Raw genomic sequence first — 71,700 nt, forward strand, 5'->3', positions numbered from 1 at the left:
GTTTGTCATTCCCAAGCTCCTCCAGCCTCCGATAAAAAACACAAACATGAGGAAACAGCGGGCTTCAAGAACGAATCCGCTGTGCAGGTGCATCGGAAAGACGAGTCCGAGAAGCCGGTTTTGTGTATTTACTCAGCTTGCAGGGGTCTTGATGTAACCAGGGGTTGCATCGATCCCAACTTTTACAAGCCTCTATGGATCTTTGAAAACAAATATAACATCACACTGTAAGGCAAAATGAATGAATGAATATATACTTTATTAATCCCCAAGGTGAAATTTTTTTGTCGTCATCAGTAGCGCCTTACCACTTGAAATACAAACACACAAGATAAAAGATCAAATATATAAAGAAGCAACAGGGATGAGAAATATATACAAATTAAAATAAAGTAATGTATATATATATTTATATATATTTAAATATACACAATAAAATAGAATAGAATACCAACTAACTGGAATGAAATATATTTATATTTACAGCTGAAGAGTGTATTCATTAATTAAGTAAATAAGTAAATTACATAAACAGATTGTGCAAAGTGCAAAGTGCAAAATGCAAAATATATATGGTACAGTGATGAACTAATCCACGGAGGAACTAGCAAGCGGTGACTTGTTGTAAAGCCGTATAGCTGTCGTCAGGAATGTTCGAGTGACATAATAGTTCAGATCCAAGACATGAGCAGACTTGGACTCCTCTCATGGACAAAGCTTTTGTTGACGCACTACTAACAAGCCGTGACCGTAAAGGTATTCTACATGTACTTTAGAGATCGTAATGTCTCAACCTTGGTTCGAGAAAAGAATAATAATTTAGTTTGTACATTTGTGTTTGTTGCAGGATCCAGATGAGCATTTTCTTTTGAGGCTCCCTCATTTAAAACCCGGCTATAATGCACCGCCATTTTGCAGGCTGCCAAGTCGCAGCCAGCATTGCTTCCCAAAGTTGAGGGTCCCGACAAAGGAACAAGGAACCTGTATCTCAGACTCCCACTTGCTGACGGCTTCATACAAAAACGCAGAAGTTAGTGAGTTCAGTGCAGTTGAAGAGCGACAGAAGTGCTCGAACATGGCTGCCGCCGCCACCATGGAAGTGGCGGACATCATCGTCGTAGTGATCTACTTCCTCCTGGTGCTGGCGATCGGTTTCTTTGCCATGCGGAAAGCCAATCAGGGCACGGTGAGCGGCTACTTCCTCGCTGGCCGCTCCATGAATTGGGCGGTGGTGGGAGCGTCTCTGTTCGTCAGCAACATAGGAAGCCAGCATTTCATTGGACTAGCTGGGTCAGGTGCTGCTAGCGGGCTAAGCGTGGCTGCATGGGAGTTAAATGCTCTATTGCTGCTCCAGCTGTTGGGCTGGGTTTTCATCCCCGTGTATATTCAGTGTGGAGTCTACACCATGCCGGAGTACCTGTCCAAGCGGTTCGGCGGGAACCGGCTAAAAGTGTATTTGGCGGCGTTGTCTCTCATCCTGTACATCTTCACCAAGTTGTCTGTAGACCTCTACGCCGGGGCCTTGTTCATTCAGGAATCCTTAGGGTGGAACCTCTATCTCTCCATCATCTTCCTCATCATCATGACGGCTGTGCTGACCGTCACTGGCGGCCTGGTCGCTGTCATCTACACGGACACGGTCCAGGCTTTCCTCATGATCGCCGGAGCACTCTGCCTCACAGGCCTCAGCCTCTACAAAGTGGGAGGACTTGAAGGTATGTATTGATCTCCTTTCATGCAATGACGTTAAACCCATGGTGCATCAATTAAACTGCAATTCAAACCGCATGCTATGCTTTTTGCTAAACTGTGTTATTTTAAGGGGTGAAGACCAAGTACATGCAGGCTTCGCCAAACATCACCGCCATCTTTCTATCTTCACCCAACCTGACGTATTCTGAATCCTGCCACCTCCACCTCCTCCCAAAGCCGAATGCTCTGAAGATGCTTCGAGGCCCGACGGATCCAGACCTGCCTTGGCCCGGTTTCCTGCTTGGCCAGACGCCATCCTCCATTTGGTACTCGCCAAATCTTTCCACATAGACTGTCTTCCTCACTGCTTTAGTTCCTTGTAGTCAAGCTTGTACAAAACAGTGAAAACATATTGAGATTGCCATGACGTTTTCTGAGAACATCCATGCTTCCCAGACAAGTTCATGGCAATCTGTCCAATGGTTGTTGAGATATTTTGGGCCATCGAGCCACATGTTTAAAGGTGCCCTGAGCCTATAGTATGCCTAATCCCTGCACACACAGTCAGAACAAACAGGACAGGTAATAAGGAGTGAGGACTATGTGTTAATGTCCCTTTGTGTTGCAGGTACTGGTGCACAGATCAAGTGATTGTTCAGCGGGTTTTGGCAGCGAAGAACATTGCCCATGCCAAAGGATCTACTATCATGGCTGGCTTTCTGAAAATCCTCCCCATGTTCATCATCGTCATCCCAGGTACAGCCATTCATTGCTTTTGATAGCTCACCTTTTTAGGATTGCTGCTGATTAAATAACTGATCCATGCATCGTGATGATTCCAGGCATGATTTCCAGGATCCTGTTTGCTGATGAGTTGGCGTGCATCAGCCCAGAGCACTGCCTGGAGGTGTGCGGCTCCGCGAGCGGCTGCAGCAACGTGGCTTACCCGCGGCTCGTCATGTCGGTGATGCCCGTCGGCCTCCGCGGCCTGATGATGGCCGTGATCATCGCAGCTCTGATGAGCGACCTGGACTCCATCTTCAACTCCGCGAGCACCATATTCACGTTGGACATTTACAAGATGCTGCGGAAGCAGGTGTCCTCCAGGGAGCTGGTGATGGTCGGCAGGTTGTTTGTGGTTTTCATGGTGATCGCCAGCATCGCCTGGGTGCCCGTCGTCATCGAGATGCAGGGAGGCCAGATGTTCTACTACATCATGGAAGTAACAGACTACCTGACTCCACCCATCGCTGCCACCTTCTTGCTTGGCATGCTGTGGCATCGCTGCAATGAGAAGGGGGCCTTTTGGGGCGGGGTGGTGGGGTTTGTCCTCGGAGCGGTGCGTCTGATTTTGGCAATGGTTTACCGCGAGCCTCACTGCGACCAGCCTGATGAGCGGCCATCGTTCATCAAAGATGTTCACTTCATGTATGTGGCAGCCATCTTGTTTTGGGTTTCGGCTCTGGTGACCGTAGTAGTGAGTCTCTGCACCCCTCCGCCCAGAAAAGAACAAATCATAAACACCACACTGTGGGGGTTAAACCAGAGGAAGAGATTAAAACATGACAATCAGAAAAATGTCCAACTAAGCAATAATCATGTCATCGAAGCCAATGACATAGAAACACATCTTACGAATTCTGACCTTAAAAAGGTAGACGAGGGAGAAGGGAGAGGAGTGAGGGTTAGGGAGGAGGAGGAAGAGGAAGGCTGCCTTGGAGGAGGGAGGGTTGGGGAGGAGGAAGAGGAAGGCTGCCTTGGAGGAGGAGGGCGAGGAGGAGTGGAGGGTGGGAGGTGTATGAAGGCTTTGGTGTGGCTCTGTGGCTTCCAGGAGAAGCCGTCCGAAGCTCAGGTCCTCACAGTCCAGGAACAGGAGAAGATTGTGGACGAGCTTCTCCATGAACCTCCTCGAACCAGAATCCTCCTGAACACGGCTCTGGTGGTGATCTGCTCTGTCGGCATCTTTCTCTTTATCTATTTCTCATTATGAGCTCCTTTCAATTCCAAGCAGTGGGACACGTTTGTCCATAAACTACAAGCAGGAATGGTTTGCAGGTAAGCTATCGTTCAGTTTTCTCCTAACGTTGGATGAAAAAAGAGCATCGTGAGAACATTTTGAAAGGCCTCCTGTACAAACAGCTTTTTCCTAACAATTGCACTTCAAAATAGATTTGAATTATTCTTAGGATTGGGCTGATGACCCAACTTTTTTAATACAACGAATTAGTACTTTATTGTATATTATGAAATGTATTTTCGAAATCGATGCGGCCGCCCAAATTCAGACGCAGAAAAAAATGCTTTCTTCGCGTATTAACGCCTTTTAGGAGACACTAGCTGTTAAGATAGTCTTTAATAACATTGCATTTTAAGTTCCACTGAATTTAATAAAGTATTCCTCTTTTTACAGGGGACTATCAGAAGCCAACTCAACGGTACAGAGGTCCACAAACCTCTGCCTTTAGGAGTTGAGTGTAAATGCTTGGTGGCAGCTATGGTGGTGGTAGTTATTAACGTTCATCCACAAATTGGGAAAACACCCAGGAAAATTGGCTGCAGTTAAACTTCATCAACAGTAGGAATCACCTCATCTGTGAGACTTCCCACCCATGGCCGTAAAGACATTGAAGCAATACGTGTACTCCACATGGTTTCAATTAGTGTGAACTATTCATTTTGTACGACACAGCGTCATCTGCTGTATCACAGCTTTACATCAAAACTGCCCCAAACCCCTCTGCAGCCATGCCATGTGTCACCGCCTGTCTTGGGGAGATGAAGGCGTATATGAGCAACAACTTTCTCCAGTTAAAAGCAAAACTGAAGCCCTCCTTGTTGGCACTCCACACCAGGTTCAGACATCATCCATAACTCATCTCACCTTTGACAGTCAGGTCATACCCCTCTCCTCCACAGTCACCAATCTGGGAGTTCGGTTTGACCCTCACCTGACCTTTACTGACCATATCAAATTCCTGTGCAAAACCTCCTTTTATCATCTAAAAAACATCTCCAAACTCCGCCCCACTTTAACCCTGTCAGACACAGAGAAGCTCGTCCACGCCTGTATCTCCTCAAGACTGGACTACTGCAACTCACTCTGCACTGGGATCACTGACAAGAACATCCAAAAACTACAGTATATCGGCGGCGCCACGCTTGTGGAACGGTCTCCCTGACCACCTGAGGGCAACTCAGACACTGAACTCTTTTAAGACTGGCCTAAAAACCTCTTTATTCAGGAAGGCATTTTTTGAGTTAATGTATTGTCAGCTATTACATTCTTATTTTTATTTTTTATGGGTTGCTTTAACTATCTTAACTTACTTTTGAAGGAAGAGTGCAATAAAAATGAAATGCATTATTATTATTATTGTTATTATTATCTCTTTTTGCTGCGTGGGGCCTGAACATAGATGATCTACACCATTGTCCAAAACACAAAGGTGCATGTGCATATTGACTCTTGAGTCACATAACAACAGTCGAATGGATTGCCAAGATTCTCCACGGTATGAATTTCATACCTCATCTCGCTATTGACAATTTCCGTTTGCCCAATACTTTGGTTTGTGACTGATGACATTTCCATCAGCCTCAGCTGTACTTTGAGTTGAGTGCTAATTAACAAATGTTACACGCTTAAACAGAGAAAACGGCTACTTTTATACCTGATGAGATAAACATTATCATTGTGACCATTATGCCCCCAGGTTGTTATGCCGGTATTCTTGTATTAAACGTTGACAAAATGCAAATGTTGGCTTTATTGATGCCGTCTGATTGTCTTTCTCAGAGAAGCATGCATATAAGGAACAAGTCAGCAAGAAGCTTTAATAGAAAATAACTGAATGTGAAAGGCAATTAAATATCAGGACACATTAGTCATGGTATGTCAAGCCGACTTCACATCCTCTCGTAAAAGATACAGAGATAGTCAAAAATGCCACCACTCAACTCTTGTCAGTTAGGGTAATAAAAACAACCGCCTCTGCCACAGCGGAAAGTTACAGACCTTGAAGTGGAAAGTTACTGCGGGTAGACACATACCACACTTTTTTTTCTTCTCTTTGGCGTCTTCAAGTTCATAATCATACAATTTAAGTTGCTGCAAGAGTTGAGCTGCGTTCAGGAAATGTCCCTCTCTTTCTCGGTCCGTTTTGCCATGAAAGACATTTCTGGTGGGACCAATTTGATTATACAACGATCAATATGTCGCAGCTATTCTCTAAAAGCTTTACAGAATGTAGGAAACAATGGTTTATTGAAGTTTGTGTTGGTTTTTGCAACAAGACTGCTCACGTTTCCAAATACCAGTGGTCAATATTTGAACAAGTCACTGTATACACACCAAAAAAAAGTTATACATTTAACAGGAACTGACTATAAACCACAGAAAACATGTATCTGTGGTTGTGGGTTCTAGTTTAATACCAACAATGCGCTCATAATAAATAGCGTGTTTAATTTTGGTACACCACGGCCCCTAACCACTAAGCCAGTTGGTGACATAAAAAACATTTAAGAAAGCTTTGCAAGTCAGAGTATGAGCTGTGTGATCGTAAGAAGAACTGGTGTCACACACTTCTTTGAACTGGTTCTGAGAATGTGTTCATTAAATGTATTAAAATATCAAACACAAAACTGAGGGCAAACTGTTATTATTAGTTTACACCACAAGTGGGAAGCCTTTCTCCAAACTCACCCACAACCACCCGGACGTGAACAGGGAGTTTCCATTCATAAATACCGCACACATTCAGTGGATACATCTGTTATAAATACTATGAAAAGAGAGTTATTGAGCAAGTAAAAACATGTAAAACCTCAAGTGGACGTGGGCCAAAGAATGGAGGACCAGGGCAGCAACACCTGTGTGCCCCAACAACAAAACCATAACAGGGCAAGCAAAAAGAAAGATGGTGCACTGAAATACCACCACCATGAGTTGGTGAGGGGGAGGCACATCCAACCAGACGGCAACTGCAGTAATTACAATGAGCGAGGCAGCCAGCATGCACATCAACACAAACCAACACAAGTCACGCATTTTGCACACATGCCACCTTTTTAACCATTACTTGAATACCTGCAGAGTTCCAGAATACAAACAAGTTTTGCAGCCAGGAGTGAAATATGACGTCGTTCCAACTTTGAAAACACACTGTGCTGCATGGAGAGAATTTTAATAAAATGGCCACCGTGCATCCAGTAGTTATGTATTTGTTCACCGTGTCAAAGCAGATGCAAATGTCTTCACTAAATCGCCTATTTACCTTACTTCACCTTTCCCATTAACTGTGTTACTGCTGTTTCAATTCTTAGTGGTCAGCAATGGAGGGTGAGAGATCACATTACACTCACATTATAAATAAACAATGTATAAATATCTTAAGTATTTTAATGGGGCATATAATAAAAAGTACAGGATATGAATTCCTATATGAATGATTTGTTATGCATCATTAATATATTAAAAATAAGTAATTAAAACAAATTTAGAGGCAAATGGAAATAGAAAGAAGGCAACTGACAATATACACGTTACTATAATGGCGATATCGCGACAAACTGGGATTAAAGTCTCGCGGTATCTGGATTAATAACATGTCCGATGCGTCAGTCAAGCTAGGGAGTGTTAGCACGCGGCGGTCCGGAAGTAAGAAAGTAAAATATTTATTTTTATTTTTAAGGACGTGTTACGTTGTAAAAGCAAACCTTAACCCCATGTAAAAATGTCCAACATATGATTCAGACTAGATGCACTGATGTTTATAGAGTTTTGAACGCATACAAATAACAAAACAAACAACGTGGTTGTCACATTTGATTGCATTTCCATGATTTAGCACATACAGTAAACATAACATAACACAACAAAATATAATTATTTTTAATTTGGCAAATACAAATTGTATTATACAGATAAAGCCATATCTGACACATATATAACACATTTTTACATTGACCTGTGTTTGTAGACTTTTATTCTGGCGCGACCGGATATAGTTTACGTTATATTCGGGTCAGCGTGACTCGTGCACGACGGCTTCAGCTCAGCTTCAGCTAAAGAGCAAACCGACATCAGCTGAGTTTGCATTAAGTACCATCCTTGTAGCTAAAATACAGGAATTTATCATAACGTAAAATTCAAGATTAGCAATTTACAAAGTTACTTCTCGCTGTTGAACCAATGAAATAGCTGTCAGCTGCCGTGACCACAGAAACAAGACAGAAGGAGACATAACACATCAAACCCGGCTAACAAAGAGGTCCTCTTTTCAACGACAACATTTTTCCTCCATATTCTATAGTTATGAGTCATGTGGCCGTCGAAAATGTCCACGGTCTAGAGCAGCAGGTAAGCCTCGTCCGTTTAATGTCTCTTGCAGAGTCAGCTGATGAAATGTGTTATAACTCCCGGGGATAAACGTTACCGGCTAGCTTAAAAAGCGCCGCTAACGCGCTGCTACCGTGCTAGCTGGCGTTGGGTGCGCTTCATTTGCTCGCCTTTGCGTCCACTAGCGGCTGCGGAGCGGGGACCCAACCATTCGGTGTGGAAAACAAACGGGTTCTTCCTTTTTTTAAATCTGTTGGATTGTAGCTGCGTTCGCGACGTTATGAGTTGTCAAAAAGTTACGTATGAACAGCTGCAACGTGAGACGGGATAGCGATGACCCCGCCCGGGTGGCGCCGCCGGCTTCCCCACGTGGTCATATGAAACGCACCCGTCGACTGTTATCTTCGCTGCGTTTTGTCTTGCAGCTTGATTCAATAATAAAATGGAGGTGCAGAGATGGAGCTAGCGGGTCGGACACGCGCACACAATGCGGCGTGTGGCCATTCGACCCGCTGTGTTTCTTAGTTTGTCTTGACTGCGTCCCGCTTAAAAAATATCTTTTCGTCTGCGTCACTAGGAGCGTAGTCCCACGTTAGTTGTGTCTGCCTGGTCAGACAGTTGGATGGCAACAGAAAGGTACTGTGTGTTCTCAATGGACATGTTGGGAAGGTGTGCGTATCAAAATGTCTACGAGAGCGCCGAATGCACAACATTTAAACACACACATGTAGTTTTCAGCTAGGATGCAAAAACAAGCTGCAATGGGATTTTATGGAGAAATCAATCCATCGTATTAGCTGAGTTCATTCCTGCAGAAGAGCATCCTAAACCCCCAAGACTGAAATGCAGTTTCTGGCAATAAAAGCATAAATTCAAAGTTGTTGGTCGAGTTGTTTCTCTGCTCAGAGAAACAACAGCACAGCGTTTTCCTCATCACGTTGCTATCCTTATGTTGTGAAGTGTCGCGGACCAGCTGTTTGCTGACGTCACCATAATAGCATTTCTGCAGGACACGGTTCAAATAATTTTCAACCTAGTGTGCAGAGTTGTCTGCTGCTGTAAATAAAACATGTCTGTGTCCTCTAGTGGGTTATCAAAGAACAATCCATTGTGTGTTTTCATTTTAAAGTAGGAAGCCGGTTTTAATCGCACCTGCCGCAAGAAGAATAATTCTCTTGACTCCAACATGTTTAACAAAGCTGGATCATTTGTTCTGCTGAACATGAGTGTGTTTGTTGTTTGTGTGACTCTTTGTGTCCGTTTCTCCAGCTCGCTGTCCTAGACTTGAGTGCGGCAGACGGACAAGGTGGAAACCCGAACCGTAAGCAGCCGACAGAACTTCACATTGTTTTTCTAAACACTCACACACCTGAACTTTTGACCTCCACTCGTAATAAACTCTGGTTAACAAGGCCGCAGACAGGGAAGTACAACACATAAAATAAATAGGGGAAGGACAGGAAAGCCACCATGGAAATATTTTCTTTTTCCTTTACGACAATGTACATCACTTTTTTAAAATGTAAACTAACCTGATCACTGATAATAGCAATTTAGTACAGTTTAAATGTCATTGACACAGTTTCCATGATTCCTACCTTCAGATGTGCACCACAGATCAATGGATGTTGAAGGTGCTTCAAACGCTATTAATTTAAAATCCTTAAAGTCTAATAATTAAATGATGTTGGACACTGTCGCTCTCTGTCTGCCGGGCGATGTATTCCTCCACATTTACAGAACAAAGACTTCCAAAAATGGTGTGTAGCATCAAGTGTAGTCTGTCCTGTGGAGTTGTCTAGTAAACAAACTAAAACCAAGTTGTGTTTACAGTTAGTTGTGATCACCAAAATACATTGTGTGAGTCTTTGAGTCCATGTCCTTCCTCCTAAAACAATTGCAAACAGATTTACTCTGGATATTTTGCATTGTTTACATCCTTGTTGACTAGCTAGCAGTCACCTTCCTACATGCCTTTGCTGGTGCGTCGCTAAGTTTCTTTGCACAACTTCATTACTGCCATCAACATTTGATCAGCGTGAAACCGAAAGCAGAATGTGAATCGTGTCTCCCGCACGCCGGCGAAATGCTACCAGGGTCAAAAACTCCACAGGGTACCTTTTTTATTCACTGCATTTGTTTCCAGATGAAACTGAAACACTGCTTCTGTCCCGCAGGAAATGCCTTTGCTGCCGGTCGACAGGGCGGCTACACCATAGCGCCACCAGCCAACTGTAAGTTCCCCTCTGAACTTCAACTAATCACACATTTGCATTTTGCTGCCTGTTTATTTAGTTCTCATTACCGTACATGTTACTCCATCACATTTATTACTCATCGGTATTATTAAGTAATCTGCATTCACAGCAGTGATGAGTAATAACCGTTCTATATTCTAACATTAATTTATTTTTCATTGTTTAGTTAATCACTGGCTCTTTCTCCCTCTGCAGATGGTTGGGATGGGGGGCGCAACAATTTTGTCAATGGCTACCATGACAACCGCATGGCTGGCGGCAACACGTTTAACCGCGGCCCGCCTCGCATGGAGCGGGGCAGAGGTGGTGTCGGAGGGGGTTACCGCGGCAACAGGGGCGGTGCCTTCAACCCCATCAACCCGCCACAGCCAATGGCGTTTGGTGGCTACGAAAATAAAGGTGTGGTTTTGATTTTCCTGCATGAATCCGTTATCCTCTATGGTGGGAGATATCTGCTCTGCACATAACACAAAAATACAATATTTGTTGCACACTCAGCATGCAGTTCATCTCTGCAGACATTGTGCATGTATATATTTATATAAAATCCTATATTTCAGCCCAAAGACCAGCTGTAGTTGTCCCCACACCCTGTTCAATACTGTTGTAATAATAAGATATGTATGAAAGTGTCTTTTTATAGTTTCATGTTCATTGCCAGATGCCGGCGGCTGGAACACTGCCAAAGACGCCTATGGCAGTTTTGGGAACAACCGTGGGAAGTCTGCGTTCTTCAATGACAGAGGCAATGCTAACAGAGGAAGGTACGAGATGAGACACTGCAGGCTGAGTAACTTCTGTCCCTGAAACAACTTCAGGTTGAGGCGCCATGTTCAACATGAAAGCAAAACGTTAACCTCTAGTGATCCTGTGTGTGTGTGTGTGTGTGTGTGTGTGTGTGTGTGTGTGTGTGTGTGTGTGTGTGTGTGTTATGCTGTCCTTGGGAAAACTTTGCTTTTAGATCAAAAAGAAGCATGTAGTGTACCTTTTTTATGGATATCATAGTTGAGCTAAAAGCCCCAATTACTGCATTGTGAGGCAAAGTGACCATTCCACGAATGCTAAATACTTACAAATGAAGTTTTCTAGAGAAGTGTGATTTGTAGAATTTGCTAAACATCATAGCAGCATCACATATCTTGTCTCTGTGTTGTGCTCAGGTTTGAGCATGGTGGATTCGGAGGAGGAGGAGGCGGTGGAGGTGGTGGTGGAGGTGGAGGTGGCGGCGGCGGTGGAAACAGCCGCTGGGTGGAGGAGTCCAGAGAGGAGGGAGACTGGGCCAAACCAACACCACGTAACGAACGCCTTGAAAAGTGAGTCTGCTTTTACAACCAGAAACATGGGAGAAACTAATTTGATATTCAATTCCTTAGTTCCAGGACCTGCTTTACTCTTGGAAGTTGTATTTTTTAATGCGTTTATAAACTGATTTTCTTCAGGGTTTTGTGCTGTTGGTCAGATGTATTACTTTTGTTTTGCTCAGTCATCTTTTTCTCCTCCGTTCTTCCTCTCTAGTGAATTGTTCGCCGCCAGTAACACTGGGATTAACTTTGAGAAATACGATGACATTCCTGTTGAGGCCACAGGACAGAACTGCCCTCACCACATCGAGAGTGTAAGCTGCTGCTGTTAACTAGGGATCCAACAATATTGCATTATATATATATATATATATATATATATATATATATATATATATATATATATATATATATATATATATATATATATATATATATATATATATAAATATATATATATATATATATATATATATAAATGTTTTATTTTGTGTTCTAGTTCACAGATGTGGACATGGGTGAGATTGTCATCGGTAACATTGCTCTGAGTCGCTACACCAGACCGACCCCTGTCCAGAAATATGCCATTCCTATTGTGAAGTCCAAGCGAGACCTCATGGCCTGCGCGCAGACAGGTAGGACAAACACACAGTACACCGTTACTCTAGAAACCAAACAAAGCGATGTATTAATCCTGGAAAATGTTTCTGCTGAATACCCAAGGATATGGATGAGGTTGGCTTTGTGTCCGTAGGTTCTGGGAAGACTGCAGCGTTTCTGCTGCCGATTCTCAGCCAGATTTACAACGATGGACCAGGAGAAGCTCTCAATGCCGCGAAAGCATCCGGACAGGTCAGAAAACAACAAACACTGGACTTTATTTCCTTACGCTTTTAAAATGAACATAAATGTATGGATAAATTGCTAGTGGAGTTTTTATTATTATCTATAATGTGTTATGAAGATACGTCTTTTAGATTAGATGCATTTAATGTGTAGTCTATTCACCAGGCAAACGGCAAAAACACTACATTTAGTTCAGATGGAGAACGATCTTAAGTAATTGGCAAATGGTAGATAATAGTACACAAGACCACAACTGCACAAGACGATGCTTAGCTTCCCTTAACCTTTAAAGAGGAGCTGTTTCCACACTCACTCACTCACTCACTCACTCACTCACTCACTGTGGGTAAGTGAACAATAGCTCTCAGCGTCAGTTAATTATATTAATTCTGAAAACGAGCAGAACCACTTAACTTCAAAGAACGATCTTTACATCTGTTTCAGAGGTTTTCTCAGTTTATTTTCCCTCACTTATTCTACTAACCCGTTAAAGAAAAGCTGTTCAGAGTATATTGTCTTCAATAAGCTGTTGAACAAATGAAATAGCCGAACAGATTTTAATGTGAGCCTAATCTGGACTAAGTGTGATCATGAAGCTGTTATGTGGGGAAAAATAAATAATGAATAGTCCACAAGTACATTTGAGTTAATCATAACCAACTGAAACTATGTTCTCCCTCTTTAGACTTTAACAACAAACAAACTTGTACATTTTCGTTATTGAAAATGTTGCGTTGTCATTACAGGATAATGGAAAGTATGGGCGTCGTAAGCACTACCCCCTCTCACTGGTTTTGGCTCCGACCAGAGAACTGGCCCTGCAGATATACGATGAAGCCAGGAAGGTAAACGATCCCATCAGCAAGAAATCTGGACGAACGTTTATCGACGTGTTTCTTCAACCTTTTCGTCTTTTGTCTGTAGTTTTCCTACCGCTCCAGAGTGCGTCCCTGTGTGGTGTATGGAGGCGCTGACATTGGCCAGCAGATAAGAGATCTGGAGAGAGGATGCCACCTGCTGGTGGCCACACCTGGGAGACTGGTGGACATGATGGAGAGGGGGAAGATTGGGCTGGACTACTGCACGTAAGATTAGGGACTCACTTAATGCTATCCCTCATCTTCTAGAATGAGACATTTTATTTGATCATGTTCAAGTTTTCGCTCCTCATCTTCCTCTCTCGTGTCCTCTTCACTCAAGCTACCTGGTCCTGGATGAGGCCGATCGTATGTTGGACATGGGATTCGAACCACAGATCAGACGCATCGTTGAACAGGACACCATGCCGCACAAAGGCATCCGACAAACCATGATGTTCAGCGCAACCTTTCCTAAAGAGATCCAGGTATGTTTGCTGTTACATCAAATTCAAAAAGTACAATTTGGCGGACATGCATTGTCGTTTCAAAAGGACAATTTCTTTATTTGCTCTTGGCAGACTGTAAGGGCGTTGATGCAATGGTAAAGCAATGCAGAGGCACCTGAAGTGCTGAAAATGTATTAATAAGCACATTTTCTGCTCTACTTCCAGATCCTAGCCAGGGATTTCCTGGACGAGTACATCTTCCTGGCGGTGGGCAGAGTGGGTTCCACCTCAGAGAACATCACTCAGAAAGTTGTGTGGGTGGAGGAGAGCGATAAGAGGTCCTTCCTGCTGGACCTGCTCAGTGCTACAGGTGAGACAGTCGCATAGCGGCGACGGCTCATTGCCTTCAGATGTCTCCTCGCACTGCAGAACTACGACACACACGACATTCCTCGGTTTAGAGCTACTGCTAACGCACACATACACACAATGCGGTTTTTATTCCCACAATCCTTTTCCCATTATCATATTGTCGTCCTCCCATCCCAGCCGATGCATTCCTCGTGTTTAGCGCAACACATTTGTGAACTGAGGCCGACTTTGGGTACATTAGAACATACAGAGTTGGTTTTCTCCTGCTGATTGAGTGCAGTTGACATGTTGGTGGTTTGGTGTGGTTTTATCCTAAGTCATCCCCAGCGAGGTACAGGACAATACTGGAGACAACATAGAGAAACCTGGTAAGCTCCTCAATGGGAAAACTTGTAATTGTCATTTCATATTTTACATAATTTTGCTTGCCCTTTGATGTTCTTCTGTGGATGGAGACTCCTTTGTTTATTCCGTTATTTTCGGTTCTGTGTATCATTTCATGGGTCCAGTTTGCTCCGCCTTCAATCAAACATGCTTGTTGTACTTTTTATTTCTCGGTTGTCGAGTTTTTCGTGGCATTTACGTGCAGTATGTTGCTGTGGTGTCTTCATGTCGGGCCCAAAGCCTCGATGGAGAGAGTCTGGTCATGTTGTAGACGAGTGGAGACAAACGCGGGCCGATGGCCGTCGCTTCATAATCAGGAAGTAATGTTCATGGAGGAAGAGCTGTGACCAAACTCTTTCCATCAGTGGCTCAACTCACAACAACACAGTGCTGCTGATACTGTTAACTATTGTTTCTTGTAATTATTGTGTTTTGTTTTTATCCACACTGCCTGTTGCACTGTTCTCTTCATAGACAAATGTGATGTGAACATTTTAAGCTAATTAGGGTGCATGTTATTAAGATGTATGTATCGCACCAGGGGCTGAAACGGCCTCACCAGTAGATGTTTGACCTGTCAGTGGGGCTGAAGGAGTAGCTGATATTAATATATTGTACCTGCAGCTCTTTTTTTTTAAATTGCAAATGAATGAATTTCCTGTTAAATGTTTGCTAGCTGCAGGAATCCAAATGTTATTTATTGTGACTTTAGTGTCAAAAACCTTTTGATACAAAGGATTTTCACATCAAATTGTATCGAAATGTCACAAAGCTGACATCAATGTTTTGTTGAGTATAAGATAGAATTGGTTGTTGATTCTGGCAAAATCTATCGGATACAAGTCAGATCCACATCATGAAGGGAGACGGGAAGTCTGAAACCTTTATGTTGCCAAGTCTTCTGATGTGTTTATATCTTGGGTTCAAAGAAAGCGTGTGACCTCCTGACTGTTCTTCTTTTCAGTATTCAAAATCTGAGGTTTTAAAACAGAAAAGCTCTGCAGCAGCCACTTAATTCTCATCGAGGTTAAATCGGCGCCAGTGTTGTAAATTCGGCGACCGTCCACTAGCGCTTAACCTCAGGTGTCTCTTCTCTCGGCTCATCATCAGGTAAGGACTCGTTGACTCTGGTATTCGTGGAGACCAAGAAAGGCGCCGACGCCTTGGAGGACTTCCTGTATCGGGAGGGCTACGCCTGCACCAGTATCCACGGCGACCGCTCCCAGAGAGACCGAGAGGAGGCCCTGAGCCAGTTCAGATCCGGAAAATGCCCCATTCTGGTGGCCACAGCGGTCAGTAACCATAACGCCCTGCGAGACACACCGGTTACATTGCTGAATGAATATTATTAAACTTGCTTTTTTCTTGTTTGTGCAATTCAGGTAGCAGCGCGCGGTCTGGACATCTCCAATGTGAAACATGTGATTAACTTCGACCTGCCCAGTGACATCGAGGAGTATGTCCACCGTATCGGACGTACGGGACGAGTCGGAAATCTGGGTAAGTCATTGAGCCACACCCTATTAGAAATTGTGCTTTTACTACTACCAGGGTTCTTACAGTCATGGAAAACCTGGAAAAGTCATGGAGTTTAAAAATGGTTATTTCCAGGCCTGGAAAAGTCCTGGAAAAAAATAAAATCCCTAAAGTTTAGTAAAAGTCATGTAAATGTGTTATATTCATGTGTTCATGACGTTCATTTACGCTGAGTTTGAAATAATGAATATGCTTTTAAAAGAGACTCAAAATATAAGCAGGCAGACATACAGGCATCTATATAAATGTTTATTCTTTTAATCAAACTATTGTCTCATTTATTTGTGTCATTTAAGGTTTACTGTATGCTTTGTATTCTCATTGTTAGTTTAAATACTACATTTACTCACTTTTTACTGTTTACACCCAGATTTCACTAAACGTTTGTCATGACATTTGGTTAAAAGTTATGAAATGCACTGGTCAGAATGTGTCTGAACCCTGCACTACCGTTACTTACTACTTTTTACCTGCAGGACTGGCCACATCGTTCTTCAACGATAAAAATGGGAACATCACTAAAGACCTGCTGGACATCCTGGTAGAGGCCAAACAGGAAGTTCCCTCATGGCTTGAGAGCCTGGCCTATGAGCACCAGCATAAGAGCACCAACAGAGGGCGCTCTAAGAGGTAGACGCACACGCCGTTTCCTCCCATTTGATTACGTTTTGGCCAAATGCAGTGACGTTCACTATGCATTTGATTTTTGCCACCAGGTTCTCTGGTGGTTTTGGAGCACGTGATTATCGTCAGACGGCCGCCGGAGGAACCGCCGGAGGGTTCGGAGGACGTGGAGGTCGCAACCAGGCAGCACATGGAGGCACCCGCGGGTTTGCAGGAGGTGAGGATCCGGGACCATTGTGACTTTTGGTTCATTGGGTTCCCTTTGCTTTGCTGACTTTGCGTTTTCTCCCGTTTCGTCCCGCCCAGGTAGCTTCGGTAACTTCTACACCAGCGACGCCTACGGAGGAAACTACTCGCAACACTCTCAAGTTGACTGGTGGGGCAACTAGGTTCCTCCTTCCTCCCTTGACTCATCCCTCTCTCTTCTCACTCATCCTCCTTCCTTTCTACTCACTGTTGTCTGCACCCCATCCACCTTCTCCCCTTCATTAACCCCGAGAACCCACGTGCATGTTATTAAACTATTTATACTCATTTATATAGCCCTCTTTCCATCCCTAAGCACTCAGATCTTTTAATTCTCTTCCTTTTCTCGTTCTCTTCATCTCCACCTTCGTCTTTATGTCCCCCATCTTTTCTTCTTTTGATTTCCTAATTTCTGGTAAATGTCACTTCTTACATTAGGCCACATTATAAAGGGATACTTCGATTTTAGTTGGTTACTTTTCAACACCAGCTAGCGTCATCCTTTACTGTCAGTGAGGACATTTTGAACAATTTTCCCTCTGTGGCAAGCGCTTGCAGAAGAATAACCAATCGACTTAAAGTTCTAGGTGTTCCTTTAACCCCCTAAGATTAGTTGGACGTTTAATATTTACAGTGAGTTAGTCTGACAAACAGCTGTAGACGAGCAGGGGGACATCTTTTTTTGTCACTTTAGATTTGAGTTTTGGCTTCATTGTGTTTTTGTCTGCATTCACCCAAAGCCAGCCAGGCGTCCTGTGTACCTTCACATGTCATCTTTGTATGTAACGCATGGCCATGTTGTAAATCGCCGGCCAAAAACTTTTCTAAAATATAGCGCAGAGATGGGCAAGATGTCAAATCTGAGCAAAATATGTCTGCATTTAAATTCCAAAACGGGAACTGGCTGAAGTCTCCTTCATTCACATGATAGATACTTAAAAGCAGCCACAGAAACGGAAAATGTTTTTTTGTTTTGTTCGTTTTTCACCTTTTTAAAGCAACAATGAAGTCTTGATTTCCTGAGATCTGAGAGAGATGTCTAACAGAGACATGGGAAGTATGGACAAGGGGCGGGACACTGAGACACCCAGCCAGTGGGACGCCAGCACACGTTGTCGCCCATTAGCAACGATGCTAGCTAACGGCATTTTCTTTGTTTGAAACAAAAACATAATGGAGGATCATTTGTTTCTGTACTGTGCCTTTAAGAATTTGAACTTTGTCTCTTATTTCCGTTGTTTTAATTGCCATAATAGGTAAGTGGCTCCAAGTATTGGCCAACTGTGACTAAAAAAAATATGTATTTAATGTCATGTATGGGTTTAAACATGTTTTTCTTTATTTATATTTGGAAGGAAACAAACTAGGCTTGAACTAAATCAAACCTTGGCAAAAAAAAACTAAACACAAACCGGGATGAGGAAACTCAAAACAATTCCTTGTCTGTTTATTGGAGTTCAAATTCGTCAGGTCTCTGATGAGCTGATTCCCAAAAGCAAATTACCACTGCGGCCATATTTATAGATTCTTTTGATAAACCCTCATCCAGAGTGACTAAAATGGGTTAAAAAAAAGAAGACATTACATTTGTGAAGGACTTCTTTGCTTTTGTTATCCAGTGAGCAGAGAAAACGACAGTGGTTTTATGCTTCTGGGAAACCGAGTCCTACTTATTGACCTATATGTCACATCTGCAGCTCTGGTTTGAGCTTGAGCTTCTCAAAGGCATCTTGTCACTAAGTGTTGGGTCACGTTAGAATTTGCCCTCGTTGTGCAGCAGCAGTCGCGTCATGTTACTCCTCTTCCCCGTCAGACATGTGGTTGTCAAATAGAGATAAAGTTCTTTACTGAGACGCCGTTGTTAGCTTTACAATAACTGTTAAAACCCTACCACTCTTTAACTTCTTACAAGAGTATTGTGACTACATCCAGAAGCGATGTGAGCAACGCTGCAATCTTTTTTGGGGTTGTTGGCGTTAAAACTGCCACGTAGCGTCTGGTGAAAACAACAGTTATTAAATGTAACCCGCGGCTGCTCGGCTGACTTGGTGCCAACATGCTTTTGGGAAACGGGCTCCGCTTCCACCACAAACATTGAAACCCTTGTTTGCCAAAAGCTTCTTTCAAGGGGATACACAACAAACAAAAAAAGGCTTAAAGAGTTCAAAAATTTCTCGCTCACTCTATCCTGGAGAGTTACATGAAGAGTCTTCTCTAAAATAAGTCATTCCAGTTTATTTGTTAGGTCCTTAAGACCTGTTGAGGTCAGGGATACAAGTAAAGGTAATCTAGCCTAACGCGCTTCACAGCAGAGGCAGCTGGGGCTTCCTGGAGGATACGAAGCCACGCCCTGAGCACGATTTAGCCACGTCCTGTCTGCCGTCTTTTCTTACTATTCCTTCAGCAGACGAGTCTGTATGACTGTGTGGTTGTTGGATGACGCCATGCAGCTAAAAAGACAGCTAGCGGGACGGCTGCGATGTGCTCGTGGAAAAGTGGCACAGCAGAACTTAAAGGCGACAACATGCAACGTGTTGTATTGACCCCCCGACCCGTGGTTAGCCCCGCCCCGCCCTGCCGTGGAGACGCGTCCATGTTCCATCCCTGATTGAACTTTTAAAAGGAACGCCACTGTTTATTTGACCGGCTCAGTGGTCGAGGTCCAAATCCCCCGCTGTGCTAACGAGCAGCAGGACGAGCCAAGAAAGAGCTCTGTTGCTACCTGGTGGAGGAAAAAATTGCTAATTTCCATCAGGGTCTTAATTTGTTTACATGAATAACTTTGAAGTGAAAATGTAGATTAAAAATGTAAATAGTTAAACTCTTCTTAAAACAAAAAGAGAAGAATCTCCAGTGAGAAAGAATGTGAATTACAAGTGAGACAACACTTGTCGTGTAGAAAATCACGTCTGATCACTCGACGTTGGACCAGGCAGCGTCTGGTCTCCTCAGCTCAGTGGGCAATTTGAACACGGTCGGCAGGATTATTATTTTTATTTTTAAGAGATATTATTTCCGGAAACGTTTACACAAATCTCAACCAATAGTGGGACTTGATTCCCTCAAATTGCCCACTGGCTTTGACAAATGACAAGGCTGGACCAAGACGATAAAACATATGCAAGTGTTGTTGTTTTTTGGTCAAGGAGTTAAAAATGCCAAGCAAATAGATACAATTCTACAGCAGGCTTTAGTTATGTTACAGCTCTGATTTTTCCCGTCATCTATGATTATTATTTTTTTTAGACTACTTCTTTATCGGAGGTGGTGGTCAGGTCAATCGAGCTCCCTCCAGTACAGCACGGGAGGGAGGCTCGAGGAAAACTAGTTGGCTTTTACATAATTATTTGAAGAGTTTCAGGCTGAGTAATGCTGGAGGACTCAGGATTCAAGCAGACAGTGCTTTACTATATCTCACTAAACCTGGGTCACCTGAAAGGGAGGGACCACTTTATCGGACAGTTGTCATAGGATGCAATGTTAGCAACGTAAATGAACTCCATTACGTTCCATCGACCGCTCCCCGAAACAAACCAAAAAACAGCCAAGTAGTAAATAAGTGTGTTATCTTTCCGCTGCGTGTGTTCAGCTGTCATGTGTCGTCGCTATTGTTCAACTTGCAGTCAAATTCAGGCTGAACTTCTATGAGCACCCGTTAAAAGCGGCGGTTGGCTTGTTGACCAGAGCTGTGTTTGAGGTGTCCCACCGCATGGTTTTAGCCAATCGGAGAACTTTTCTGTGGTCGTGATGTGAATACCACACTTGGTTAAAGGGAGCTGTTGCTGTTCAGGAAGAAGGAATACGATTGATAGGAATCAGCAACGGGACAATAAGTTGAAGATAACATTGCATATGACAATCAAATATGAAGGATTTGCTTAGTTTAAAACTCACTTAACGCATCAACACAACTCTTAAAGTTACACTTTTTTTTTAAGTCTTTAGGACACGTCTTCTTAATCCGCTGTCTTGTTGGCAGCTGTTTCTTAACTGTCCAATTTTAAACTCCTCCGTCATTGAAGAGGCAGACGGATGCCAAGCTGACGCTCACGACCTTCCAGTTGAAGATGCGCTCTGATTTTGAGTCCACCTTTAAATATCGACTGAACAGTTTTATTGCGTGACTGAATTGTCAGCTGACACTGTTGTGTGAGAGGAGATGTTGTCAGCATTTGTTACTTGAATCCATGGCTGTTGCCAAGCAGAAACTTAGTATGCAGCTAGTGCAGTCTCTTGTGTTTTAGGAATAATGCTAAGTATGCTGTTCTCGCTGCCTAAATTCAGAGGCGTACTGTTTTTTAAGAAGGCCATAGAGTGAGAATCAAAGCCGCTTGATTGAATCTGGTTCAGTTCGTAGACATTGCGGTGCCTTCTAACAGCCACTAGGGGGCAGGTAGAAAAACAGGGAATAAATGAAGGAACGACTGAGCGGTTCACATGCAGTGATGGAGATGTGAGGAATGGCAAGGTGACGCTTCAGTTTACCTCACTTTTCGTCTTCTTTCTAGAGCAATTATGTCAAGTAGTGTTGTTCAGAGTGCGCACACATATATTTATACATATATGCAATGTATTTAGGTCTTTTTCTAAGGCAGGCGGACCATATAGGTCGGCTGTGATTACCATTGAACTGTGTTTTGAGCATCACGTAACTACCACTGTGCCCCATCCCCCGTCCCACCACTTCTGCAGCGCGTGCAATAGATCAATTACTTTGCGGTCACCGAGATTCTCTGCTTGAGTTTTAGTTTGGGCCGATTAGAGCAGACACTGGCACGAGCGAAACTAGCCCCAAAGTCTGACATGTGCACGGTGCCTTGAAGTGACTGAATCACTGATCAACTAAAGACTGAAACGTGTTGGTTAGGGCTGGGTATTTTTTTTCAAGACATTAACCTTTTTCTTATGTGATGGAGGTGCAGAGACGGATGCATGTGGATGTCACCTCATAGTGTTGAGCATATGGGGGAAAACACAGAATTAAAGCATTGCTTCACACATTGTGTCCCCGTTTAGGAGCCGTTGTGCAAACCGATGGCACAAGCGGAAGTATGCATGCTGCTGTTAGCATTTAGCCGTTAGCATTTAGCTGTGCCGTGTACAGCCGTTTAGTCTCCCGCTGTTGGTCTTGTTTAAGTTGATCGTTGCCCTCTGCAGTAAATGAGCCTGACTGAACCGTTTGTTTTGCCCACCAGCTCTACCGATCAAAAGTAGAGGATGCTCGGTTTATTTACTCATTTAGAAATTCAGCACTTTCGTTTTGTTTTTTTGGCTTTTTAAAAAAAATATTTTTAAAACCTTTTTGATGCCTTAAATTCAAGGGTGATACCCAGCCCTAATGGAGAGGATGGTAGTTTGTTACACTGCATACAGCATTACCGCGGCAGCGGACACCGACGGCGTCGCCAAGGCGAAACGATTCTGCGTCACCGCGGTAACCGGCTTTCCAGCAGGAGGGCTTTGATTGTCGGTGAACAATTAATGGTGCTATGCTCCCATTGCTGCGGCCCGCAGGCCCCTCTGTCGTAGGAAACCCATCGAGTTTTACAGAAAATACTTCAGTTACTTAGTTTGATGTGCAACTAAAGTCTTCTGTAGTACTTGTACTTCAAAACCTCAGAGGTGTGAAGGAGTGAGTGTTTGAAGTGTAGCGCAGCCAGGTCAAAAAGAGAGGTTTCTCCACAGTTGGTGTGTGCGCGTGTGTGTGTGTGTGTGTGTGCGTGTGTGTGTGTGTGATGTATGGAAAGGTTCTTCCAGATATGAAACCATTTTCCTTTTTTTTTGGGACCAGGTGGAGTTGTAGTTAACAGCAACCGTAGGAATCAGCTGTTTGCACACAGAGTTCTCGAGTCTACTTTCGCTGCTAGTTTGTGTAATTTATCAAGCATTTTTGAGAAATATTTATTTTTATAAGCCTAATACAAAAGTTGATATTTTACAAAGTGACTTGACCAAAAGACAGTAAACAAAAACACTGGCACTTGAATGTTGAATGTCATTGGTATGAGTGAAAATTTCTATTTTTCTGGGGTAGTGTGAGCTTTTTAATGTTAAAGATGCAACGCGTAGGGATTTCTCCTAAAATATGTCGCCGCAGCAACCGGGGATTATGTGCGACTGCAAGAAGGGTTCAGTCAGGCAGCGGCGCCACAAACAGATTAAAATCATGCCGGTCAGAAATCCCAAAACGTCAGTTCTGTTTAAGGCCAATGCAAAGACCCCAGTATCTTTCCGTGTGTTACCAGACCCCGTTGCCACTTTACGTGTCCTGACCCACAGAAGTCCTCGTATTCCTTCCTCGTCCTTGTCAAGAGAAATATTGTTTAAAAGTAGCATGCAGCGTACTTCTGTGCCAGTGATGAGATAAGCGAGCCCTTCAGTCACGAGGCCACAGACTGAAGCCCTGGCGGTTTGTAACCGTTGATGCGTTCGACATATAAGGAGAAACGTCCTACACGAGTTACCTTTAAAGTCACATTGGACTCAGTATCAGATCCATAAACCTGTTTGTGCGACAGGTTCCATTGCCAATAATGAAAATCTACCATAAACAGCCATTTTTAATTGGCAGACAAAATTTGAGACAATACCACCATATATGCCAAGGTTTGGATTAAAAAAATAATTAACAAAACGTTATGATCAAAGACCATTTTGTAAAAAAACAAACATGCAGTACAAAAAACAAGTGTCCAGATTCTCTCCAAGTCAGATGTTTTTTTGTTTTGTTCATTTGAGTCTTTACACTTTTCCTTCCCGTTAATACCCTTGTTGTGAATGTCTGGCAAGTGGTGATCTTTAAAGTCTTCATAACACAGAATTAACTGTGGTTCTATTGCTATGTTGTTGTGATTTGCATATTTTCAGGCGTCAGTGTGTTACTTGCTCATGTGTGGGAGCTTCTGGCCAATCAGAAACGGGGAAAAGATGACCTGGCGACGCCCCTCCAGGTGTCTTTTACACAAGTTTTTATTGCCACCTGTAGCTGATCCCTAGAACATGACGTTGAGACATGCTGCAGTTATACAGGGACAAATCTAGTGTCCAAAGTAGCCTCAACGGACCAGAATGCAATGCGGCCCCAGCAAAGCGTAGTGGAATTATCACACGTCGCACCTTTCTGTAAACACGTCAAAACATTAATGCAAACTCATGGCTTGTCTCTGGGAAACAGAGTGGGGACGCCAAACAAATTTACAATACTTTGCAGCTTTATTTTACCTTTTCAATTCAATAAAGTTTAGAGGGTTGTAGTTGTATTTAGGAATGATTGCTGTTTAGTGAATTGAAACGGGATAAAGCCCAGTGTTGTCGCTGTTGCTGACTGGCCAGACCCCTCAATGTGAACGCGCAGCACCTCCAGCCTGGTAGTTAGTATTTGCTTTATGTATTAGTTTAGCAGATGTGCACGAAGAGGAGCACTGCACGAAGAAAAAAGAAAACTGTGCATCTATTCTGATTTTACCACAAATAAAGGTTTGGATTTGCAAATGTAAACGGTGTTGACTTTCTTCTTCTGTCTTTTTTTTTAAGTGTAGCATTGTACATGTTTGAGAAAAGCACCGTAAGTTATTAAATTATCAAGTTTATTCCAGTTAAATACAGAATTCTATGAAAAACATCTTCTGTAGAATGTGTATAAAACAAACGGGTCCCTTCTCATCCTTCTTACTGCATCACAGAATCAAAAGTAAAACATTCATTTGAAAGTTAAAGCTGCTGAATGTCAGCAGCAGCTGTTGTGTTTACGTGCAATTAAGCAGCCCATTTAACCTCGTCATGTAAAATGTTATACCCGCGTCCTGACTGTTTTGAGCCGACCTCCAGAATATTTGGTCAGTGTATTTAAGAGCTTCACGCTCCATTTAAATATAATAAAGTGCATCATTTCAAGGTGAAACTTTGCTTTGGTTGAAGGGAGGCTCCGCCTTCCTGCCGGTCCACCAATCGGTGAGCTACTCTCTGTCTGGCCCGGCTTCCGTATTTCTTGGTTGAGATGTGAATCGGACGTGTCGGATAAACCGACTTGTTTGCAGGAAATAACCTAGTCGTCTGTGTCTTTTTCAAGCCCGCTTCTGATTTGCTCGTGGTCCTTTCTGGCGTCCAACCAGAAGTCTGGGTTGTCTCGGTACCATTTGACTAAAAAGAAGAAGAAAAAACAGGAATTAAGTCGATTAAGAGGGAACCGTCACATAAACCTCTCTTCATCGGCTTATATCATTACTAAGCTGGACAGTTTGGGCTAAAACGTGCATCTTTAGTGTGTGTGTGTGTGTGTGTGTGTGTGTGTGTACCGGTCCATCTGATGCCTTCAGCCCACGACACCTCCGCTCTCCAGCCCAGCTGCTGCAGCTTCTCACAGCTGATTGGGTAGCGCAGGTCGACGCGCGGCCTGCAGAGGTCAAAGGTCAATTGTATCTCCGTCCTGATCTGATTCGTGAAACAAAATGTTTGACTCGTCGAACTGGTCCATCACATCGAGTAATGAGAAATATTTGCATGCTGATTTTACAATCATCGTGTTGATATTAACATGAATCAGTCACCGAAATAAGAACCTCTAAATGCATCATTCACCTTTTTGTTTACTCACCTTTCGGGCACAAACTCCAGCCAGTCGTTCACCTGGCAGTCTGGAACATTCTTGACCTAAAGGAGCAGACACTTCAGTTTTCAGGACGTTAGCTGCCTCCAGCTATGTTTGAATGAGGAGAGCAGTTCCCACCATCTTAACGAGTTCCCTGGCCAGCTGCATGATGGGAATCTCGCAGCTTGTTCCCACATTGTATATTTCTCCCACAATGCCTTTCTCCAGAACCAGCAGGAAGGCGTTGATGGCGTCATCGACGAACAGGAAATGGCGCGATTGAGGGAGCGTTCCCTGGATGGTGCTTCGGCAGATTCGAAACGAGATGAACTCGGCTTAGTTTTTCTGTCCAACAAATACAGCAGCTGGTTTCCCAGTGAAACCTTTTCAAAATAAAGTTCAAACAAACCTACCATTTCTTGTTCATTTGCAGGAGGGTGAGAAACCTCGGAATGACCTGAAAGACCAAGAGGATTGTTTGTTTTAAACGTCAGCGAGAGGCGGAGAATATCTTTACCCCTTTAATGAAGTGATGAATCAGTGCACCTTCAGTTTTGACTAAATATTTAGATTTTTTGTCTGTACTATTTAATGGTTTACTGCTGATATAAAAAAGAAGACATTATACAGATGGAGCGTCAGTGTGCTGTACCTTCTCAGTGAACTGTCTGGGCCCGAAGATGTTGTTGCTCCTGGTGATGATGATGGGAAACTGGTAATAAATTGTAAATACACACATTTTCATAATTTAGAAGCTGAAACCAGGCTAAAAATATCAAAACAAGAATCCTCAGTTTCAGATCAATAACCTGTTCAAATCATTTAGAGGATTGGTCCCTGTGTGTGTGTGTGTGTGTGTGTGTGTGTGTGTGTGTGTGTGTACCTTGTATTTGTCCCAGTAGGATCGGACCAGGTACTCTGCGGCTGCTTTTGTGGCTGAATATGGGTTGGAGGGCCTCACTGGACTGCTCTCATCAAACACCTGCAGACATCATGGATATCATATCATAATCCAACAACCACAAAGTCCACACATCCACCCAACAATCCACCAGTTGGACACTGACCCGGTCCAGCCCGGCGCCGTACACCTCGTCCGTGCTGACGTAGACGAAGCGCTGCGGCTGGTGCTGGGCCTGATGGGCGGCTCCCAGTAAGACTCTGGTCCCATCGACGTTCACGCGCTGGAAAACAGACGGAGTCTCAAACGACGACTCTGAGCGGAGGAAGCACACAGAGAGGACCGTTGCATCAGAAGCTCGTTCACATGTGAATTGTAACGTCCGGCTGCTGCTCACCGACGTGCGTTTTGGCCGCCAGGTGGAAGATCACATCGATGTTTTCTGTGTTGAAAATGTGATTCACCAGCTGTGAGTTACACACATCCCCCTGGGGAGGAAAGGAGGCCATTTAAATAGTGAAACTACTGGTTAGTGACTAAAGACGCTGGTTTGACGATGCTGATGGACGCAGCTCACCCTGATGAACGTGTAGTTGGCTCTGTCCTCAACGCTCTCCAGACTCCTGCGGCTGCAGCAGTAATCCAACTGGAAGAGAAACCAGACAAAGAGAAATGGAACGTGTGCAGCTGTGGATCCATCTTCCTGCAGGAAGACTCACGTTATCCAGGTTGATGGTTCTCCAGTCGGGGTGTCTGCTGACCAGCGAACACACGAGATGGGAGCCACTGGGTAAAGAGAGAGGGAGAGACAGTTAGAGGTACTTTTCCTGTGCTTGAGTATTTTAATTACCTCTTACTTTATACTTTTAATTGGGAAAAGTTGTACTTTTATTTGACGGCAAAAGAAGATTAAAACATGTACTTTAAAACACATTGCACGCTGCTTATCAACAACCTACCTATGATATTAGGTGATGTTGTAATATTCAATCCAATGTCTTGTTAAAGAGTAAATAAAACCACCCAGTAGTATATCAAGTAAACTGCTGCTTACATGTTGATGCACCAGTAATATGAATGCAATGGAATAAAATAATGCATTTATTCCGTATATGCAACTTGAATGCAGTGTTCAACATCAGCAAAATCATCAACAAAGCCAGAAATAATTAGAAGCACTTTAATAGTTTGGTCGTATGACGTCAGTAACTTTAATGACATAAACCCACATGAATCCAGAGCCTCCAGTCACCAGAACCGTCCTGTTGAAGTCCATCTTCTGCTATCACACAGCTGTCCATTCATATTACGGTCTCCTGCAGACATAACAACGACATGTTAATCGTTGTTATATTCCGTTATTGATCTGCTAGCTAACAGGAAGCAGAGAAATTTCACTATTCGCCTCAGTAGATACGTTGTGTGATTTGCGACAGTCACCGGTCGTTTTACGGCAGTGTTGACACGTTGAAAAAGGGGCGGGATATTTTACGCGTCTTGACTGATTTCTGCTCTCTGATTGGTTGTCCTATCTGACGACGGTGCCGACTTGGCAAGGCAACGCTGTCAAGTGGATATGCAGCGTCCGGAAAATATTTTCAAAATAAAAGTACTCGGTTAACATTTTGGTCAAAATTAATATCGGGTTTTTTTTTAAGCGTTGCATCGTTTATCTTACAAGTCACGTAAATACTCATATACTGATATACAAAGCGTAATATCAGGAAATAAACTGCTATTGTTTGGGTATATTATTACAGTCCATTTTATATTTAATTGAATCCCTAATATATATTAAATCCCCACGAGTTAGACGATATTTTTACATCCCTGCACACCATAAATCGTAATTATTAATTATTCTAATATTCCACAAAGTGAGACACATAGAGCTTTTATTTGACTGCAGAAACACCTCACTTCCGGTCTCCCTTTGAATGGCTTGACGCAGCCCGTTCACTTCTGGCTTCGTGGCTCATTGCGTTCATTAGCTCGTTTTATTTCCCCGATAACGTCAAACTGCACGAGGAGAAGCATGTCGCGCGCGTGGGTCACGCTCGTGCTCGTGGCGCTGCTCGGCTACGGGGCTTTGGGGAAAAGTGTAACGGGACTTTTCGGGAGCGACGCGGCGCGGCAGCAGCGCGGCCAGTTCATCACCAAATTCATGTACCAAGGTAACGTGGAAGTGGTGACGTAAAGGTGACAGTGACGGGGCTCGTGCACAGGATTCACGTTAAACACGGCGTCACGTGACACCGAGGTCTCTGTGTTTGTGTCCTTTTTGTTGTTGTTTCTTTTATGCATGTATTGGCCACTGGGTGTAGGGAGTGTCATCATCACTTCATCTGATTATTTCTGCACCAGTTTTTGTTGCATATTTGAATGTTGTTAATGTTCTGTGTGTGTGTGTGTGTGTGTGTGTGTGTGTGTGTGTGTGTGTGTGTGTGTGTGTGTGTTTTAAATTAATCTAAATGCCTACACGTTATAAAATCACCGCAATGGCTCCAAGTCCTGTCCGAGCCAGCGTGAGGTCAGAGGTCAGCCACAGACATTGAGCTGGCGTATTTGGCTCCTGAATTAACTGCACTGATTATGCATGAAGCGAGACTTGTGACGTAATCGGGCGAAGCCCCAGAAGTCCAGGGGGCCCTGAACGCCACATGCTCTCTTCTGCTCCTCCTGGTTTTTGATTCCCGTCCCGTCTCTCTCTGCAGGTGATAACGGCCTCTTGGTGTGCCGGCTGGAGAACTCGGCTCTGGCTACGGAGAAGGAGTCCAGGCTGCTGCTGTACCAGGACATGGACTCGGACCTGGACGGCCTCAGCTGCTGGGAGAGGCTCTCCAAAGCTCAATTCACCAGTAAGAACCAGCGCTCACCGGCACACATGTGTCTCCTCCGCACACGTTGTCACCTCACCTGGTTTGTCCTCCTGCTTCAGTTTATCTCAAGGAAGAAGAACACAACCAGTCGCTGCCCCGCCAGTCCTTCCCTACGACCTGGCAGGTCCTGTACGCGGACCGATACACCTGTCAGGTAGCATCCTCTCATCCCTCTCACCATGGACCTCAAACCTGAGACGCATCAAGAGCGCAGTGATTTCATTCTCTGTTTCCTGTCCCGTGTGTCCAGGAGAGTGCGGCGATTCCTCATCACGCCGATCTCAGTTTCACCGTCCTGCTTTTAAACGCCGACTCGGCTGGAAATCCTCGGGAGCACTTCAGCGCAGAGGAGGCAGGTCAGACATCCCGGCGTCAGATACTCGGACATTTAATTATTAATCCAAAATCTGCTTGAATTGAGAGTTCTATCTGCCTATTTTCTGGCGATATACAGTTATCCTCTGCTTTATGTGTGTGTGGTGCTGATAAAAAAGTCATAAAATATTAAAATGGTTGAAAGTGCATAATGGTTCTATGTCAAATCTTTGATACTCGGAGTGTTTGGAAGATGTAGGGATTGGTCCTGAGTGATCTGCATCATTCATGGGGGACAAAATGCTCTATTCTCTCGCTCCCAGGTCTCCACAGCTTTTACTTCCTGCTGCTGCTGGCCTACTTCATCGCCTGCTGCATCTACTTCCAGCCTCTGCTGCAGGCTCTGAGGAAGGGAGGCCCCATGCACACCGTCCTCAAAGTGCTGACCACGGCGCTGGCCTTGCAGGGCTGCGCCGCCCTCTGCAACTACATCCACTTGGCCAGGTGGAGTCAATGCCGTCTCTATTATTCAATTAAAGTACAAGCACAGCGGTTTCCATCCTTTTTTTAAACTTGTGAGCAGTTCAATTAAAGAGTTTCCTTCTCAGATTATTTTCTATTTCATAGTTTTTAGTCCCAAAGAGGGAAAACTCAACATAAACATTTGTGTGTGTGCATGATGGGGTGTTTTGATGTAATAATTAACTAGATATAGATCCAAGTGTGTGTCTTCTGTTGTGCTTTTAACAGCGTTCATACGTCATGGAAAACCTGTCATGGAGTTTTAAAATGGTTATTTCCAGGCCTGGAAAAAAATAAAATCCCCAAAGTTTAGTAAAAGTCATGTAAATGTGTTATATTCATGTGTTCACGACGTTCATTTACGCTGAGTTTGAAATAATGAATATGCTTTTAAAAGAAAGACTCAAAATATAAGCAGACATACATACAGGCATCTATATAAATGTTTATTCTTTTAATCAAACTATTGTCTCATTCATTTGTGTCATTTAAGGTTCACTGTATGCTTTGTGTTCTCATTGTTAGTTTAAATACTACATTTACTCACTTTTTACTGTTTACACCCAGATTTCACTAAATGTTTGTAATGGACATTTGGTTTAAAGTCATGAAATCCTTGGTCAGAATGTGTATGAACCCTGTTTTAACTACTGTACTCATGTGTTTCCTATTCCCACCGCTTGGTCTGCAGGTATTCCAGAGATGGGACTGGTATTCCTCTGATGGGCAGCCTGGCAGAGTGTATGTTCCTCTCTCTTAAATATGTCTTTTATGTGTATTTATACATGCTTTCGAGGCTTGAGTTTGTTAACGTTTCCACCTGTTCCCGGTGCAGTCTGGGACATGGTGTCCCAGGTGTCCATGCTCTACATGTTGCTGAGTCTGTGCGTGGGCTGGACTCTGAGCCGCGGCCGGAAGCCTCAGTCCAGACCTCTGCAGTGGGAGCAGAGTCCGACGTCGACGGCGGTCGCTGTGGGAGGAGGCGTCTTACAGGTAGACTGACGCGTTATCAAACGCACCTTTTTTAGGTTGATGGCGTTTGCTGTGAAGACTGAGAGTGAAAGTGTGATTCCTTTCAGGGAGCGTTGCTGCTGTGGGAGCAGTACTCTGAGTCAGAGAGTCAACATCACAGCTACCACGCCCAGCAGAGCCTGCCGGGCCTCCTGCTCATGGCCCTGAAGGTGGGCCTGGCCCTGCTGCTGGCCTCCGTGCTCTACCAGATCGTCTCCACCGAGAGGAGCACCCTGAAGAGAGACTTCTACCTCTGCTTCGCCAAGGTAGCATCCGCAGACGCACCTATACTGCCCGCAGGTCTTCAGGTGGTCACATGGTCTCCCTTGTGTTCTCTGCAGGGATGCTTCCTGTGGTTCCTCTGTCACCCCGTCATCTTCTTCCTGTCGGCTGTCTTCAACGAGCACCAGAGGGAGAAGGTTCGAACACCAAACAATCCACCTTTTAGTAAAGTGTCACCTTGTGTCAAACAACTGTCATGGATTTGATATCATCTTGTTATGATCTTCTAATAATTGCTCACATTTCTAGTTGAATTACATCAGTTTTGGTCCAGTTGCACCAGTTGGAGACGTTTTAGTGTCATTTAATTGTAAGTATTTCCCAACTCTCCATCTCTCTTTGCAGGTGGTGACTATCGGCGTGATCCTCTGCCAGTCCATCTCCATGGTGATCCTCTACCAGCTCTTCCTGTCCCGGTCCCTCTACTGGGAGGTCTCCTCTCTCTCCTCCGTGTCTCTGCCGCTCACCATGTCCCGGGCGAACCACAGGGGGCACTACTGAGCTCGTCCGGGGGGGACATGGATACGCCCGAGGCCGCACCTCCCGTCAGGAGGAGCTCGTCTCCTTTGCTGTGGGATTCCTGGGAGAATAGTAGTGGATGTTAGTAAGTAAGCAGGCTCCCAGGGAACAACGGCACGGGTCACAAAATGACCCGGGAGCTATATTTACTGCAACACCCTACCTCGCGTTACCGGAGCCAACATTACTGATAATGCTAATGCGGGGCCACCTGGAGGAAGAGGAGGAGGAGGAGGAGGAGGAGGGACATTTCCACGACGTCATAACAGCCGAATATCAATTTAAAAAACAGATAAACACAAAAGCATGATGAAGACGGAGCGCTGGCATCAAGATCTGAGATCTGAGATCTGCAAATGAGGAGGATATTGACTCGTGGAGAACGAGGTGTGCAGACTGATCAGACGGGTTTGTTGTGTTCAAGGAAACTCTTGGCTTTGATGATCACTATTACTATAAAGGAACAAGCACAGGAGGCGCTGCAGCGTTAGAGATGAAGTGTTACTGATCGGATCCTTTTCATTCAACTGGACCTGGATCACAACGCCAAAGAGAACGCTTGTAACATAGATTTATGTGTCACTGTCTGAAAGGTTAAGGCTAGTTTTATTCTATGTTTTTCTCATTGCCAACAGATCCCACGAAGATGTTCATTTTGCAAAACGTGTCAAAAATATTTACATCTACGTTCATAAAAAGGCTCAGTCGTTTCTTTTTTTTGTGCAAACAGCTGGAAATCTTTGGGGACTATTTTCAGATGCGGATTAATCTGGTTATTACCGGCACATGTATGTGTGATTAAGTCACAAATATGCCACAGTATATTATATGAATATAATATATATTGTATATATTTTCATGGGATTTCTTTACAGCAAGAGCAGAGATCAATATGTGAAGATGGCATCTGGATGTGGTAATATACGTTGAATATACATTACTAGAATGGACGGGTGGAAAACCGGTGGCTCCAGTATGTAGACAAGTAAAGAAATGGATTCTAAATAAAAGGATTAGCGTACTTTTAGCTTTGCACATCCAAAGTGAGCCATAAGTCATGTGCATAACAGATTAAGCTGTGCTTTAATTTATTCCCTCACTCTCGACATGTGAACCTTTACATCATATATCACTACGTAGCATGACTCATCGTTCTTGAATCTTTCCTTTTCCACTGACTCGGCTCTGGTCGGAGTCATGTGACTCGCTGTGATTGGGGCTCATTCATGAAAAGACACTTTTCATACGCTGTGAAATTAAATTCCACTCGACAAACAGACGGCTGACTGACATGAAGCGTTGACATATTCATTGTGTATTTATTCTGTTGGTGTGCATTAAAGCCCACATGGTACCAACTCTGACAACAAATGATATGACGTCTCAACATTTACTTCTTGCATTGTTCTATATGATTACGGTGTAAATTAATTTATATAAAACAAAGACAAACAAGTGTCCGGTCATTCCTTTTATTTTCAGTATTAATTGAGTTCCAATGTGTTACATGCATTTAAGTTCTGTACAAAACAACCTGTGGGCTCTGTGATCATTACAACTGTAATAAAATGAACGTTAAAGTAGCTATTCAGAAATGCTTGTGTTATGAGGGTGAACCCTAAAACTGTTTTTCCTTTGAGGAAGAGGGTGCAGTGAACATGGCACATGGAATATGATATTTTCATGCAGATTGGCGAGGTCATCCATCACTTCTGTTTCTTCCAAAATGATTGCAGTAGCTGGAGACTCCAGCAGTGAGTGAGGAGAGGACATGTTGTCTTCTGCAATCACTGAGGATCCTATTTGCCCCATGGAGGTGTGCATCGCAGTCATAACAACAATAACAGCATTAAAACTACGATCGCATGTAAAATATCAGTTTGCATTTCTATGGTGGAACACACATGGTTATATTTGTGCCTCACAGCAAAAACAAGGCTCCTCAAAATCAACCAATCGGAGCATTGAAGAGACACAGTCACTAAGATGAAGCTAGATTCTAATATTAAATAATGATTATATAATACATTTTAAAACGTGTATTACAAAACATACATTTATGCTACGTGGTCAGTCAAAGCAATACTTTCCACGGAAAGCAAAAATAAAAATACGTCACGAACAGGATTCGAACCTGTGCGGGGAAACCCCATTGGATTTCGAGTCCAACGCCTTAACCTCTCGGCCACCGTGACTACGCATGCTCAATACGAGGATATCTAGATAGTATCTATGGCATTGAATCTATGTTCAGTCACGCAGGGGCAGAACACATCCCTTTTCTTTTATACGTTTACCAGTTGTTAGCATGATGTGTTCTTCTGTTTATAAGGGACATTAAAACGTTTTCCATTCATTTGTATAAGAGCAATTTCGGGTTTAGAAAAGTAGGACTCGGGGATCGAACCTCCGATTTCGTGGTTAAAGGACTCTCCACTCAAAAGTTTTGACGTTATATCTTCACTAATACAATGCCGACTCGTCAAACTGACTATGTTAATACATTTTGTGTTATTTACGAATAGTAACATGTCCCTATTTGTCAAATGCTTCCAGCCCACTCGTGATACATCATTGAGCAATTTCAACCAATTATGTAACAGCTTGGCTCCAGGTGACCAATAGGAGCGTCTGGTTTCATAATGGGCGTGGCTAAGAAGGTTTTTTCTCAACGACTATGTTGTCTTAATAAGTGAGGGGGCGGGGCCTGCAGATGAAGGTCTGTAAAGCTCACAACACACAGCAGCGATAGTGTTTCCGTTTCATTTGCGTTCCTGTCTTCAAAATAAAAGCAGAGAAATGACCTCATGATCTTGGCACAGAGTTTAATAATTACTGTATGTTCATTTTCATAATGTATATAATTGTTTGCCCCTGCAATTATGCAATTACGATCCATGCTGTATGCGATAGAATATAATATGATAATAATTGATAATAATATGACCAATTTATGATTACAGTCTCATTTGGATTACAAACCATGTTTTTTACTTGTCGTAATGTACATATGTTAATCTATTTACATTGCATGACACATTCTACTGTGTTGCAGTTATATAACGCTATAAAAATTAAATGCACAATAGGGACTTTTCTTTCAATCATTTTAGTTTTAGTTTATACAGGTTACACATTAACTAAAAAAAGGAATATTATATAATACATAACACAGCATAACGACCAACTATACGAACAATCAGACTACGACAAAAACATACAAGAAAACGACACAGACATAAATCATCATCCTCCATATAAAAATGACATATTAATCAGAATCAGAATCAGAACCATTTATTGTCAAGTATGTTAACACATACAAGGAATTTGCCCTGGCGGGAGGTTCACAACATTTAACGATAAACATAAAACAGTGCAATAAAAAGGGAGCATGAATATTTACAAATGGATCTACAGAATATAAAAATTAAAGTTAAAATTTAAATAAAGTGCACGGAATGAAGTAATTATGTGAATAAATATTGTGCACTTTATACAAGCCACAAGCCAAATGTCACACCAGAAAATATTGTATGTATATACATATATATATATATATATATATATATATATATATATATATATACATATATATATATATATACATATATATATATATATATATATATATATATATATATATATATATATATATATATATATAACATGACAGCTCAGACACAGCGAGGAGGACCTTTACTTTTGAAAGCCGAAACAGGAAGTTACCTCTGAACTCAACTTCTTCGGTGGGTTTTGACGTCCAAGACGTGTCTCCCGTAAATGCGACGATATGGAAGCTAACGTTAAGCTACCAGTTTAATACCCCAACACTCGCTGCCTTCCCCCGCTTCCTTAACCCCCTGCAGACTCGCTTCCGGTCGTGGAATCTCGCGCGTCGGCCTCCAATAGCGCCAACACGTCCAGCCGCAGCGGCGCAGAGGACGCAGCCATGCTGCCGAGGAGCCACGAAGGGATCGAGGTGCGGAAGGTAGCGTCGGGCTAGCCGTGGAGGCAGCCGGAGGAGCTGGGGACTTTGCATTCGCCTCTGTTTCCGTGAAATGAGTCGGCGTTATAAACAAGCACCGACCAAAAGGTATTCAGCCCCGGTGCTGTTCGTGTTTAAGAAGCGCACGAGCGCGATGCTGCTGCGCACACGCCCTGAATATGTCAGCTGTCCCGCACACACCGCAGACACCCAGTTGGCTGTCATTGCATAGAGCTGCTCCTTCCAGGCTGCACCGGGCCCTCATGCACTGAACTAATGATAAAGGTGCAAGTGTTTTCTCATAAACCAGAATCGGGGACACATCCAGGTTTGCTTTGATTATTTATTTTTTTTAAGCTGCAGACAGTGTTGTCAGTGAGACTAGGAGGGGATCTCCTCCTGGGTTTTATGGGAAACGACTGCAGGACTGCTGTAGGTCGACCATGGGAGGATCGGTGTCTTGCTGCATCTCCCCAGGAGAGAGTCCCAAGATCCACAGGAGGGAGGTGGAGCTGGACGAGTGCCCCATCACCACCGCGGAGGACGTGAGCGAGGACACCGGGACCTACCTGCAGCACATCAGCGACCGGGAGCTCCCAGACGGTGGGGTGGTGCTTCTAATGTGTTGGGATGACCCCCGATGGGTCCATTATGGAGCCTCCATCCATAACGCAGTGCTCTTGTCATACATATTCCAGAGCTGGCCCAGGAGTCCAACCCGTCGGACCACCCCAGAGCCAGCACCCTCTTCCTCAACAAGTCGCAGACAGACGGTCCGTAGTGTGATGAAGACGTCGTGCTTTCATTCGTAAATCTCCTCCACTCACTTTCTTCTTTTCCTCATTTCAGTGCGCGAGAAAAGAAAAAGCAACTACTTGAATCACGTGAGTGGCACGGTCTCCGTCTCCAGGCGCGGCTGCATCCGTGTGCCGATAGTTAACGTGTTGTCTCCCTCTGCAGCACATGTCTCCAGGGGTCCTGACCAAGAAGTTCAGCTCCTGCTCCACCATATTCCTGGACGACAGCACCGTGAGCCAGCCCAACCTCAAGAGCACCATCAAATGGTGAGCGGCCTCCGGACGCCTCGGCCTTCTGCTCACCGTGACTGGTTTACTGAGCAGGTCACGGGACGAGGGAAGGGTCGAGGCTTTTGTCACATATCGGCCCCGTTTAAAGAAGAAAGGAAGACATGATAGCTGTTGAAATGACTCCCAGTGGTTCACTGTTTCTGTTTCTCTCTGTTCCAGCGTCACGTTGGCCATCTACTATCACATAAAGAACAGGTAGGAGACGTTCAAGTGCTGTTGGTTTCACCTCTCATGGTTATAGATGGATAGCTTTTTTTGTTGCTGCACACAAATGAATGAAAACCTTTTGGATTCTGTCGAAACATGTCGTGTTCCTCAGGGTTTCTTTCTTCAACCTCTATTGTATCTGAACTCTAACGCATTTAGTTGGTCATTTTGAAACCTTTATTGGCATCTTAGCCTCTTTTTTTTATGATGTAAAACGTAGCGGTAGTCGGCTATTATGGTATTTAATTAGTAATAAAAGTCATTTCAACCGATTGGCATCGCAGCAGTTGGGTGAATGTGGTCGAACACGCGTGATGTCACGTGTTGTCGGTGGAGAGAAGTCACACCAGTGGTTGTTTGCAGCTGTAGGTTCAGATCTCGTTTAACGCCGCGCCGCTCTCCTCCCGCAGAGATTCAAACCGCTCGGTGGAAATATTCGACGAGAAGAAGCACCCTCTGTCGGTGAGTTTAAAGCGTTTCCCGTCGCGTGAAGAAGTTTTCTGTTGGCTCTGAGCCGATGACGGTGACTCTGCCCAACAGAGAGAGAAGGTCCCGGACGACTACTCGCTGGTCGACCCCGAGCACAAGCTCATCTACCGCTTCATCCGGACGCTCTTCAGCTCCGCGCAGCTCACGGCCGAGTGCGCCATCGTGACCCTGGTAAGTTCTTATCCTATCCTTGCTAGGTGTGTGTGTGTGTGTGTACTGTGTGAATCCACGTGTGCGTTGTCAGGTTTACCTGGAGAGGCTGTTGACGTATGCGGAGATGGACATCTGTCCTTGTAACTGGAAGCGGATCGTTCTCGGCGCCATCCTGCTGGCCTCCAAGGTGTGGGACGACCAGGCCGTGTGGAACGTGGACTACTGCCAGATCCTCAAGGAAATGACGGTGGAGGACATGTGAGTTCTGTTCGTCGACCCGGAAGCCGATCGCAGCCCGGCGCTGTCGCTCACCGTTTTTTTTTTCCGGTTTTTCTCTGCAGGAATGAGATGGAGCGCCACTTCCTGGAGCTGCTCCAGTTCAACATCAACGTCCCGGGAAGCGTCTACGCCAAGTATTACTTCGACCTGCGCTCGCTGGCCGACGACAACAACCTCAGTTTCCCTCTGGAGCCGCTGAGCAACAAGCGGGCCCAAAAGCTGGAGGTGAGGTTCATGGTTTGTGGAAACAGCGGCGTCGGCTCCGTGTTCTGTTCCCGGTGGTAACGGCGTTCTTGTCTGCAGGCCATCTCCAGGCTGTGCGAGGACCGGTACAAGGACCTGAGCAAAACGGCGATGAGGAGGTCCGTCAGCGTGGACAACATGGCCGGCATCAAGAGCTCCCACGCGGTGCTGTCTTAGGACGCCGCGGGACGCCACGACGAGGAAGTCGGGCGGCATTCCGAGGCGTTTCCAAAGTAGTTCACGATTTAAAATCAGTACCTAAAAAGTTTTATTACAACAATGTTAATGCTTTTGGGGGCAACAAAAGAGCAGAAGTTACCAAACAAGATCTGTAAAGTGTAATGAATCCAGTCTCTCTGTGTCGGTTGCAAAGAACTTCAGCTAAATGCCTTTAACGCATGATGATACGGTGACATGTTTTGCAGACTGTAACTTTATTTTTAATGGATGTGCAACTTTGGAAGGAGTTGTCATGAAAATGCTTCCTGAAGTCACGCAAACGGAGGACTTTTAGTTTCATTCTCTGGCTTCGGCCTCCTTCTCTCCACCAGCCGCGACCCCTCACCTTTATTCACACAGACGGACCGTCTTGAGCTACCCTGTGGTGTAGTTCTGCACATGGACAAAGAGTAGACTTTGTTTTGCTTACTATGTAGGCCCCTATAGCTGTGAAATGTACAAGACTTTATTTAAATCAAATAAATTTCAGTCGCTGTTTAAAGTTGAAGCTGCTTCCCGTGTTGTTTTTGGTCTCGTTTTGGGAAAGCACAGCTTGACCTCTGCAGGGCCGTGATGATCAAAGGGGAATACTACTTGTTCTTCTTTTAGAAGGGAAAAAATAGAAATTCATCAGTCAGTAGCAGTGAATATAATAGAATAGTCATGATAATAAAAGCATTAATGGTATCAGTAATACTAATGTGACCGATCGTAATAGTGTTGATGTAGCAGTGTGTGTCAGAGGAGAGAGGAGAGGTGAGAGGTGAGAGGCGCTCAGTGTATCCTAGGACGCTCCCTCAGGATAATGAGTTGTTTGAGCTGCATCTAAACCTATATCTCAATAAAGTGGAAGATTATAGAGGATATATAGAGATAATAATAATATTTAATGGTACAAGTCTAACTTCTAGAGACAAAATGAATATGTACCCATCCATCCTCCAATACAGTAACCTTAGAAACAGCTGTAAAGAAAAAGGGAGTTATCTTCATCAGAATGTCCTTTAACTCTCAGATGAGACGTTTCTCACCTCCGTCACGTTGCAAAGATCTGACACATCCTGTGTCAAAGCAACGCAGAAAACTGAGTTCATGCATGTGTTACTTCTGGATTACTGCAATTCCTCATTGACTTAATTAAGAGAACAGATTGCGTCACTGTAATGGAGGTTGGTGCTGATCCAGGTTCAGTGTGACTTCTGTGCGACGCCGTCACCACCCAGGAGCGCACCTCGCTCCCCGGGATGAGGTCATGCTGGTGTTCGTCCCCCGGGATGAGGTCATGCTGGTGTTCGTCCCCCGGGATGAGGTCATGCTGGTGTTCGTCCCCCGGGATGAGGTCATGCTGGTGTTCGTCCCCCGGGATGAGGTCATGCTGGTGTTCGCTCCCCGGGATGAGGTCATGCTGGTGTTCGCTCCCCGGGATGAGGTCATGCTGGTGTTCGCTCCCTGGGATGAGGTCATGCTGGTGTTCGCTCCCTGGGATGAGGTCATGCTGGTGTTCGCTCCCTGGGATGAGGTCATGCTGGTGTTCGCTCCCTGGGATGAGGTCATGCTGGTGTTCGCTCCCCGGGATGAGGTCATGCTGGTGTTCGTCCCCCGGGATGAGGTCATGCTGGTGTTCGCTCCCCGGGATGAGGTCATGCTGGTGTTCGTCCCCCGGGATGAGGTCATGCTGGTGTTCGCTCCCTGGGATGAGGTCATGCTGGTGTTCGCTCCCCCGGGATGAGGTCATGCTGGTGTTCGCTCCCCGGGATGAGGTCATGCTGGTGTTCGCTCCCTGGGATGAGGTCATGCTGGTGTTCGCTCCCTGGGATGAGGTCATGCTGGTGTTCGTCCCCCATCTGTCACTGACCTGTTGCACGCTGTCCATCTGCTGCATGCATCCTGCGGCTCTGAAGTGTGAAAACCACCGTGGGGTTCCACTTTTTAACGTTTCTGCTGCAGCTGGGCCGAGCCGAGTGTCAGAGAGGAAGAACACAGCGACCACACCTCTCCTCTCCCTGCTGAGGCCTCTCCTTCTGGTGGTTATTAGTCTGACTGCTCTCAGGTGCTTTCAGATCACAAACTCTGTATTTGTGTAACTTTTTTAATTGAGGCAATCGTCATTTCTTTGGTTGTGAGAATGGTTCATTAGAGAAGGTCTCCAACAAACTGTGCAAACTGTATTTTGTATATATTGTTATATTTATTTATATATTTCTACAATTTATCAGCTTACACTTCTGATTTGCAATATATCACTTAAATATTATTTTTAGCTCCTCTTAGATTTTAAGGTTAACTAATTCCTGATGAACACGTTGTTATTTGTCATTTGTGCAGATGTTTTTGTCACTTATTTTGGAATTTCTTACTGTATTTTTTGCATATATTGTGATACTTATTGATTGATTTCTGTGATATTCAGCCTCCACCTTTGATTTTCAATGCATTACTTAAATCTTATGTTCAGCTCCTCCTTAGGTTTAAAGTGAAATAGTTCACGTTGGTGTTTGGCATTTGTGATGTTAAAAGAGAGCAGTTTTATTAGTTTTTGTCAATGTTACGTGTCGTTTGATTGACAGTTCATTGATAGACTTTCCAAAATCTATTCATCGTCATCAAGGTTGTGTTGTAACTTAATGATGCGACTAAAAGCTGCATTTAGTCTCAGCAATGCCACGAATGAAAAACAATGTTTGTTTCTTTACATTTCAAACTTAGCTCCCCAGAGACGGTTGCCATGTCACCAGCCGACCAACCATTGAACGCTGTCCGCTTCCCCGTCACCTCAAGGACAAGTGTTCTCTCTTTTCTTTCTCTTTCCTGTTGGACTGCAGCACACACAGAGAACATCACCAAACCTTATTTAGATGATGGCGAGTGGGTTTTAAAAATCATCATTAGATGGCTTTTTTTCCAGCTACACTCATAGGAATTCAACCTGGACTAAAAAAAAAGTTCTGTTACACTTTAGTGTGACTCCAATCCCATCTGTTGTAAACCACACATGTCCTGACATGTCAAATGCACTCAATGCTCTGGCAGTTTTGGGCCCAAAATCATTTGAAATAATTCTCTCTTTCTGATCTTTAACACGTGTAAGTCTTATACATCTTTTTTTTTTTACAGCTGAGCCAAGCTAAGGCCTTGCTCCTGTGTTTGCAGCATTGCAGTACCCCGTTGTGGCCACACGGAGGCAGTGCTGCAGTGCGCTACACAGCCGGCCTGACTGCAGGTGTGAGATTAGTCCGCGTGTTAATGCGACATCCTCTCAGCTCTGGTGCAGCCAGACTGCAGGATGGAGATGGAGAAGATGGACACAAGCAGGACGCTGACATCCTGAGGATGAAGAATCCACGGAGCATTACTCTCAACACACGAAAAGGGACCAGTAAAAAAATCCGTGATAGACATTGCCTATTTTAAAATGTATATACCTGAAGCTAGACTTCTCTGATGGGAGAAAAAGACATGGTGGAAAAGTGAGTTACCATGAGAGGGTCTTCCTTGACGCACTTGTGTGTGATGTCTGCAGAGTGTGTGTCCCACCCTGAATGGTGTAAAGCTGATCAGTGCAGGTACATGGAAACTGTCATGAGGGGAAATGGATAGCGTGTGTGCATGTCCGCCCGGGACTGTGTGTGTGTGTGTGTGTGCGTGTGTGTGTGTGTGTGTGTGTGTGTGTGTGTGTGTGTGTGTGTGTGTGTGTGTGTGTGTGTGTGTGTGTGTGTGTGTGTGAATCCTGTCGGGATCACAGTGTCAGTGCAGCTTCATTAATCTCTCAGCATCGTGGGACTTGTCTGAACTCCAAAAGAGAGAGAACAAGCGGCCCCCCGGGGAGTCACTCCGTTTACCCTCCGCACACTCAGGTCACTCCTCACATCACACACTCCTCAACTATACAATGTCAAACCCTCCAGCAGGCCCAAAAAACACACACACGGAACTGACGCTGCAGAATGTGTGCGCATATCTGCGTGTGCATATCCATGCATGAAGAGTGATAGAAGGTGAGAGTATTAGACAGTGAGACCTCAGCAGCAGTATGTGGGTCACACTGAATGTGCAGGATTTCTTCAAGTAGCAAAAGGCAAAACTGTGCCACCACGACTGTATCATAAATATTTATCTCACCTCAATAATGCAGAGGAAGGCACATATACTGATTACATTACAAAACATACCGCTATAAATATCTCAGGACTCTCACATCGGGATAAGATTCACACTCAGCTACGATAGAATCTATAAACACGGAACAATATTTGTCTTTCAATGTCTCCGTGCTCAAAAACAATGATAGGAAATATTGATAGCTGCTTTGAATATGATGGCTGACAGGCTGGGATTCCTACGGACGCATCAGTGGCTGCAGTCGTCCTGAAATCGTGATCACGAGCCAATCAGATCTCATCAAATCACCTGTCTGCCTCCCCTGTTTCAAGCGCTGCACTCTGCCCCGCAGACTCGTCCCGAGTGGATTCACCACAAACGCGTCTCCCAACAGGAAAAAGGAAGATGAATGGGAAAATAAATGGCACTTATAATTAAATGAATCACGTTTGGCTACCGTGCTGCTCTGATCCAGCAGCTAGTCCCCGAGAAAGAACGACTCTCGCTGACAGTGACAGCTTTGTTTAATGCCATTTACCTCAAAGCCGCATGCGGTTCGAGTGTTAAATGCTTTTACTTCGTTCCTCTGCTCGGGAACGTTGCATCAGAGGAAAATGTGGCCTTCAAATGGAGAGAGAAGAGTCAGGATGGTCAGATTTACAGATTTATCTGTGAATAAAGATGTGTGGCTATTAAGTTTGCCGCATGTCCATGCATGGGTCTCCTAGCGTTTCATGGCACGGCTTCCATCTCCACTTCGCCGCCCCACTGTTGCTGCTACGGAGCTGGCACACAAATACTGGTGACTGCTGCTGGTTCGCCTCTCCTCTAATGAGCGTGGTGTCAGATTTAAACCTTGTTTTGCACCCCTGGCTCCTGGCATCAGGGACAAATACCAGGACCGCCAGTCTGTCAGTGTTAAACCAGACATGAGGCAGATTAGTGGATTCAAAGAGGGTTCAATGCACTTTGACCTTTAATGGGAGCAGGTTTCTCCTCCCCATTAAACTAGTAGGTACAGGACACAGTGTGTGTAGTCGAGATGTTACGATTTAGTGTTTTCAAAAACACAAAACTGCTCATCCGTGTCCGTGTTTTCAGCTGCTCAGCAAATGAGGAATATATTGGCTGCGCTGAACCAGGACCATGCTTTTTCCCGTCCTGCAAGCTGAAGGCAGTCAGATGAGCTTTTGTCCTGAGTTTTGCTTTTTATGGTGCAGAGCGTTCGATATGCAGTCATGCAGTGTTCTCCGGCCCGCGGCACGTGGAACAGCAGTATGCCGTGCGCTGAAGGCGTCGCAGTCTTCTCATCACTAGAAGTGCGGCATCGCCTTTAGAGAAACGTAGTTCTTCAGGATGAGTTCATATAGGATACACTTAGAAATGAGCTCAATGCGTTGAGGGTTTTTGCCTCTTTCTTGTTCCCGTATCCTATAAAGTGTTGGAATAGAAAGGTCGGTGAGGCTTGTGATGAGGCCCTGCGTTCCCCTGGTGACCGGCGGAGCCTGTGTTTTAATGTTCCTCTGCGCGGTGCGATCAGCAGACGCATCAGAGTGATGATGACGCGCTGAGTAGAACAAAACTGTGTTTAATGGGCTACAGGCCCGGCTGCTGTGCAGCGCTGGCACACAGCAGAGACGGGAGGAGGGGAGCGGTGTGTGTGTGTGTGTGTGTGTGTGTGTGTGTGTGTTTGTGTGCGCTCGTGCGGTTGAGAGAGGTTAAAGGGATGGAGATCAGTTTATTCCTCATGCAGAGCTCCGTTCATGCAGGTGCAATGGTTTATGTTCTGTTTGGAGGACGTCTACATCAGCCTACAACTTGTCTTCAGGGCACGTTAAGCAGCAGAAAGGAGTTGACAAAATGCGGGTGTTCACAAGGTTGGTAGGCTCTAACAAAAAACTGTCATGTTGCATTATGGGAAGTGTAGGATCTGCCGTTTTTGCCGCTTGACATACATGACATATTCTCTTTTGAATAGCAAATTTCGCACGTGCAAACCAAATAAAAATGAATTCCTTTTTGCATGCAAAAAGCAAACAATTAAGTATTGTTCTATTCTATTCTATATTTTGCAGCTATAACGTTTTCACCCTCTTAGCTTTTAGCGTGTTATAACAACACTATTTGCAGCCGAAGCTCAATTAAATGTTGTTAGTTTGGTGCTCGTGGTGTGAGATGAAAAGTCCATCTAATATTTGTGCAATCCAGCTAATATAAAGCGGTGGAGCGACCGGCAAGCCCAACAAGCTACCTCAGCTTGAGTGGATTACTATAGATTCTTTTTTGTGGTAAATCTATTTTATTCTGTTCTATTTTTTTTATCAGCCATTTAAAGCACTGGCTGCAGCTACGAGCTCATCCTGAGTCGGGGCCACCACTGGCTTTTGGGAAAACCCCGATCTCACCGCAGGACATGAATCAAAGCCACAATGGATCTTTTGTTGACCTTCATGATCAAGTAACTGTACAATAGCGCGATTCCTCAGCCAAGGGACTGATACTAATAAAGCTAATGGAGCAAAAGAGAGTGCAGAGGATGGGGGAGGAGCCCGGCGATGCATAGGTTCCCTGTTCAATCCCCTTTGTGAGGCTGCATGTAGGACTTCTCATCAGCCACGTCGGCTTCGACATGAGCACTCCCATTCCTCCGTCGCTCCTCTCCTCTGCCGCTCTCTCCTCTTTCATGTCTGTATAATCCTCTTTTGTGCGACTCGTTCATACTCTCTGCTTTTTAATCGGGATAATTAGGCTTAGACTTAGACTTGCCGTTCCTTTCCCGACAGAAGATGGTGGAATACCTAAATAATGCTTCTATTGTTGAAGGGTAATCATATAAAACTATTTAAAGGTTACATTTTTATCACAGTGGTGAATGTTGAAAATGAGACAGTGAGGTGGGGGTTTATAGGCATGATGCTTTCGGTTGTCCTGATTTTTAGTTTCAGCTTGTAGGAAAGGAGATGAGGATGCTGCACTACTACCTTCTCATTGTCTCCCCTGTTCCAGACATACAGATGACCTTGAATCATCAGAACTGGAGGTCAATCGTTTTAGAAGTGTCTGGAATATTCAGAAATCTTTTGGAGGATGCTTCGAAGAACACAGGCAGAAAAGAAAAAAGCAGAATGATGACATTTTTCTTTTAATCTTGGCCAAAATCTGATTCTTAACCGTGCAACCGACACTTGACACTCAAATGTATGGTTTATGACCGCAGTGGTCACCGTGTTCACACAAATCTCGGCGCTGTTAGAGGTGAAATGAAGTTCATTACTTTATGATTTGATAACCAATGCACAGTATATTTATTGCATATAGCTTTAGCCCTGCAAATCAAATAAATATGTCAAAAACCACTCCAAAATGTAAATGTGAATGCACCCAACCGCTCCGTCTCCTGGCCGCTTCGCTCCTTCTCTCCTCCCCCAATCACAGCCCAGGAATGATCTCTTCCCAGTTTCACTTGTTTGGAGACATAAATAAAACTCAGCACTCAATGGAAGGACTTAAGATAGACATTTTTCTTCTTCTTCTTCTTCTTTTTTTTGTTGCAGTGCAGCATTGCCGAACTGCTCGGCAGCCGCAGTAACAGTTAACAGGATTAGGCATGGCTTACATAAACATCTCCCATAGCAACAGTGCACCGGCGCCAGGCAAAGGCAGGCAGAGGAGCCGTCACCGGAAAGCATCATCGGTCTGGTCAGCTGAGTGTCAGCCGGCTTCCATGCATGATGTTTCCTGCATGCTTGCATGTGTCCATCGCAGCTGTTGAGAAACCTTTTAAGCACCATGGCCCCTATACAGGGTGAGGCGGACCTGGAACTTCTATTTTTGCTGTGTTTCAATCTTCATTTACTCTTAACCAGTAGCATATATACTAATATTTGCACATCTGAACAAAAGCTCACATGGGTTGCCTTCATTATAACACCACCAGTAATCAAATAGCCCTTGTGGTTGCAGAGATACACCTTTTTTAGTTTGGGTATGTTATTTTGAGCAGAATCCTAAAAAGTACCTTGTTTTTTTTTAACATCTTGTTTTGCAGCCATTAAAAAAGACTCCGATAAATTGAGTTATGATTGGATATAGTTAGTAAAATTCAGATGTTTACCTTTTACGAGTCAAGCCAAACGACTAAAGCTAGAATGCCCCTTGTGTGGTTTTGTAGCATCTGCGCAGTGTGTGTGTGTGTGTGTCTTTGTTTGTGCGTGTCAGTGTTTTGTGGCCTGCCAGTGTTGTGACACTTTGGCAGCGATGCCTGAAGTTGTGTCCCGTTGGATATACTAGGCCTTTAGAACGGTTCATTTCCCATAATTCCCTCAGGAGGGACACGTTGCTCACTGCCTCTCGTGGCTCTGAAGGAGAGTCGAGGTCTCTGCGTGTCTCGCTGTTTCCCTCGAAATGCCTGATGCTAATATGCGGTCGACATTTTCTGTCCACGAACAAAGAGGGCAGGGCGGCATTTCCACTTCTTATCTGGCCTGCATAGCATGCGCTAAATGTGCACAAGTAAGCACACGTTCAGGCTGAAGGAACCTCTGTGTGGGGTTCATCAGGGATGCTAAATAATACAAAGTCTATAGTTTATGAACGTTTAGAGTATCAGTATTTGATTAGAATCAGTATCAGCATTTCTAGGATATGATTAGGTCTGAGATTTGCACGGTTTCTTTGATTAATCTTTAAATATGTATGAGCGCGAACACTTTTCTGTTCCTTTTTTTAATTGAGTTATTAAACTGTTATTTTAAATTGAGGTGTTTAAGTGCAGACAAATGTCACATTCACTCTGTCAAAGTTGATCAAATAAAGTATGTGCTGAAAACCCTTTGATTCATTCACGCTGTGCGTAGACGTTAAGGGTTAATGTACCTTTAGTAGAACAGAAAAGCTGCAGAGCAATGGGTCCCCTTTTATTAACCTTCCTCTTGTGTTAGCTTCCTGTTAGCATCTCTCGTGTTAGCTTTCTGCTAGCATCTCTTGTGTTAGCTTCCTGTTAGCATCTCTTGTGTTAGCTTTCTGTTAGCATCTCTTGTGTTAACTTTCTGCTAGCATCTCTTGTGTTATGTTCCTCTTAGCATATCTTGTGTTAGGTTCCTGTTAGCATCTCTTGTGTTAGCTTTCTGTTAGCATCTCTTGTGTTAGCTTTCTGTTAGCATCTCTTGTGTTAGCTTACTGTTAGCATCTCTTGTGTTAGCTTTATGTTAGCATCTCCTGTGTTAGCTTTCTGTTAGCATCTCTTGTGTTAGCTTCTTGTTAGCATCTCTTGTGTTAACGGGTCGGTTTTGACCCATGTCTAAAATCATTCAAAACAATTATTTTTCATCCAATGTGTTTCTCATCTCTTGGTGACCTTGTTAGGCTTCCTCATCCATGAACATATTGTTTATGTTTTAATATTTTTGGTGTGGGCCTCTGGGCCTTTTCTTTGTCAGGATACCTCCATTTCTATTAAATAAATGTTAAAATGAACCTCAAGAGAATCATATAAATAAATAAAAGGTTGTTGTGTTACCTGACTATTACTGAGAGGTATTAGAACACATCTCTTAAATACATTTGTTTTATTTATTTATTTAAATATTATTAACTATAGTAACATCTATGGCGTTACGGGTCAATTTCGACCCATGTATATTTACTTCAAGAAAAAGGCTAAAAAGTATTTTTTTTTAGCAATAGAACTTTAATAATAACACAAAATATAGATTTGCAAGATCAAAAAACAACAACAACCAATCAAGCAAATCGTATTTTTATAACTGGGTCAAAACGACCCTAAAAACACAAAGGTCATAATTTCAAACAGAGCATTTTTTTATTTAGTGAAAAAAAAAGTTTTTGTTTTATTTAGTTGAAATAGAGGTTCCTGACAAAGTAAAAAAGCCTTGATGCAATAAACACATTTATGCTTTCATGCATTTAAAACCTAAAACGGGTCGACCCGAACATAAGAGGAAGGTTCATTTATGAAAATGATGAAAGAGGTTTATTTTATAACAATCTCCCTCCTCACACCAGGCGAGTGTTACATGTATTGAAATCATACTATTCCCCTCAAAACCACCTGAAATATCCGCTGGTAACATTGTTTGAACCTCCTTAATAAGTGGATGCATGTGGCAATATTGATATCTTTTTATTATTTCAGCCAAGATTAACAACAACAAGTAGATCTAATGTTTCTTTGTTTTCGGAGTCCTGTGATTGCCATCTTGTGGCGTTTTGTTTTCCCTTCTCTTCGCTGACAAGCGGGTGATAATGATTTAAATTGATTACTGCCGTTTCCTCTTTCACATTTGCCTGAGGAAGATCTCTGGATGGAAACGTTGCCCTGAAAGAGAAACAGACTATTTATCTGGAGCCTAACACTGCGGAGACCTCTCTTTGAGCCACACAGCAGTTCTGGCACATGCATTAGTGGAGCAGCACCCGGGGACAATAACAAGGTAACAACATGGACATTTCACATCTCTTCTCCTTCAGCGTGACCGTGTCAGCGTCCCTCTTTCCTTGTACTCGTCTCACTTCATCCACCTCCAGTCTGCTGTTAATTTGACCCGCTCCCTCCTCTCTGGCTGCCTCTGTTTCTCTGTCTGCTTCGCTCTGTCTGTCCTTTCCCATTTGTCCCTCTCCTCCTTCCCCTCTGCCTTTCAGCAGCGATAAGGAGATTTAGGAGGAAGGGAACTGCTCCGATGCCTGACAAGTGGGAAGTGTTTTGCCTTTGCTCGTTTTTTTCTGTCCATTTCCAGAATGTTCTTATTTGCTTAAGAAGCAGGACGACTTCAGTGTCACTGTGTGGATGTAATGTTACTCACTGTGACAGTTTGGTATTGAACACATCCAGTAAGTCCTTTCTCTCATGTCTACAGTATATTGCTCTTTCTCACTCAAGGCCACAGTGAACTTGCTGTCGTCTGTGTGTCCAGACAAAGGAAACACGTGAGGCAGCACCTTGGCTTTCAAATCATTATTGTGTTGTGCACAAGCTTGAATGCTTTTATTGTGTCAGTAGCAAGGATGGATTACTGGAGGGGCCTACTGGGCACAGGCCCAGGGGCGCAACTGTCCTTCACCTACAAAGAGACACAAACCAAACGGGAAGCGTCAACATAACGACCAAGAGACACAGGAAGACTGTAAGAGACTCAAAATGACCACAAAGAGAAATGAAACATCCACAGAGACACCCAACAACTTCACAATATATGAGTTCTCCATGAAGAAACACGATTCAACTACAAGGAGACAGAAATGGCGTCAAAGAAACACAATACAACTACAAAGATACAAAATACAACTGCAAAGAGACACACAATAACCACAAAGTAACACAAAACAACCACAGATACACAAATGACCTCAAAGAGACACAATACAACTACAAAGAGACACAAATGATCTCAAAGAGACACAATACATCCACAGAGACGCACAACAATTACACAAATATGGGTTCACCATGAAGATACACGATTCAACTACAAAGATACACAAATGACCTCAAAGAGACACAATACAACTACAAAGAGACACAACATTACCTAAAAAGACACAACCCCGTAGAGATGTGTAACGACTACAAAGACACACTAAACAACAACTAAAAAAAGTGAAACAACTTTCTAACCCGAGCAGTGTTTTCTGAAAAATTGCGACCCATATTAAATCCAGATTATCTCTTCAACCAATATTCTGTTTGAATCATTTAAATGGTATAATATACAGAAAACACTTGTGAGATTAGTTAAGATATGTATACATAGCAATATGCGTTACTAATTTATTGGTTGCTGATAGAACCCAGAAAAAAAATCAAAAGAAAAAAATATTAAAAAAGAAAAGACTTTCAGGATGAATATCTCTTTAAATTGACGCATATCATATCATATCATACCATATCATATCATATCATATCATACCATATCATATCATATCATATCATATCATATCATATCGTACCATATCATATCATATCATATCATATCGAACCATACCAAACCATATCATATCATATCATATCATATCATACCATATCATACCATATCATATCATATCATACCAAATCATATCATATCATACCATATCATATCATATCATATCATATCATACCAAATCATATCATATCATATCATACCATATCATACCATATCATATCATATCATATCATATCGAACCATACCAAACCATATCAGATCATATCATATCACATCATATCATATCATACCATATCATACCATATCATATCATATCATACCAAATCATATCATATCATACCATATCATATCATACCATATCATATCACATCATATCATATCATATCATATCATATCATACCATATCATATCATATCATATCATATCATATCATATCATACCATATCATATCATATCATATCATATCGAACCATTCCAAACCATATCATACCATATCATATCACATCATATCATATTATATCATACCATATCATACCATATCATATCATATCATATCATATCGTACCATACCATACCAAACCATATCATATCATATCATATCATATCATATCATATCGAACCATACCAAACCATATCAGATCATATCATATCATATCATATCATATCATACCATATCATATCATATCATATCATATCGAACCATTCCAAACCATATCATACCATATCATATCACATCATATCATATTATATCAAACCATATCATACCATATCATATCATATCATATCATATCGTACCATACCAAACCATATCATATCATATCATATCATATCATACCATATCATACCATATCAAATCATATCATACCAAATCATATCATATCATACCATATCATATCATATCATATCATATCATACCAAATCATATCATATCATATCATACCATATCATACCATATCATATCATATCATATCATATCGAACCATACCAAACCATATCAGATCATATCATATCACATCATATCATATCATACCATATCATACCATATCATATCATATCATACCAAATCATATCATATCATACCATATCATATCACACCATATCATATCACATCATATCATATCATATCATATCATATCATATCATACCATATCATATCATATCATACCAAATCATATCATATCATACCATATCATATCATACCATATCATATCACATCAAATCATATCATATCATATCATATCATACCATATCATATCATATCATATCATATCATATCATATCATACCATATCATATCATATCATATCATATCGAACCATTCCAAACCATATCATACCATATCATATCACATCATATCATATTATATCATACCATATCATACCATATCATATCATATCATATCATATCGTACCATACCATACCAAACCATATCATATCATATCATATCGTACCATATCATACCATATGATATGATATGATATCGTACCATACCATATCATACCATATCATATCACATCATACCATACCATATCATATCACATCATACCATACCATATCATATCATATCATATCATATCATATCATATCATATCATACCATATCATATCATATCATATCATATCGAACCATTCCAAACCATATCATACCATATCATATCACATCATATCATATTATATCATACCATATCATACCATATCATATCATATCATATCATATCGTACCATATCATACCATATGATATGATATGATATCGTACCACACCATATCATACCATATCATATCACATCATACCATACCATATCATATCATATCATACCATACCATATCATATCATATCATATCATACCACATCATATCATATCATATCGAACCATACCAAACCATATCATATCATGCCATATCATACCATATCACATCATACCATATCATACCATATCATATCATATCATATCATATCATATCGTACCATATCATAACACAACATGTTAACAGTCTCTCTGCAAAGTTTGACTTTGACTAAATGAATAAAACATGTTTTGTTATTTGTTTAATAAACAGTTAATGACAGAATCTCTATTGATTATTGTGACACCCCCTTAGCACTCAAAATGAATCAAGTACCACATTTTGTGACCCGTAGTATTCGACCTGCTGAGACTCCAAATTACCTAACTTTCTGGCAGTAACTTGAACGCCCCTGGAAGAAATCACAGTTTACCCAGAAGCTGGGTTCATTTAGAGACCAACACGTGGATCGTTTTTCATCGTAAAGGTAAGTCATATTTCTGTTATTTGCTGGGCAATTTTTTTGGATGGCTAATATGGTTGATATTTAGCTGATGTTTGGTCTGAGAAGATATTTGAAGGTTGCAGTGGAATCTGCAGGTCGTAAGCTTCACAGAAAGGTGCGCTAGTCGCGTGTAGCATCAAGCTACACACAGCACCAGAGTCTTCATTTAGTGTGTTCCATATTTATTTATTGTGCTCAAGTCTTCTTTCTTCTCTGTAAAAACAATATAGCTCAAATCAATGTCTGCTAGTTGCTGGACGATCTTTTACTGCTCTAATTTGTTGGTTTTAGACATCAGAGTTACATTAACTGTGAACACATAAACTCAAAAAAAATAAATATATAGCCTAACAAAATACTGTGTATCTGACCGACACTGAACTGAAACTACACTGGCGCGAAAACTACTAGCGCGTGATTAGCATCCGTGGCTAATAGTTAGCTTTCTCCCGTTTCAGACCTAAAACACTTACTAAACCACTAAAACAATTACTAAACATCAAAACATGGCACTGCAAAAGTGACCGAAATCAACACACATATACTTGGCGCTTGTGGATCCTGTCTCACCTGTAAAAACATAACAATATAGCTCAAATCAATGTCTGCTAGTTGCTGGACGATCTTTTACTGCTCTAACTTGTTGATTGCGTTTTTATAATCCGCCCATGGTCAGTAGTGTTCATAATCAGAATTCAGCCCTGAATAAATTGGTTTAATCCCTTTTATTAGGGCTCAAAAACAAAAGGCCTGCACTTGTTAAGGTTTAGTTCAAAGCAACTATTAGCAAGAGTTCCATCGCATTGTTGATTTTCCTCTGTAAAGCTCGATAAATGGACTCCAGATTGGTCCGGACAGATCTTTGCATCTTCCCGCTTCACAGTAATTGTTGGGATTAAAGCATTTTCTCGTGAGCGGCTTTGAGCGGTGAAGGAATGTGCTGTTCTGCTCTGCCTGGTCTCATACGGTCTGAAATGTTGTGTGATTATCCAGATACATCCTCTCCCTTCGGTTTCATGGTCATTTTCTCTCATCTTTGTCCTGAGCAATGCACATTGCTCCCCTCCTGATATCACATGGCTGAGTCTTGCTTTACGGATGAACTGGATTGTAGTCGGACCTCACTTTGGCTTCCAGAACAACAAAGTCTCAGCATTCAGTATTCAAATCCAAGGCTGCGATTAGTGATAAATGTGTATAATTAGACTAAGTAAGGGCCCGTAGTCGTCCAATCGATTTCTTTGCTCATTTAAGGAATTAAGGGGTTTGCAAATTCCTAAGCACAGCAGACAGGACCGGGGTTTCTCTGGAACAGGTCCCATCTTTCAGGGCGCGAAACTCACTTCCCTGCATGTGCTCGCAGTTATTTGTAGAAATCCTTGTGAGTGAGATGCACACAGGGTGCCAGACCCGTTGCAATAAGTGATCTAATTTAAGAATCATGAATGATGTCTTTGGAGAACGCCCAATATGCCCAAGACTATTCGTCACGGCTCTTTTTTTAATTTATTTGTGCTGTGCCACTAAATCAATCACAGCTGAAAGATGTCTCTCTGACATTATTGTCCCCGTCCTGTTTATTGTTGCCGCCACCTCTGAAGGGAGAGCGTGTGATCTGAACATTGTGTTCACCTTGAGATGTCTCTGGTGTGTTTTGTTGACCACGAGGGGGTCTTTAACCTACATAGGTAGCGACATTATCGGGGCTAAAAGCACGCCACAAACCTTACTGGAGAACAGCCAAGTCAGCAGCAGGACATGAGCTATGGCTGGATGTTCGGACATGAGGGGGCGGGAGGTGGAGCGCTTCCCTCAGGCTCTTTTCTGAGCTCGTCCCAAATGAAAATCCTGCTCCTGTTATGATAAGAAGGAGGACAATGCATTAGATTTGATAAATGCCTGCATTTTTATTTTGCAGTTTGTTTGCTTTATTGCACGGTTATGCTAATTTCATGCTTGCTTTTGGAGGCGGCCATGGGCAGCTTTAACTTCCTTCATGTGCAGCATGAATTGAAGCAGTGGAGGTGGTTGCAAAGCAGCAAAAATCTAGTTGTGAAGAAGCTTAACAAATATATACGTCGCAGCATTGTTGAGTTTAAAGTATCTCACTGTGTTTCCGTTCCACAGAAGCCAAACAAGAGTCAACCTTTCCCTCCGGCTTGTGGCTGGAGAAGGTGAACGCAGCACGGTGCGAATGATTTAAAGGAGCAGACTGGAGAGTCAGGGGTCGATTCTAATTTGGCCTCGGACTGCAGCTGATTGCTGATAACGGTGCTGTTGAGTTGCATTACGCTGCTGTCGTCTGGCTGATACCTGATTGCAGCTTATCAGGGGCATTTACATCACTGATTACCTTGTGCCTGCTGCGGCTGAACCCAGATCAGCTGTCCTTATCCAGACGGTGACATGTGGCAACGGCACACACGTGATTCTTGATAATGACAATTATGTCAAAGCACACGACACAATCTATAGGGATTTCCCCCAAAAACTGTCAATAAAATACAAACACTTTTAAAAATGAACCAGAACAATGAGTTAGAGAAACAGACGCTGTTATTGTGATTCCCAAAACTGCAGTTCCTACCTGTGTCACATTTTTTCAATTCAAACAATTCATTAAAGGAATACTTAACCCCCAAAATGACTATCTGTACATACATTTCACACCCTGAAATTGGAAAGAAAAATGTGTGAAAAGGGGAGAAAAGTCTGGTTGAATTAAAGCGAATGGGTCCGCGTTTAATAACAGAAAAAACATATTATTTAAAACAGACCCTGCTTCTGCAGGTGTGCTACTCGTCCTGTTAACGCCAGTAACATGAAGCAGAGCTCTCAGACCACAGCGGCATCCTTAAAAGGGTCAAGAAACACGAGACATAAGACGAGCAGCCAATTTGAAACACACAGTTTGGTTTGCAAAACTTATTTGGAAGAGAAAATCAACGTGAACCGAAAAATGATCTGTCTGTTTTAAACTTCCATCACAGTTTACACACACTTATGGTTTAAACTCCAAATAAACTCATGTGGGAGTTTGCTTCCAACATCATCCCAATCCGGAATGATCCTCTTTTGAACCACACCTTGAAATGTTGCAAATAAAAATAAAAGTGAGCGCAAATCGTCCATGTTGTCTCTAATGTCCTGAGAGAGTGTGGATCCACTTCTCTGTCAATAGCGCCATCATCACCTCGTCCCTCCCGTCTTTTCTTCTCCCTCGGGGTCGGAGGAAAGGTTGGAAGTCGCCATGTGTGTGTGTGTGTGTGTGTGTGTGTGTGTGTGTGTGTGTGTGTGTGTGTGTGTTGGGGGAAGGGGAGCAGGCATCGCTGGATAACTGAGTTTCCCTTGGCAGCAGGCCCCGGAAGTGTCACCGCTCATAGAACTCCACTCTAAGCGCATCCAAGAGCTTGGCTGTCCCTGCACATCATTTGCTCCTGCTAAAGATGAACCTGTCACCTGCAGGTTTCCCCGCGCAGAGATGGACTCCTTAAGTAAAACAATAACTTTACCTTTTTCTTTCATTCTTGAGGACTAATTATTTGAGGAAATATTAATGATTAGGATCGTAAAATGTAGCGTCAGACAGTTAAAATAGTGAATAATTGGGAGATCACTGAGGTACAATGATCCGGTGTCATTGAGAATCACTGATCAAAGCAGCTTCACTTAATAGACTGACTCATTGATCACAGGCCATACGGGTCACCTCTGTGTCTGCGGCGCTTTCTCTTGGATTAGAAGTGATGAAGAGGGACATTTCTGAAACAATGAGGTGTCATCATTATTAAGTATTATTATGTATTATGTATGGCGCCTGCAGCCTGGAGTAAGGGACGGCAAGCCTAGAGTGCAAGTGCATGGGATGCTTGTATTCTGTGTGCTGATGGTCCATGTGTGCACTTTGATTTAGCCATTCAGTCTTAAAGTGATTGACGCTCAATCATCTAAAGGTTTTTTGATTGGTATGTGTCTCAAATGAGTTGAATTCAAATCGGTTCTGAATTGACTTTGCATGGGCGATAAAGTGAAGAATAGCAAAGAGGGTACGGAGACAAAACGCTGTATCTTTTCTCTGTAAAGAACGAGGCTAATCCTAATGCGATGAGAAAAGGGCAAAAGAGGGACGTCGAGGAGAAAGTGAAAAAGAAGGGAATGTAAGGCGAGCGGGAGAGAAGTGGAAGGCAGATGAGTCTGTGTGTTAGTGAATGATGAGGTGTGTGATGGGACCTAATCTGCTGTCTGCTCAGTACAGTGCACACTCTGTGCTCTGCATGTGAATGGGATGCTGGTGCAGAAAACTAAACTCTGCACCTCCTTTCTGTGTCTCCTGCAGGTCGTATAGCGGGCTGCCCAGCTGTCAATCACCAGCCGGCCTTCGTCCGTGATGTCGCGCAAGCCTGCAAACTGTGAGCTGCTGCTAATAATTATTTTGACTATGGGTGGGACAGACGTCTTCACACCTGGAAGGTCACATCGTAATGGAAACCTCGGCAGCAATAGGCTAACTTAGCTTAGCATAAAGACTGGAAACGGTTATCCCGCCTCTCCAGGATCCTCAGCATCTCTACGGCTCACCAATTAACACGTTGCATCTCGTTTGTGTCGTTAGTACAAACACAAGTGGAAACGCGTGAATTCGCTTTGCATGGCTTTGCCGAGTCCCACTGGTTGCCGGGCAACTGGCCCTGACCAGGAAAACTTGCCACATAACCCCTAATAAAAGAACAAATTGTTTTTCACTTGGGCTTTGTATGGATTAAACAGTAAGTTAATTAGTGAGATTTAGAGGTAACGGGGAAATTATTTTGGACAGAGCCAAGCTAGCAGTTACCCCCTGTTTTCAGTCATTATGCTAAGCTAAGTAAACCAGCTACCCATGGTCTCATCGCACTCTCCATACAAGAAAGGAAATAAGTGTATTTACCAACTTGATGAACTGTTCCTTTTAAATACAGTTGGGAGAGCAGTAGTTAATTCACTTTTTCCCACTCAGCTGTGTTGTGATAAAAGTGCGGCAGTCGTAGTTTAAATTAGAAGAACTGTGTTCTCATCAAACTGGGAACTAGTTTGTTGATCTCTCCTTTGAGTCAACAAGAGGTTTAATGAAACATTCATTACGATCTTTGCTGTGAAAAGCATTCACTCAAATTAGCTTTCCTCAGATTTTGTTTGCAATGTGATGAAAAATTCACGTAACCTTGCTCTGAGCAAATGAATACACCGCAGATGTGAGCTGTAGACCGGGACAAGGAGCTCTCATTAGGTTCAACATTAAACAATATTAAGAGACAGGATTTAGATTCAAACGGGGCATATATTTGGACAGAAGGGAAAACAGCCAACGGTTGATAAATATTGATATGTTGCGAGAAAACCTGTGGTGCAATAGAGGATAAAGAGCCAACATTGTCCCTGTTTTTGTGCACTCTGTGAAAAATGATAGATTCTGATCCTGCTGCAGATGACAGGGGGAAAGTCATCGAGGGAGAAGTTTTTCTGGCAGCCGCCACTTTTTCACGGGGTTTCCAGTCAAACGGAGAGGCAGCGTGACAGGCCAGTCAATAGAAGTCAGCAGTGATTATGCAAGTTGCTTATGCCTAATGAGAAAGGTCAGCGCGTTGCCAAGAGAGTGGGACACGAGCCCAGTCTCACACTGAGATGTACAGAACACTGCTGTAGGAAACTGTGCAGCACAAAAACGAATTCCTGCGTCAATATCCCTGAGGAAAATGGACATCAAGGGCTATATTGTCTATATTATATTATATTATATTGGCTATATTATTATTGTGTTTAGTTCTTATTTTTTACGACAAACTTTGTATGAATGTGGCCTGTTTTGCTTTTTTGGGTGCACATTTTTCTGCAGGAAAGTGGCCATTGATAGATGTGTGATGTGACTTAGATGTATTTGTTTTCTATAGCTAAAACATCCAGGATATACATGTCAGGGTTTGTTGTCTGCTCATCAGACATTGAGAGCTTCTTTCTATAGAGCTGCCATTTTGCATCAACATCATACTGACATCATACGTCGACCATTATAGTGAACGCCGGCCTCAGTAGACCACAATGCAATGCAGCCTGGTTTGCATACAGGGTTGTTGATAATTAAGTACGCTTGCTCTCAAAAAGCGAAAAAGTTCAACCCCATTCTTGAGGATATTCAAAGGCATTCTGCTAAATGTTGGAATTGCTAAATATTCTAAATGCAATGTATGCATACTGTCATCCTGATTGTCCGTGCAGTGACTTTACGTTAATCTATACTCGGATCCCTCCTCATGTTGCTCTTCCCCCGGGGGGAGCTGGAGGATAGAGGGAGCCCCCTTTGGTCATGTGATAACAGGTGGTCCTACATTTCTTTCTCTGTTCAAAGATGGCCTCTGGTGTCGAGTGTGAGTGTCTCCCTCGATCTTTCTCCGGACGCTCGCTGACTCCTGGTCGATGTTGTGACCGGTCGTGTTGTTTGCAAACAGCTGATGTCAGTCTCGTCCCCGGGCTCCTCGCCCTTTGACCGCTTTGACGGTCATCACAGTTGTTGCAAGTGATGTGGTGATACCACTCTGTCGTTGTGTTTTGGGGTGTCGCAGCAGAGGCGGCGCTTTGGTTATCAGTGACCACAGCCCTCGACTTTTTAGTCCAAAAACGCCAAACTTCCTCTTTGGGAGGGAGTCGGAAACGTCCAAGATCATAGATTGAAGACTGAAAGTACTGCTTCATTATATAAAAAAACCTATATTTTTACTGCCTTCCACAGAAGCAACTCATACGGAGGCAACTTCATTCATTCGTGCATTCAGTAGTTGATCATAAGCAATGCACAGCATGGATTGATGAATTGCATTTTGCTCTGAATATATCTGCAAATGCATTAAATGCTTTTTCTCCAGGCGAGCCATTGATTCCGTCTCATGCAGGAACACGCATGGGGAGATGGCGCACCGTGTTTATATACTGTCATGTGCACTGAATGCAGATTTCACTTCTCTTGATGATACGCAGAGCAGCTCTGACGGGAGCAGTTCTCTGTCAAAAGATATATATATATTTATTTATTTATTATATATGCCAACGTATTGCCATGCGACCAAACCATTTGTGTTATTTTCCCCCAAAACACAGCCCCATCCCCACCCCCTCGGGCTAAGCTAGCTTTGGTTGACAGAACAGCATCCTCTCCACACTTTATCTCCCTCGCTCATTGCTTTGATGTGTTGTGATTGCGTTGGTGTGGCGGTGGTGTGCATGGTGGGAGGGGTTGGGGGATTGAGGAGGAGGGGGAGGAGGGGGAGGAAGAGGAGGAGGAGGAGGGGGGTAGGGGTATAGCAGAGAAAAGCGTTCTGCAGTGAAAATGTGCTCCCACTGAAGCGTAGAGAGACTGCAGCACAGTGAACGAGCCTGTGCACCACCTGCAGTTGTGTGCGTGTGTGTGTGTGTGTGTGTGTGTGTGTGTGTGTGTGTTAGAGAGAGGGAAATAATCACCCAAGACACAATGATTCAACACCCCGCTCCTCTCCTCTTCTGTCATCCTCTCTCCTTTCCTTCTCTCCTCCCTCCTTCTCTCCCTTCGACCCAATTCTCCTCACACACTACAATCCTCTCACCCTGTATCCGCCTCGCACCGTGACAGCTGCTGCGTGTCCGTTGGTGTGCGTATGTTGCGCAAGCTGGTGTGTGTGTGTGTGTGTGTTCACCAGTATTCTCTGCTCAATATTCTCAAACACAGTCTCCCCTCCTTCTGCGACTCGCTGCTCTCCCTTTTTGTCCTTCTCCTCTCCTGATGTCTCTCATCCGTCCATCTTGACTCCTCCATTCACTCTTTCTGCCCGTTGTGTTGCTCCTCCACCTCTCCAAGTGATCACTACTTGATGCGCACTTTCCTTCGCACGCACATCGCCGTCTCCTCCTCGGCGACACTGGCTTCAACTCTGAAACACAAACACTGGATGAATACACTCAATCTGTCGTTCTCAGCAGAAACCCTTTCTGTTTTCCATTTTTTCTCTCCCTCTCTCTCTCTTCTAACGTTATGTTCCCAGTCATTTCTCCTTTTCTCTCCCACCCCCCCTCCTCCTCCTCCTCCTCCTCTTCCTCCTCCTCACTCTTTTGCTCCCCTCCTCCCGCGCTGGCTGAGTAAGTGCTGCAGCATCAGTGCATGTGTGTATGTGTGAGAGAGCAGTACAGAGCGAGAGAGAGAGAGAGGGGGACGAGTGTGTGTGAGCGGAGTGTGTGAGCGCGAAGCACCGGGGATCCTGAGCCTGGAGGGGAGCCGTGTGACCAGAGAGGGGGGCTCTTCTGCCTGTGGATGTATGTGCCAGGACAGCAGGGTTTTTTTGGGGGGTTTTTTTTGCAGGCGAGCGTACATGTGCATGAATGTGTGTGAGTGTGTGTGAGAGACGGAGAGTGTGGGCATGCCAGCGTGTGTATGTGTAACAGTGTCGTCGATCAGCGACGGGCTCTTCGCATCATGCAGCCGACGGTGCTCATCACACTTTGAGGACTGACTCATCCAGACCGGGCTGTGGAGACAGAAGACACCAAAGAGAGCGGAACACAGATGGATGCAAAGACAGGAGGACAGTTTCAGGCTCTCGAAGCGTTCGGGTCCCCCTAGACCCGTCCAAAGGTCTCGTCCATTTGTGGGACGCCAGTAGCTTCACACCGACCCCCCCGCCCCCCTTTCCTCCCCCTCAAATTGGAATTGCAGACACATAGCCAGACAGGTAGCCAAATTCACCACAAAAAAACAACAACCCTGAAAGGAAAATAAAGCCCCAGTCATCGTCCGACTTCCAGTTCATTTCTGCTCCACGGAGTAGGACAAGAGGGTCTTTTTTTTGTGCGCTTGACATCGTTCTTTTGACTGGGGGGTGAGGGCGGGTGGGCTGCAGGATCCTATCCCGGCGCCGAGTGGGGGGTGAGATAAGAGGCTGGCAGACGAGACGGGACAGACGCAGGCATGGCTCGCCTCAACTGGTGCCTGGCTGCCGTCGTCAGCTGGGGCAAGTTCCTCTTCGCCTGCTTCTTTCCTCTGCGGGGGGCCAAGCGAAACAAGGTAAGACTTGACGGAGGGTGGGAGGGGGGTGCAACGGGAGCCTGAGCCGCGATTCAGTGGACTTAGATGACGAGTTCTGCACATGTCGCCTCTCATGTCTCACTTCAACGCACGCAGATGACTTTCTCCTCCACTGAATGCCAACACGTATGTCTGGATTTCTCATCCTGCATGAAATATACGTCGGGCTGGGCCTCGCCACTCATCCATTACATGCATACGGCCGCTTTCACCCAAACCACCAAGTGACGTAGCTGTGAAAGAGGAGCTTGGCAGCTGGTCATGGACCATGAGCTCTGGCAGGCTGGTTGGTGTTCCTCTAAGTGCTGATTCAAGGTCAGTGTTACATCTCCAAGTGGTCTCCAGGCAGCCGCTCCAGATAGAAGATGGTGGGGAACCGTGAGGTTTTGGATGAGCCACTAGAGCCATGGGCACTTGCAGCAACCACCTGGAACAAATGGTAGTTGCTCCTGGTACATAGGGTCACCTTGCCTTCGGAGCTGCAGGATTGCAATGCACCATTATTGGGGGGTTCGCGTATTCCCATGAAAGAGCTCTCGCTTCTCTCTCCATCCATCTCCTGCCATTGCGTGTCATGCTGTATTTGTTCGCTTTTGACGAGCGCTGCCAGTCTTTGATCCCCTGCGCCATATTCCGACGGTCGCGTGGCTCATGTGTACGAGCGAGAAAGGCCAAACGGAGTTCCTTGAATGGTATCAGCTGAACGCACCAATGCTTCTTTGTCTGCTTCCCCGAAGCCAATGTTATTAGCAAAACATGGAGTGCAGTCTCTGCTTTTTTTGGGGTGGTGGTGGTGGGGGGGCTCTTCTCTAGCAGATAGTCAATCATGTGTAACAACCAAATGGCACTATTTCCATTCAACACACGCTCACACAGGCACGCACACACATGTAGGGACACCAGAAACAGTACCTGAGGTCATCCTCTGATGACTGGGGATGAGTGGAGGTGATTTTTGTAATGTTTCTAACCACCATGAGCATCTCGAGAACAGTTGCCCCGAGGCAGGAACCACTGATCAAATCAGCTTAATGCGCTGCACCCTCAGCAGTTTTAAGTGGAAACATCGCCACAAACTCAAGACACCTTTTGGGACTTTCCTCTGCGCCCTCATACCTTTCATCCTCACCATTGGGTATTTTTTGTGTTGCATGAACCGCTCCGCTCCAGAACGCAGATGTCAGTCAAAAAGGTTGAGGAACTTGAGTGTTGCATTGCTGCAACTCGACTGCGTTTTGGCCGGTGTTGGCGGTGATGGGATTTTTGCTGTGTGGTGACGCCGTAGCGTGCAGTGCTGCAGCCGCCCGTCTCTTTCCAGCCCCAACACCCTCCCCAGCAGCACCAACACCAGCAGCAAGCCCCCGCCCCCACCCATTGCCGCAGCTCCTTATCTCTACACCCGCGCTTTATCCCACCACACTCCCCTTGTCGCACTCTCGTATATGCGTGTGTAAATGTGTGGAGCTTGTTAGAGCCTTTGCACACACACACACACACACACTCTCATTATATATCTCCTCGACCCTATGCAATGAATCCCCAAACCATTATGTTCGTTCAGTCACAGCTTTGGCTCAGCCCGTCCTCTCAGCATTGGCATCTTTTCCCCTTCAATCGAGAAAGAGGATTTCCTTTTGTTTGATTTCTTTCCCCTTGTTCATAGAAACACACATTTTTGCACCATTTTTGTAATTGACCCCAGCATTATGGTTATAGAGAGAGACGTTAGAGAGGAAGCTCGGGCACATCTTCAACCCTTGAGCCTACACTGTAAAATGGGACTTGTCACTAGGGATGTACCCTTGTTAAGGTGTATATATATATATATATATATATATATATATATATATATATATATATATATATGGTATTGCTTGGACAGGAACATTCATGGAGCCCACATACTAAAAATACTATCTGCAAAGATCAAGTCCTTGTCTATATTTCCTCCTATATAGTCCTCAGATTTCAGTGAAACTGAATGTAATCTCCAGTGTAGCAGCTGCTGTTCTGGTTTCAGTACAGAAACTCATTTCTATCAAGATCTTTAAAAAAAAGTTGGTTTCCACGGGCAAAAGGTTAACATTACAGCGGTGGAAGATTGTTTCACTTGAAGATTTATTTGTATTTTTATGACTTAACAGACTAAATAGAGAGTTCATGCGCTGATAATATGGCACATATATTAATCTTTTCACCTTCAGAAGATGCACAGTATATACGTTTCCCGGGCCTTATGTAGTTGTCAATATACATAATGCGTAAGCGTGATCAAAATATTGTACATATTGCTTTTTTATCACTGACGTAAGATATCACCGTTTAAGTTCTCACCACTTGTTTCTCCAATCGTAATACCAACAGTTGTCTGACCACCAATAGATATCAGTGTGTATATATATATATATATATATATATATATATATATATATATATATATATATATATATATATATATATATATATATGTGTGTTATTCATTATACAAATGAATAAACGCGGATCTTAGGGCACTTCTTGCAGTTTGGGAGACTCCGGCTGCAGCCCTGGATCACGTGACCCACCGGGAGGTGAAAGTGGAGAGGTAAGGCTGTGTGTCTTCCCTCCAGAGGACCGCTGTGAGGTGTTCAGTTTCCATGGCAACGCGGCTCACACAGTCCCCACATGATGGGGCCGGGTTACAACGGGAGACGGGCTCGGAATACTGTTGCCGTGTGTGTGTGTGTGTGTATGTGTGTGTGTTTGACTGTGAATGTGCGGCGGTTTTGTAAGAAAGAGGCGAGGGAGGTGGAGGGATGATGTGTAAAGGTTTTCTCCATGTGTGTTACTATGGTGACACTACAGCGGCACTATGAAAGGGTAACTCTCCTCCTCATATCCTGTCGTCTCTTCTCGCCAATTTTCTTTTCTTGCATTGGATCCTCTGCCCTCTTTCCTCCTGTCTTCTCTCGTCTTCTTTATGTTCCGCTCATTTTCTTTCATTCCGTTTAATTTCCTCTCGTGTCCTTTCATCTCCTGCCCTCCTCTCTCTCCTGTTCTTTTGTTTAATCTTCTCCTCTCTTCTCATCTCCTTGTCCTCTCTTTTCCCTCTGTTTCTTTTCTTTTCTTTGAATCCTCTCCTCTGTGTTCCGTTCCTTCTATTTCATCTCATTTCCTTGCCTTTTCCACTCTTCTTTCCTCCTCTTTCACCACTTGTTTCCTCTCCTCTCCCCTCCTCTCCTCCAGTATGTTGTGTTTACTTGCCTCCCTATTCATTTAACTAATGTCCCCCAGGGCAGTAAATTCACATCAGGCAGTCCTGCAGACAGCCAGAAGAGAAGAGGGTGATGGGAAACCTGTCCGCTGAATAGCCCCTTATTCTCTCCCTCTACATTGCCTCTCCAGCATATGCATGAAAACCTCATTCATTGCTCGCTGTATTTATCACACGCTCCCAACTTACTTTGAGTAATGTCGTCCGACTGTGGCGAGCGGTGTGCAGGTACCGCACCCGGAGAGTCGCAGACTTCTGCCCTGAACGGCTCGCTGTATTCTGGGCCGGCGTTCAGCGTGATGGATGCTTTGTTATTTTAGCATTAAAGCTTTAATGTGATGGATTCTCCAGCGACAGAGGAGGAGACTGCAGAGTCAACGTGGAATACTTCTCTTTTTTCTCTCTCTCGCTTCTCTTCCATCACAGTTTGGGTGTTTTTGTGGTGGTCAAATACCACTGTCTCCGTGTGCATGTATAGCAAAGTTCCCCCAACCTTTAAGTAGGCAGAGGGCTGCTAACATCATTAGTCTGAGTTTCACTGTCCCGTGATGGTCTAAAGTCCAGTACAATTCTGTGGGAAATAAAGTGTGTGGGTGTGTGCTTGTGCCTGCATGGCCGTGTGTTTTCAGTGAGTTCTGGCATGTTGCATTGGGAATAAGGGAATAAGAATCTGACCTCACTGTGCAAAAATTTTGTACTGAGAAAATACACCACTCCCAATAGCAGACCCAAAATCAATGCTATATGCAGGTCGTACAACGAGTGTTCTGGCTGCATCCAGACCGATAAAAACACGAGATGCATGCGCGAGTTATATGTTTATACAAGTTTGCTTTTACCTATTTCAGACTGTCTGAGTATTGGTTGGAGGCCACTAGAGGCTGCTAGCAACCCAGTTTAGACCAGTTGGCTGCAGGGAGAAAGTGGCTGTCGTGTGTCGAACGCAGACACCGAATCCATTTGAAAACCAGTTCAAGAGCGCTCCAACACAACCAGTAGCATTCCCCCAGTGCGTCCACACAGTGCTGACATTATGTTGATTTGACACGCAGAAGGACACACACACGCGCACACACACAGATTATGTGTCAGGTTAGCCTATGGATTGAGGTAACTGTTCCAGTGGATGTGATGGAGTGCAGCAGGGATCAATAGAGGGTGTTTTCTCAAAATGAATTGGCTCTTAGCCCTTTATGGATCTGACTGTGGAGTGATGTAATGCGCCCGCACCGCTGATATAATGTTGATTCAGAGCTGTGCGAGATATAGATGTACACATGCACGTAGCAATGCCTCACACATGTGCCGCAGAACGTTAGCACGCATACATGCATGCTAGATAACTAGCACAGACTCAGAGGACTGTATAGATACATGCAGGGATGCAGGGAGGTGTAAAAAAAAATGTTGTTCGAGAGCTTTATAAAGTCTGAGAAAGAAACTCTGATGATGTCACCTTGGAGATTGTTTTACAGTAAGCCTGAGTTACAAACTGGGCCATGGAGTTTGAAAGAGGTGAGCATTCACCAGGCAAGGGAGATCTGAATACAGTTACTGGGTTGCATGATGGGAAATGTAGGATCCAGTGTTTTTAGAGCTCTGAATACTGAATATTGGAGTATCAGAAGAAGAAGAATAACTTTCACAGTTTTCTCTGAAAACATGAAGGATATCACCCCTTTTCCTGCAATAAGAGTAAGGCCCGCCTTGCCATATGGTCATAATAATTGTGCATATGGCCTTTCTGTTAGTGTGTGCATGAGCCTGCCTGTGCATATGTATATGCACCACCTGTATGCCACAGCGATGATCTCATTCCCACCGACTGCTGCAGCGAGAACCTGTTAGATTCTCATTGTTTGTCCGGCCACTCGGCTGCGTCACGGCAGCTGTCGAGTCCTGCAAATATTTCTGAAGGCAGAGCGGAGAGATCTGCAAACAGGAGACGGTTGCCGATGAAAAATTGAAGTGACATTAGCGCAGACATGAGCGAGCATGCTCGCAGAGGAGAGGTGGAGGGAAAGAGAGGTGAGGTATGCAGTGCAAGGAAGCCATGGGGGTGGACGATGGTCGATGAATAGTTTGTGTGTGTATAGATGTGTGTGTGTGTGTGTGTGTGTGTGTGTGTGTGTGTTAAAGAGAGAGAAGGGAAAGGAGGGGCTAACAAGGATCATTTGAGGAGAGGGGAGTTTTGGGAGGGGGAAAAATAAAGACTCTCCTCCCCCCTTTCCTCCAAGAAATAAAGTTACCACACTTCAAGAGGGACAGAGAGGAGGAAAGAAGTGAGGGAGCACACAAGGGAGAGGGAGAGGGAGAGAGAGAAGGACCAGGAGTGGAAGAGAGAGCAAGAGAGGGAGGGAGCTCCGATGCGGGAGACTGACTAAGGCCATCAGAGAGAGAGAAAGCGAGAGCGGCGTTCCCTTCCCCACCCTCCGTGCCCCGTGCACGCCCGGCATGGATCCGTGTCGCCGAAGCCTGAGCGGAACCGCCGGGAATGTCTGGGAATACCGTGGATTTCTGCCGTGAGCCCGCAGAGCCCTTTTTCAGGATGCCCTCCGTCTCTCTGTCGCTGCCCTCCGCCCTGGCAGGGAGGGCCAGGACCTGGGTCTGCCTCTCCTGCATGTTCTGGGTAAGAAGTCACAGATTTGGAGACGTGTTCAGTGTGCAGGACCCAGCCGTCGGCTAAAGGTCATCGTGGACAAAAGGTGCTGTATTTTGGATGCAGGTTGTGTTTCTCAATAGGCGAGAGATAAGGGAGAGGTGCCACGAAAGCTGCATTAGTCTCTTTTATGAATGACCCAATGGCTTTTCTTTCCTCCCCACATTACATCGAAAGCTCTGAATGACCTTGCATGTGTTGTCAAGTGGGCGGTTATGTTTATGTGTGGAGTGTAGAGAGGTGAGCAGTTCATGGTCAGCGGTTTCTTTGAAGTAACGACACAGCAGCGCTGGAAAGTTGGAGGTCTGGTCCATAAATGTGCAAAGTTCACTCGGGTCTGATGTCCTTCTCACCAAAGCTGGGGATCCGGTTTCTCCACTGACGTCCTCCATCCTTTGGCCGCTGGAGGTCAGGTCCACATGTGTCATATCTACAGTAGCTGACTCCGTGATCCTTGCAGGACTAATCTAGTCGACGGCTCGGTGGCGACTCGCGTCGGCGCGTTCTTGCGTCGGGTCCGCGCGGCCTGGGCGATGGAGCTATTTCTGGTTTCTCCTGTATAATTTAATCTGCTGCTGCTGCTCGCTTCTCCTGCTATCTGGGACTGGCTGAGTGTGTCAGGAACCGGGGGCTTTCCACGCAGCATCTTGGCTAAAACAAATAAATAACAAAAGTCAAAGCACCTCTGGACATGCGTGAGGATGTGAATATGGACATCAGATCTTTTTCTTGTAGAGGAACATCAATTCGGTGTCTTTTGTGTTTGAGGAATACTTCTTCTTGAACATGTGAAATGCAAAATCTGCCTTTTAAGAAGCCCTGCAGCCCTCCAGAGTAAAAACAATGTGGGTTTCTGTATCTTAACATATTTCCGCATACATTACCGACTTTTTAATGCTCCTAGCTGCAATGCAACACCGGCTTTATTGGAAAAGTAGGTGGATTCATTGCTTTTTTGTTGTTGTATAATGTATACCGGGTGTGTAATGATCGCACCCGAGTGTTAAATGAGGCATCTGCCCTACTTTTCTGTAGCTTGCAGTGGGGGAGAGGGCCATTTAGATGCAAGGGGAAAGAGGCAGGCTGGAGGAAACGCTGCCACGCAGTTCATATGCAAAGTGAGACATTGAGCCGTCCAGATGCGAGGCCTCCAATCCAACATGATCACCCTTCACATCGACGACAAAAAGAGACGACCGCTGAAGAGGGAAGGAGCGGGGAAGACATGAGTGTTGTGGGGCGTGACATCAGCGGGGAGAGGAAGAGGAGGAGAGGAGTGACGTGCGAGAAGCGGGTTCTAAGAAAGCTCCTCAAATACATGCTATTAATAATGTATCCCCACACACACACACACAGAGGGAATATTAGATTTGACATGCTGACAGAAACAGCCACAAATGCAGGCTAGTTCCTGCAGCGCTGGCCGAATACTTCTGTGAGCTCATTACTGCTCTACAATATGCTAAGCAGCTCCGCCATGAATAACAACAAGCGATTTTTTTAACATATTCACTGAAGAATTTCCTGCCGGTGTTTACCCGAGTGCAGTCAGACCCGGGGTAACGTGCATGGTGTTCTGCAGTGTCACTCGTTTGACTACAGATGTTCTCTGGTTCACATCCGCCGTCTCTCTCCGCGGTCCGGTAGCAGTGCGAGCAAGTGGCTTTGCAGAGATTATGTCATTTTTTAAAAGTCCAATCATGCATCATTTGTTTTAACATTACAGTATTTGAAAAGGTCACTCAGGTTAAAAGGCCCAATCTGTCATTTTTGGAGCACATCCTTTTTTATTTGTATTGAGTATGTGGCTATGAAAGCTGTTCAGAGGGAGCTTGAGCAAAGGAAAGGTTTTATAAAAAACGCTAATAATATGTATTATGTGACATGTAGAATCTAGTGTTATAGTTTAGTTTGACTTGGACCAAACTAAAGACTAAAAAATGTTCATAATAGCGGTTTGTGGCACTACTGCTCTCATTATACCGTCACGAGTCTGCAAAGACTTCCAGGCGGCTCAAAAAGGACGTCTGCAGCTGAAAGACAGTAAGCCAAGACGCCCGGTGGATCCATCATGTCTTCAGTTGTCTAACAGAGTCCCGTATCGACTGGACAGAATCCCCAGAGAGCTCTGAAAATCAATCAGGCTTTGATTGGGCCGCCGCTGCCGGCCACGCCTCTGTGTCGCCGCTGCATGAGAGCGGCCTGCGAGCATCAGGGTGTCGCTTCCTGCGCTCATAAGAGCGAGCCGGCCGGCTGATGAGCTTTCGTTGAGTGAGGAGATTCTTGTAATGAATCTGTCTCGGCGTCTCTATGCGCTGGCGTCATAGCAACAGCATCATCTCACAGTTTCCCTTTGAAATGACTTCATCTTCAGGAAGGAAGAGAACTGTTGAACACCAAGTCATTTAAAATGTTCGATAACAACATTTTCACTGTGCATATTTAATATATAGAATTTATAGATTATATTATTTTCACTTTAGATCAGGTCACACAAAATACTTAACTAATACTTAACTAACGACTAGTAAATACCTGAATTAATCATGAATTGCAGTATTTAAACACGTTTATAAAGCACATGTTAATCATCTATAAGTCCTTAATAATTGGTTTGCAATATATATCACTTAATTTACAAATGGGGAATCCATAATTTATAAAGTATGAAAACCCAATCATGAAACACATAATCAAGCTTATTAATTAAGAATAAAACATTTATAACTGTTTATGAATTGCACACTAATGAGCGTTGTTGGAACAATTCTTTATAATTGATGGATTAAGTGTTTACTCATGCTTTGCTAATAAATAGTGTGTACTTATTATAAAGTGTTCCCTTCTATTGCAGTACAAGTGATATATTTAAACATTAAATTAACATTACAATACTTACATTAAAGAACATAATTTCACTTGCAAATAAACCCCAATTAATGAGCTGTTTTTTAAGCACTGGCCGATATAAAGGGTCAAGTCCTCATGCGGCTTCATCAGTCGTTTCTGAGGTTGTGACCTTCAGCGGTTCCTGATTCTAGCTTTTTCCAATGTTATCCACTTGGTTTTGAGAAAGATATGACAGGAAACAAGTTTTTGTTCAGCCGGTAATAACAACATGAATGATCATTGTATTTTTGATGATGAAGCCCACCTCCAAACGACATGAAACTGCACTCAGACCTACTTTCGGGCAACAGCCTCCGATGGGACCTCATGAGCTGCTCAGCTGCCACACAGGCCGGAGATCCCTGCAGCGCTGCATGCTCTCGTTTCCTAACCGCTGCATTTGTGCATGTGTCTGTGCACATGCACGGCGTGTGCTACAGTATCCTTGAGACTCAGACTGTCCTCAGAGGGTGTAAGCCGTCACTCTGGCTAAACAATGCCCTGTGTATCTGTGACCAGGTGATTTATATGCGATGTGACCGGGCGCCTCCCTCCGGGCCGCGGGCCACCACCAGCCGGCCCGCGACCCGGCTTCGGCACACTTCCCCTGGGGAAAAACTCTCATCCCCGAGTCTGGATCTCTGCCCGAGTTCAGCAGATCCATCTGTGGACGACTCAAACATAAAGAAAATATAAATATATTCATGTTTGTAGTTATAGATTGCCATTGGATATAGCTAAAACATAACTTAGTCCACACTGTTCTTGCCCTGTGCGTGTTTCTGTCTTTCTTTCCCAGAGATGGACTCGAGGAGAGAGCTCATTAGCAAACACGGCGTCCTAAGTTCATTAGCAGCCGGCTAATGATCATAAGCAGCTCGGACTTCATGATCACAGCTCATT

At 44.0% G+C, this 71,700-nt stretch overlaps 6 protein-coding genes across 6 annotated transcripts in view; 5 read left to right on the plus strand and 1 right to left on the minus strand.

Moving 5' to 3' along the window:
- Window positions 1–1,075: 1,075 nt before the first annotated feature.
- Window positions 1,076–3,682, plus strand: LOC306753033 (sodium/myo-inositol cotransporter-like; the record flags this gene model as incomplete). The annotated part of the gene is made up of 4 exons (XM_079236864.1): window positions 1,076–1,715; window positions 1,823–2,018; window positions 2,321–2,448; window positions 2,535–3,682. 4 exons carry the CDS (start codon window positions 1,076–1,078, stop codon window positions 3,680–3,682), a joined length of 2,112 nt encoding a protein of 703 aa, XP_079092990.1.
- An 8,408-nt stretch (window positions 3,683–12,090) lies between these two features.
- On the plus strand, window positions 12,091–17,048 carry LOC306753100 (ATP-dependent RNA helicase DDX3X-like; the record flags this gene model as incomplete). Its single annotated transcript, XM_079236937.1, has 11 exons — window positions 12,091–12,226; window positions 12,346–12,431; window positions 13,184–13,282; window positions 13,362–13,522; window positions 13,638–13,782; window positions 13,969–14,113; window positions 15,610–15,795; window positions 15,886–15,999; window positions 16,512–16,665; window positions 16,752–16,895; window positions 16,970–17,048. The coding sequence occupies exons 1-11, from the start codon at window positions 12,106–12,108 to the stop codon at window positions 17,046–17,048; spliced, it is 1,434 nt and encodes a 477-aa protein (XP_079093063.1). The 5' UTR covers window positions 12,091–12,105.
- Window positions 17,049–24,544: 7,496 nt separating this feature from the next.
- tgds (TDP-glucose 4,6-dehydratase) lies at window positions 24,545–27,669 on the minus strand (the record flags this gene model as incomplete). Its single annotated transcript, XM_079236589.1, has 12 exons — window positions 24,545–25,044; window positions 25,200–25,297; window positions 25,499–25,554; window positions 25,631–25,796; window positions 25,906–25,949; window positions 26,145–26,204; window positions 26,376–26,474; window positions 26,560–26,708; window positions 26,791–26,881; window positions 26,971–27,039; window positions 27,113–27,179; window positions 27,623–27,669. The coding sequence occupies 12 exons, from the start codon at window positions 27,667–27,669 to the stop codon at window positions 24,950–24,952; spliced, it is 1,041 nt and encodes a 346-aa protein (XP_079092715.1). The 3' UTR covers window positions 24,545–24,949.
- A 759-nt stretch (window positions 27,670–28,428) lies between these two features.
- On the plus strand, window positions 28,429–31,903 carry gpr180 (G protein-coupled receptor 180; the record flags this gene model as incomplete). Its single annotated transcript, XM_079236890.1, has 10 exons — window positions 28,429–28,567; window positions 29,108–29,251; window positions 29,332–29,426; window positions 29,523–29,628; window positions 29,911–30,091; window positions 30,801–30,850; window positions 30,945–31,102; window positions 31,189–31,386; window positions 31,462–31,539; window positions 31,748–31,903. 10 exons carry the CDS (start codon window positions 28,429–28,431, stop codon window positions 31,901–31,903), a joined length of 1,305 nt encoding a protein of 434 aa, XP_079093016.1.
- A 3,824-nt stretch (window positions 31,904–35,727) lies between these two features.
- LOC306753074 (cyclin-Y-like protein 1) lies at window positions 35,728–39,044 on the plus strand. The gene is made up of 10 exons (XM_079236908.1): window positions 35,728–36,512; window positions 36,608–36,682; window positions 36,759–36,793; window positions 36,870–36,973; window positions 37,157–37,192; window positions 37,615–37,666; window positions 37,745–37,864; window positions 37,938–38,104; window positions 38,188–38,350; window positions 38,429–39,044. The coding sequence occupies exons 1-10, from the start codon at window positions 36,353–36,355 to the stop codon at window positions 38,543–38,545; spliced, it is 1,029 nt and encodes a 342-aa protein (XP_079093034.1). The 5' UTR covers window positions 35,728–36,352; the 3' UTR covers window positions 38,546–39,044.
- Window positions 39,045–61,879: 22,835 nt separating this feature from the next.
- tns1a (tensin 1a) overlaps window positions 61,880–71,700 on the plus strand; it is a gene marked incomplete at its 5' end in the record, with an annotated part of 76,837 nt that continues 67,016 nt past the window's right edge. Inside the window, one exon of the mRNA XM_079236607.1 lies at window positions 61,880–61,975. Within this exon, the coding sequence (XP_079092733.1) occupies window positions 61,880–61,975 (96 nt within the window). The remainder of the gene's footprint in view (window positions 61,976–71,700) is intronic.

The sequence above is a fragment of the Taurulus bubalis genome (assembly GCF_910589615.1).
Source record: "Taurulus bubalis genome assembly, chromosome: 21".
Classification (NCBI taxonomy): domain Eukaryota; kingdom Metazoa; phylum Chordata; class Actinopteri; order Perciformes; family Cottidae; genus Taurulus; species Taurulus bubalis.

Bases quoted from the DNA above. Each gene is read 5' to 3' on its own strand.
- LOC306753074 (XM_079236908.1), top strand. From the start codon at position 36,353: ATGGGAGGATCGGTGTCTTGCTGCATCTCCCCAGGAGAGAGTCCCAAG. The intron at 36,683-36,758 runs GTCCGTAGTGTG...TCCTCATTTCAG, and splicing joins CAACAAGTCGCAGACAGACG to TGCGCGAGAAAAGAAAAAGC. The intron at 38,105-38,187 runs GTGAGTTCTGTT...TTTTCTCTGCAG, and splicing joins GAAATGACGGTGGAGGACAT to GAATGAGATGGAGCGCCACT.